The sequence below is a fragment of the Capricornis sumatraensis genome, chromosome 7 (assembly GCF_032405125.1).
Source record: "Capricornis sumatraensis isolate serow.1 chromosome 7, serow.2, whole genome shotgun sequence".
Lineage (NCBI taxonomy): Eukaryota > Metazoa > Chordata > Mammalia > Artiodactyla > Bovidae > Capricornis > Capricornis sumatraensis.
The window spans coordinates 6,448,778-6,520,866 of record NC_091075.1 but is presented as its reverse complement, the minus strand read 5'-3'; the positions used below and the strand labels follow the sequence as shown (position 1 = coordinate 6,520,866).

Here is a 72,089-nt window from a genome sequence, read left to right as displayed (position 1 = left end):
TCAAGAGGCTTTTGAGTTCCTCTTCACTTTCTGCCATAAGGGTGGTGTCATCTGCATATCTGAGGTTATTGATATTTCTCCCGGCAATCTTGATTCCCCATGGTACCCCACAAAAAGCTTTTGACTCACAGGTATCAAGGAGCATGGACATGAGAATGGCAAGTAGGACCTAAAACAGAAGAATTAATTGAAAATCTGTCTTTGAAACAAAGCTCATACACACACAAAACACTGGAGCTCAAGAAACCTCTCACCAACTGCCTACCCCATCCCTACCCCTAGCCACAAAAAAAGAAAGGAAGGAATGAAGGGAATGAGGGAAGGAGGACTGGGAAGTGAGGAACAGGAAGAGAGGGGAAAGGAGCGGAGCACAATGGAGCGGAGAGGAGAGTCCTAAAGATTGCAGGGCACGTCTAAGGAGAACCAAGTCAGTGAGTACGGCCCCCTCGGGGTTAAGCCACACGCGTGTTGGTATTTAGAGGTGCCCGCTGTGTAGCACGTCTAGAGAGAAATCAGCTTCAGGACAGAAATCCCAGGAGGAAAATGGTGGGCATGGTGCCATAGACTTGCAACAATATTACCAACACTTATGAAACAATAAAGGCAGACAGCATGAGGATGGGAGATAAAAGTACACCAGGACGGAAATAAAATCACAGAACACAGCCAGGTTAAAGATTTGTCAATACTTTTCACTTTTCTATTTCAAACTGTAGAATCAATAAACTGACAAAAGACTTAATTGGGATCATTGACCAGGGTGTATATAATGAAAACACCTAATTCTATAAAAGCAGACAATGGCCCTACCTATATTTCTAAACAGTTCAAACAATTTTTACATTCATTCTCTATTAAACAGGTTACAGACATTCCTTATAATCCACAAACATAAGACATAATTAAAAAAACACATTACACACTGAAACTACAAATAAAAAATTAAATAAGGGGGAATACACAGAAACACTTTATCTTCCTTATCCGGAACAGACTTTACTAGATTCCAATGCAATATATTCTTTTTTTTTAATATAAGTTTATTTATTTTAATTGGAGGTTAATTACTTTACAATATTTTATTGGTTTTGACATACATCAACATGAATCCGCCACAGGTATACACATGTTCCCCATCATGAACTCCCCTCCCTCCTCCCTCCCTGTACCATATATTCTTTAAGCCTATAACTATTGTTAATATAGCTTTATTTCTGTTTCCAGTCTGTAAGATCCTTAAAACAAAATAACATCAGCTTCAGTGCCTATTTCACAATACAAAACAAAAACAACATAAAAAAAACACCATTCGATGCATGATACTGGATGCTTGGGGCTGATGCACTGGAGCGACCCAGCGGGATGGTACAGGGAGGGAGGAGGGAGGGGGGTTCAGGATAGGGAACATGTATATACCTGTGGCAGATTCATGTTAATGTATGGCAAAACCAATACAATATTATAAAGTAATTAACCTCCAATTAAAATAAATAAATTTATATTTTTTAAAAAAGACACCATTTGCCAAATAAGTTATTTGTTCCTAGGAGTATCAAAAGTACAAAATATTCACCTTCTTTTCAGGTCTGTCTTGAAGGTATAATTATCTTCCTTGACACACTTAACAGAGAGATTCAACAGCTGCCAGGGGGCATTTCTTTTCCAGAGACAAGGTCAGGTATTTGGATGTGAGCAATGTTTCATTTGTCAAGTTGTTCTACATCAGCTTTTCAGTAATTTCACTTAAAAAAAAAAAAAAAAGAGTTTGAGTGTTTCTCCTAATCCTTTGCCCCAAATAACACAAATCATTTAAAACACAGTCAGATCCCATTTCTTTATATATATATATATGTGTGTGTGTGTGTATGTACTAATGAAGAGAAAATCAACCTATTATTTCAAAACCACAGCCAAATTTTCATGGTTAGTCAATGACAACAGCAAGACTGTGGTGCCTCATGGAAGTCAGGACAGGCTTGCTTACTGACACGTTGCTTGGTTGAAGCTGATGAACTCAGACAGACTGTGCCACCGACACCTGGGCCTAATGAAAAAAATATTTTTCAGATGGGTGCATGTGTCTACAAAGGCTTGTTTTAGGCCAGTGACTGTCCCATCTGTTAAATGTGAGGCATAAACTGTATCAACCAGAAAAACCTGCCTCTAACAACATCAGTACTGTCAGTTCCAAGATACCGAAAGACCAAGAGGTTAATTTAAAACCAAAATTGGGTCTGTTTAATTTACATATGTGAAAAAGAAAAACAATAACATTGGCTGAGCAAGATGGTGGCTCATACATTTGACACAGAAGTAAACAAATTCATGGAAACTACATTCAGGAAAAAAGGTTTAGGTAGTCAAGAGTCAAGGTTAGTTTAAAATAAAAGCTTCTCAGTGTCCTCTTTGGGGACATTATCTACCAGTCCCCATAGAGATCTCTAGATGATTGTTTTTGGACTGAAATATTTCCTAGAAATGTTTTCATCATTATCACTTTCCTTTCTTTCTATAACTATTGTTAATATAGCTTTATTTGTTTTAAATTTTTTAAACTTACCGCAAAGAGATATTTTGACAAAATCAAAAAAACATTTCGAGACATTGAAAGACACCTCCCTTCCTTTGCCCATTTGGTATCTAGATGGGTTAACTATCAATGAACATCTAGAAAACTAATTTTACAGGGAAAGGGGTATGCTTCTATTTCTCCAGACGGATCCAACAAACTCACATGGCTTCCTCTTCAGAAGATTTGACCTAAGGGGGGGCCCCCAACATTCAAACTAGAGACAAAACAACAAAAACCCCAAGAGAAAGAAATTCCAATACAAGCCACGGCAGCTTTAAAAATTTCCGAAATATGCCGCACTTGATGTCATCGACCTCATGATTTTCTTACTCGGAGATAGATAAAAACCCTTACTAATCAAGCTGAAAATCTGATTTCTCAACAGGGAATGCCTCGCAATCCTAAAGAGATTTTTGTCACTATGTTTGCTTTGCTTGCTTTTGCTTCTCCCTGCTCAGGCTGACTTGATTGATTACACTTATTGGGCTTATATACCTAACCTCCCCTTTTATTGTAGGTTATAGAATGGACAGATATAGGACCAATCGTATCCACTAATGACTAAACACATATGCCCCCTCCTTGGAGCTTGGAGGGGCCCTCTCATCCTGAGGAAGAAGGAAGACTAATTAACATTCCCCTAGGCTATGAAATCCTTCCTTTATGCACGGGCCAAACAAAATTATGTATTAATGTTAGTCGACAAACATGGGCTTTCATCTTGGCTCCAAAAAAGGAACTTCCACACATTGCTTAGTTTACTGCCCTGTCCTTTTATAAAAACCATGTCAATACTACCAAAACTCTAGGAAAAGGACAAAAGTTAAAATATAAGGGGTTTACTTATAAAGACTTTAAATATACTCCTGTTTATTAACATAAATGTCAAGCTAAATTAGGGAAATTAATGTTTATGGCCATTTACACCATTGTTGATTGGGGACCCCATGGTATGTGGGTATCCAACTGCTCAGATGATACTAACAGCACTATGTGTAACTATGCTACTCAAGTAGCACAGGTTACTAACACTACAATGGAGTATTACCATGACGAAGGACTTCTCGGGGGGCTTGATGATGGAATGCCCCCCTCCTCGTCCTCAAATCATCCTCAATAAACAGATTGGGCCGGAACAATGGGACATCTGGAAACTTGCTGTGAGCACCGAAGAACTTGGGACTTGGACTGGACATTTCACAGGGACCAATAATAGTCATAGAAACTATTTCTTTCATTATAATCAATCATATTTCATACAAGCTTGTGTTCCCCTTCCTTTTGTTCTAGCTATAGGAAGTTTACAATTCAATAAGACTTTACATTCTTTTTTTTTTTTTTTAATTCGCTCAGTCATGTCCAACTCTTTGCGACCCCATGGACTGTAGCCTACCAGGTTCCTCTGTCCATGGGATTTTCCAGGCAATAGTCCTGGAGTGGATTGCCATTTCCTTCTCCAGGGGATCTTCCCAACCCAGGGATCGAACCCGGGTCTCCCGCATTGTAGACAGACGCTTTACCGTCTGAGCCACCAGGGAAGTCCAATAACTTGTATAAATTGCAAATTATATACTTAACTCTTCTGTTTCCTTAAGAAATGAATCCCTTTTGATTCTTCGATCTCAACATAGTCAGTGGTTACCAATAAATCTCCAGCGGCCCTGGGAAGAAGGTCCCATGGCAGGACTTGCTTCCCGGTCACTTACTAAATTGCTCTGGTGATCTAAACAATTCATTGGATGGCTGATTTGGGGCATTTGGGGATTAATAGCTATTTGCACCACTGCTGCCGTCACTGATGTTGCTTTACAAACCTCAATTCAAACACATAATTTTATCCAAAATTGGACTAAAGATGCTCATACTATGTGGGGCACTCAGGCTCAGATAGGTGAGGATATTCAAGATGAAATACAGGAATTAAAGACAGCCATCAAGTGGGTTGGAGATCAATTAATAGATGTACAAAAAGAGGTGATGCTAAAATGTGATTGGAATTCTTCTCAATTTTGTGTTCAGTTCAGTTCAGTTCAGTTGCTCAGTCATATCTGACTCTTTGCAACCCCATGAATTGCAGCACGCCAGGCCTCACTCCTGTTCAATTCAATAATAGTGCCTACAACTGGGAACAAATCAAATTTCATTTATAAAACATACATGATAATGCCTCTCTGAATGTACAATTATTACAAAAAGAAATCTTTGAAATGTTTTCTAAAAATCTGTCCTCTTCCACTAATTTGAAAACTTTAGCTGAACAACTAGCTGATCAATTATCTGGGCTAGACACACGCAGATGGTTTCAAAGTATGACTCACAGCATCAGGTCTAAAACTGTAATTTTGGTGATTATCTTGACAATTATATTTGTCATTTACCGTTTCCTTCATGCAAACTAAACAAACTCAAATGGTCAAAACCCTTTTCACAAATATTATAAATAAATAAGGGGGAATTGTCAGGGAATGTTTAACAGGAGGAGTCCTATGTGCTGTTTCTCATAAATCCTCTGTTCCTTATTAGTTTCTGTTATCAGAAACCAGTGGAGCAGCACGCTGCTCCCAGGACTGAGGTCATAGTGAGAGGGCAACAGGCAGGAAGGCCAGGGGTCTCCAAATGGAGGAAATAGCCTGCACGTGTCAGACATTTTTATCTCCCTTAAACATGTCAGACATTTTTATCTCCCTTAAGTGGCAGGAGGAAACAAACTAGCGATATTTTTTTCCTTCTCTATACAAATTTAAAAGCAGGTTTCTCTTCCTGACTTTAGGGGAAATGCTTTCAATTTTTCACCATTGAGGATAATGTTTGCTGTGGGTTTGTCATATATAGCTTTTATTATGTTGAGGTATGTTCCTTCTATTCCTGCTTTCTGGAGAGTTTTTATCATAAATGGATGTTGAATTTTGTCAAAGGCCTTCTCTGCATCTATGGAGATAATCATATGGTTTTTATTTTTCAATTTGTTAATGTGGTGAATTACATTGAAGGGTGTCCACTTTCACCGCTACTATTCAACATAGTTCTGGAAGTTTTGGCCACAGCAATCAGAGCAGAAAAAGAAATAAAAGGAATCCAAATTGGAAAAGAAGAAGTAAAACTCTCACTGTTTGCAGATGACATGATCCTCTACATGGAAAACCCTAAAGACTCCACCAGAAAATTACTAGAGCTCATCAATGAATATAGTAAAGTTGCAGGATATAAAATCAACAGACAGAAATCCCTTGCATTCCTATACACTAATAATGAGAAAGTAGAAAATGAAATTAAGGAAACAATTCCATTCACTATTGCAACGAAAAGAATAAAGTACTTAGGAATATATCTACCCAAAGAAACTAAAGACCTATATATAGAAAACTATAAAACACTGATGAAAGAAATCAAAGAGGACACTAATAGATGGAGAAATATACCATGTTCATGGATTGGAAGAATCAATATAGTGAAAATGAGTATACTACCCAAAGCAATTTACAAATTCAATGCAATCCCTATCAAGCTACCAGCCATATTTTTCACAGAACTAGAACAAATAATTTCAAGATTTGTATGGAAATACAAAAAACCTCGAATTGCCAAAGCAATCTTGAGAAAGAAGAATGGAACTGGAGGAATCAACTTGCCTGACTTCAGGCTGTACTACAAAGCCACAGTCATCAAAACAGTATGGTACTGGCACAAAGACAGACATATAGATCAATGGAACAAAATAGAAAGCCCAGAGATAAATCCACACACATATGGACACCTTATCTTTGACAAAGGAGGCAAGAATATACAATGGAGTAAAGACAATCTCTTTAACAAGTGGTGCTGGGGAAACTGGTCAACCACTTGTAAAAGAATGAAACTAGATCACTTTCTAACACCGCACACAAAAATAAACTCAAAATGGATTAAAGATCTAAATGTAAGACCAGAAACTATAAAACTCCTAGAGGAGAACATAGGCAAAACACTCTCAGACATAAATCACAGCAGGATCCTCTATGATCCACCTCCCAGAATTCTGGAAATAAAAGCAAAAATAAACAAATGGGATCTAATTAAAATTAAAAGCTTCTGCACAACAAAGGAAAATATAAGCAAGGTGAAAAGACAGCCTTCTGAATGGGAGAAAATAATAGCAAATGAAGCAACTGACAAACAACTAATCTCAAAAATATACAAGCAACTTATGCAGCTCAATTCCAGAAAAATAAATGACCCAATCAAAAAATGGGCCAAAGAACTAAATAGACATTTCTCCAAAGAAGACATACAGATGGCTAACAAACACATGAAAAGATGCTCAACATCACTCATTATCAGAGAAATGCAAATCAAAACCACAATGAGGTACCACTTCACACCAGTTAGAATGGCTGCGATCCAAAAATCTGCAAGCAATAAATGCTGGAGAGGGTGTGGAGAAAAGGGAACCCTCCTACACTGTTGGTGGGAATGCAAACTAGTACAGCCACTATGGAGAAGAGTGTGGAGATTCCTTAAAAAATTGCAAATAGAACTACCTTATGACCCAGCAATCCCACTGCTGGGCATACACACCGAGGAAACCAGAATTGAAAGAGACACATGTACCCCAATGTTCATCGCAGCACTGTTTATAATAGCCAGGACATGGAAACAACCTAGATGTCCATCAGCAGATGAATGGATAAGAAAGCTGTGGTACATATACACAATGGAGTATTACTCAGCCGTTAAAAAGAATTCATTTGAATCAGTTCTGATGAGATGGATGAAACTGGAGCCGATTATACAGAGTGAAGTAAGCCAGAAAGAAAAACACCAATACAGTATACTAACACATATATATGGAATCTAGAAAGATGGCAATGACGACCCTGTATGCAAGACAGGAAAAAAGACACAGCTGTGTATAACGGACTTTTGGACTCAGGGGGAGAGGGAGAGGGTGGGATGATTTGGGAGAATGGCATTCTATCATGTATACTATCATGTAAGAATTGAATTGCCAGTCTATGTCTGACGCAGGATACAGCACACTTGGGGCTGGTGCATGGGGATGACCCACTGAGATGTTATGGGGAAGGAGGTGGGAGGGGGGTTCATGTTTGGGAACACATGTAAGAATTAAAGATTTTAAAATTAAAAAAAAAAAGAAATTAAAAAAAAAAAGCAGATTTCTCTTAAAATTCTGTGTTGCCATGACACCTGTTTCACCTGAAGTTAACCAATGCCTTTTTTTAATGGAAATATTTATCTTAAGCTATGCTAACGTACTATGCATTTACCCCAAACTCTGTCTTCAAGTCGGTTCCGCCTTTTGGCCTCAGAACCTACTTGATAAACCAGTATGTTATACTCCGATATTGTTCCTCTAATCTATGTAAAGGACACTATTTGTATGGTGCTCTGCCCTTCTTCAAGATTCAAGTTAATCCTTTTATGGCCCAAGATAAACCATTTGGAGCCAAGATTATCCCAAAATACATCTTATGGGTGAGGGGCCTGGTGCCGTTCTAAGTTTTGAGACATTCCTTTCTTTCATTAACAGGCTGCTGGTGACTATACAACATCTAGCTGAAGACTAGCAGGGAGGTACTCTTTCTGCCCCCTTCTGATGCCTATGTCAGAAGCTTTCTCTATCTCCTTTATACTTTAATAAAACTTTGTTACACAAAAGCTCTGAGTGATCAAGCCTCGTCTCTGGCCCCAGATTTAATTCTTCTCCTCTAGGGGCCAAGAATCCCGGTGTCATGATTCAACAACAACCTTTCAATAGGATGAGACAGGCTTGGATCTCCTTCAGTAAACATTCTCCTTACAACAAAACTGCTTAGTCTCGATCCTCTTTCTTGAGATATGGATTGTCTCCTGAACTTGTGACCATTATTAATCTCTTGTCCCCTTGGTAATTGTTGTTGTACGTTTGATTTTCTGATCTTTATCACTGTCAAAAGAAATTTCTTGCACAACAGCCTATATACTCACAGAAAGATCACTAAAGCACCTTTGCTCCCCGTGTCTTTCTTTCTTCCTCTCTCTCCATCCCTGCGGCTCTCTCTTTCACTTTCTTATCTTCGACTCCAGACCACCAGGTTCCGGTCCATTGGTCCATTAAAGGACCCCAACATCATCTCTTTAAGAATTTCTATTTGTTGTGATCCACACAGTCAAAGGCTTTAGCATAGTCAATGAAGCAGAAGTAGAATGCATATACATATCTTTTCCAGATGTTCAAGCTGGTTTTAGAAATGGCAGAGGAACCAGATTAAATTGTCAATATCTACTGGATTATCAAAAAAGCAAGAGAGTTCCAGAAGAACATCTATTTCTACTTTATTGACTATGCCAAAGCCTTTGACTGTGTGGATCACACAACTGTGGAAAATTCTTCAAGAGATGGGAATACTAGACCACCAGACCTGCCTCTTGAGAAACCTGTATGCAGGTCAGGAAGCAACAGTTAGAACTGGACATGGAACAACAAACTGGTTCCAAATCGGGAAAGGAGTACGTCAAGGCTGTATATTGTCACCATGCTTATTTAACTTCTATGCAGAGTACATCATGAGAAATATCAGGCTGGATGAAGCACATGCTAGAATCAAGACTGATGGGAGAAATATCAATAACCTCAGGTATGCAGATGACACCACGCTTATGGCAGAAAGTGAAGAAGAACTAAAGAGCCTCTTGATAAAAGTGAAAGAGGAGAGTGAAAAAGTTGGTTTAAAGCTCAACATTCAGTAAACGAAGATCATGGCATCTGGTCCCATCACTTCGTTGCAAATAGAGGAAATAGGGGAAATAGTGGCTGACTTTAGTTTCGGGGGCTTCAAAATCTCTGCAGATGGTGACTGCAGCCATGAAATTAAAAGATGCTTACTCTTTGGAAGGAAAGTTATGACCCAACAAAGGTCCATCCAGTCAAGGTTATGGTTTTTCCAATAGTCATGTATCGATGTGAGAGTTGGACTATAAAGAAAGCTGAGTGCTGAAGAATTGATGCTTTTGAACTGTGGTGTTGGAGAAGACTCTTGAGAGTCCCTTGGACTGCAAGGAGATCCAACCAGTCCATCCTAAAGGAGATCAGTCCTGGGTGTTCATTGGAGGGACTGATGTTGAAGCTGGAACTCCCAATACTTTGGCCACCTGATGCAAAGAGCTGACTCATTTGAAAAGACCCTGATGCTGAGAAAGATTGAGGGCAGAAGGGGACGACAGAAGATGAGTTGGTTGGATGGCATCACTGACTCAATGGACATGAGTTTGGGTAAACTCCAGGAATTGGTGATGGACAGGAAGGCCTGGCGTGCTTCAGTCCATAGGGTTGCAAAGAGTCAGACATGACTGAGCGACTGAACTAATCCATGTCTCAGATATATATATAGAGATATATATCCACATATGTGTATTTGACAAGTCACTCAGTCATGTCCGACTCTTTGCGACCCTATGGACTAGAGCCTACCAGGCTCCTCTGTCCATGAGATTTTCCAGGCAAGAGTACCAGAGTGGGCTGCCATTTCCTATATGTGTGTATGTATATATAAATGTGTGTGTGTGTGTGTATATATATATGTGTGTGTGTGTGTGTGTATCAGAAATATGAATAAAGTTTCCTAGAAAATTTTAAATGAAAAATGATTAAAATGTTTAAGGCTTTTGATACCCACCCCACTGGGGCATGGAATGGGCTGGGAAGTGAAAGGGTAAGCGCTTCTTCCTTATAGTCAGTTCCACCCTTTTTGACTTTTTTAATTGTTCCATTTATTGTTTTGTTAAAAAACAAAGAAATTTTTCTTTAATAAGTTAATAAGCTAGTTAGTTCCAGAAATAAGGGAGTAGCAGGAATGGAAAGGAGGGGGCAGATGTGATAAACATATTGAAGGAAGTATTATTTGGACTTGATAATTAGTTTAACATGAAACACAAAGAAAGAGAGGATATAAAAATATCTCCAAAATTTTGAGACTGAATAATCAGGAGAATTTGAGAGCCACTGTCACAAATAGGGAATTTGGGAGGGCAAACTTGTCTGTGGGATGTGCGGTGAATATAGATTCAGATATTTGTCTATAAAAGCCAACGTTTTAAAAAGGTGAATTTAAATTTTTAAAATATTTCTCCATTTCAAATATCAAAACCCAGAAGACAAATTCATTCTGTCGGAGGTGCACCTTTTCTCTATGTGCACCTCCGGCTACATCTTCAAATGTTGTCAGGTTGAAAAATGAAGAGAAATATATATCATCCATAGAAAATATTCAAAGACTGTAGGAAAAGGTGACAGTCCTCCATGCTCCATTGCAGGGTTGGGAGCAGGAGAGAAATTAACTACCAAACATCCTGGGAGAAAAATCAGTGCTTCAGAAAACATCACTGACTTGCCTAAACCAGGGAAAACAAGATGATTCTAAGCCACCAAGCTACAGATGAGTAACCTAGAAGGGAATTAAATTTCAAATGCACTTTTTGTCCAAGGGTTGAGGTGAGGAAGATGTGTAGGAGTATCTTCTGTTGCTGAAAAATGAACAAGCTCAGTTTATGTGGAAGTGCAGTTTGTAAATGTATGCCAACGGCACCACCTACTGGACACAAGATAGACTGTCACAGACCTGGTCTGACATTCCTCAAAGTGTGCATGTGTACACACACACACACACACAGACACACACACACACACATATTCGAGGGGGAAAAATATCCACAGAGGTTTTGATCTTAAGTACACATTAAAAATCCAGTAATAAAATATGTTTCTCCCGTCTATGTTAGCTAAATTAGCTAAGGGTATCTACGTGATTTGGAAGTTTCATTTATACTTGGGATATAGAATATCATTCCTACCCTAACAAAGAGAAAATACTGTGTGTACCACCAAGTATTTTTTGGAAACCATCTGTGGTTGGCAGAAAAATGTCCCCACTCCCAGCAAAAAAAAGAGTCAATGTCTTAATTCCTGGAATCTGTGAATACATGATCTCATGTGGCAAAAACATCTTTGCAGATGTGACTTTGAAATGGAAAGAGAGCCTAGACTACCCAGCCGAGCCCAGTATAAAAACAACAGAGGTCCTTAAAAAGGGGCTGGGGAGAGAGTCAGAGACAGAGAAGGAGATGAGAGGTCAGGAAGCAGAAACTGGAGTGAACTGATTGCTGTTTTGAAGACAGAGGAAGGCCCCAACGTGGAGGAATCCAGGTATCCTCTAGAAGCTGGAACAGACAGGATGGATTCTCCCCAGAGCCTCCAGGACACAGTCCTGCCAACACCTTGATTTTAGCCCAGTGAGAATGATTTTGAACTCTAACCTCTCAAACTCGTAAGATAGTAATTTGTGTTATTTTAAGCCACTAACTTCATGATTATAAAGAAAGCTGAGTGCCAAAGAATTGATGCTTTTGAACTGTGGTGTTGACTCTTTAGAGTTCCTTTGACTGCAAGGAGATCCAACCAGTCCATCCTAAAGGAAATCAGTCTTGAATATTCATTGGAAGGACTGATGCTGAAGCTGAAACTCCAATACCTTGGCCACCTGATGTGAAGAACTGATTCACTGGAAAAGACCCTGATCCTGGGAAAGATTGAAGGCGGGAACAGAAGGGATGACAGAGGATGAGCTGGTTGGATGGCATCACCAACTCAATGGACATGGGTTTGGGTAAACTCTGGGAGTTGGCGATGGACAGGGAGGCCTGGCGTGCTGCGGTTCATGGGGTCACAAACAGTCGGACACGACTGAGTGAGTGAACAACTTCATGCTATCTGATGTCTATATCAGGGTGTGAGAACACGGGGCATTGGCCCGAGAGCCGGGGTGCATATCCAAGGGGTGATCTCAGTGAGCCCAGACTCCTGCAACTTCCTGTACAGAGAAAAGAGCTAAATTCTTTGAGGTATTTGGTTTCCTTTAACAATGATCCTTTGACATTCAGACTACCTGCCTGTTGTTGCTAGACTTCTATATAAGCTGGCTCCCCGCCAGCTGCCTCCTGGAACAGTTCTCTCAGGGTTCCCTGAGATGCTATCGACCAGGCTTGAGGTCCTAAAAATTCCTGCCAAAGAAAACATAACTCTCAACTTTCAGGTTGTGCGTATTTTTTCAAGTTGACAATAGACATTTTAATTTGTAGTTTAAAACTACCCTTCTCCCCAAAATAGAAAGCTCATGACAGGCTTCAATGGCAAACCCACCAAACACCAAGCATAAAAGGAAACAGGAAATTTTTCATACCAGCTCTACATAAACCCACACAAGATAGATTAGAAATACTTCTCAATTCATTTTATGAGGGCAGGCTTACTGTGATATCAAAACTAGACAAAAATGTATTTCAAGAAAACTACAGGCCTGTATCCCACATGAACACAGAAAAATCTTCAAATAAGTATTAGAAAAAAAATCCAGCAATACATAAAAATGATAAAGCATTGTTGACAAAGTGCAGTTCCATCCTGGGAATGCAAGATTGTTCAAGAATTGAAAACTGTTGACAAAAAGCTGGCGCTCGCCAGTGGCGTATGCCATCTACCTCTGTGGGGACTGAGTCCTCTGTGTGCAGCTGTCAACCTTTGACACGCCTGAAAAGAGTTCAGGGTGGACAACAGGAATGAGGCACTCTGTGCTCCAGGAGAACTGGTGAAACAGTTATTTTCAGGAACTGATTTTACGAGCCCAATGCTTGCATCTCTTAATATCCAATAAAAGTACTAAATCCCTTCATGGTGACATCAGCTCTTCATCACTAGCAGAAAACCTTTTGTACTATAAACGCTTGACTGCATGAACTCTCCCTTCACCGGAACCACATAAACTGACCTTCCCCCACACCCCACCTCTTTGGAGCAGTCTCTCAGAACCATCGAGGTGCTGTCTCCAGGGTGGCAGTCCTCATTTTGCTCCAAATAAAACTTAACTCGCATCTCTCATGCTGTGTATCTTTTTTAAGTCAACAAAATCAGTTGATGTAATTCACCTTATCAACAGAAAAAGAAGAAAAACCAAGAGTCTTATTCAAAATGGTTGACATAGAAGGATCTTGAATTTAACCTTCTCTAATGGACACTAAATCTACAGCTAAGAAGGCAAAATTTTCCTCTGTGGGGGATGAAAAAGATAAAAACCTCCTAGCTAAGTGACTCCTATGCATCAGACAAATGAGGAAAAACCTACAATGAAGCTGGGAGGTGAGACTGAGACACAGTCTCACCATAAACCTCACCCGAGCACACTCACTCCACCTTGCCCCAGACTGCCAGGATCTCCCAGGACTGCTTGCACACTCACTCCACCTTGCCCCAGACTGCCAGGATCTCCCAGGATTGCTTGCACACTTGGTCTGGCTCAGCAGTCACAGAAGCTGCTGCTCACGAGACACCTCCTGGTTGCCTGGCTCTGGTGGCCACTGGGGCTTGCACGCAAATGTCTCACAGGAATGTTACGATCAGTCATCCTTGGCCTGTTCCCCCTGCTCAGAGACAGCAGCTTGAAAGAAGTAAAACTGTCATTATTTACAGATGACATGATACTAAAAAGAAAACCCTAAAGACACTACCAAAAACTACTAGAATAAACGAATTCAGTAAAGTTACAGGATAAAGAAAATATATACAAAACCCCCCTGCTTTCTGTACAATATAACAAACTATCAGAAATTAAGAAAACAATCCCATTTACTACAGCATCAAAAAAAAAATAAAATATTTAGGGCTAAACTTAACCAAGGAGGTGAAAATTCTAAGAAACTGATGAAAGAAGTTCAAGACATAAATAAATGGAAGGATATATATTCCATACTTATGGATTGAATAATTAATAGTTAAAATGGAAAGATATATACTCCATACTTATAGATTGAATAATACTGTTAAAACGGAAAGATATATATTCCATACTTATAGATTGAATTAATACTGTTAAAATGGAAAAATATATATTCCATACTTATGGCTTGAATAATTAAAAGTCCATGTGACCCAAAGCAATCTACAGATTCAATGCAATCCCTATCAAAATCTCAATAGCATTTTTCACAGAAATAGAACAAACAACCCTAAAATTTTTATGTAATCACAGCCTCCAAATGACCAGAGCAATCTTGAGAAAGAAGCACAAAGTTGGAGACAACATGCTTCCTTATTTTCAACTATATTATAGAGCTATGGTACCAAAACAGTAAGGCACTGGCTTAAAAGGGCTTCCCTAGTGGCTCAGATGGTAAAGAATCTGCCTGCAACGCAGGAGACCTGGGTTCAATCCCTGGGTTAGGAAGATACTCTGGAGAAGGGAATGGCAGCCCATTCCAGTATTCTGGCCTAGAGAATTCCACAGAGGAGCCTCATGTACAGTCCATGGGGTCACAAAGAGTTGGACACGACTGACTGACTAACACCAACTATTGGCATAAAAATAGATATACAGTTTATACAGATCAACACAGCAGACTAGAAAGCCCGGAGATAAACCCAGGGATATATGGTCAATTAATGTTCGACAAAGGAGCCAAGGATATATAATAGGAAAAGAATATTCTCCAGGATACAGTGTTGGGAAAACTGGATGCCACACGTAAAAGAGTAGAACTGGGCCTACACCATATATAGGACTTAACTCAGAACGGATTAAAGTCGTGAATGCAAGACCAGAAACCACAATTCTCAGAAGAAAAACATGGATGGCCACCTCCTTGACATCAGTATTCGTGGTGATTTTCTGGACAACAAAAGCAAATATAAACATGTGGGATTACATCAGTTGAAAAGCTTCTGCACAGCAAAGGAAACCATCAACAAAATTAAGAGGCAACCTACAAATGGGAGAAAATATTTGCAAATCCAATGCCTGATAAGGGGCTAATATCCAAAATATTGGAGGGTAATATCCAAAATATATGAAGAGCTCAAATAATAGTAACAACAAAAAACAATCTGATTTAAAAATGGACAGAGGATCTGACTAAACATTTTTCTACTTAAGATGTACAGATGGACAAGATATACATAGTGTGGGGCGTCTCCGCAGGCTCACATGAGTCATCTTCGCCTCCACAGAGCAGCAGGAGGGCTGTCCCCAGACGTGTCCCCCTGAAACCCAAATGCACTCCATTAACCTTCATGACTCATAGAAGCCAGAGAAAAGAAAACATGAAGACAGATCTGGTAACGTGTTTTATTCATATGACTTTTCTCCGAGTGACTTTCACATCAGGAATGTTTGGGTTTTGTTTTTTAGTTTAAGTTTTTAAATCAACTTTTCCAATAAGCAACTAGTGTTAGCACTGCTTTAACTGATGCCCACGTAAACGTGCTACCAATAAATGAGAATGCTTCACGGCTTATTAGATGCTATGTATGTGCTCAGTGGGCAACTTGTGTCTGACTCTGCAACCCCTTGGGCTGCAGCCCACCAGGCTCCTCTGAGAGTCCAGGGGATTCTCCAGGCAAGAATACTGGAGTGGGTAGCCACTGCATTTCCCAGGGGATCTTCCCCACTCCAGCATCTCTTACGTCTCCCAAATTAGCAGGCGGGCGCTTTACCATCTGAGTTACCAGGGAAGTCCCCCACTTCAACTCCGCCCTCATGCCCTACTGCCCAGGAAATTCATTCTGCAGTGTTGTATTTCATGCTTTTCAACCAAAAGTCAACTTTTAATAACTTTCGACAATTCAGTGGTCAACTGATAACACTGTCAACTGATTAGCCTGAAACAAATATATCCTTGTTCAATACGTAAATCAAATAAGTTTTCTAGACATACACCCACGAGAAATTCAGGAAGATGGAAATGTTTATTATCCACTAATCTTTTGATTGCAACCACTACAATTTTTTTGGTTTAACTTGGTAGCAAACTTGATTAATAACACTTCCAGGAGTTCACAATTTCAAGGCTAAGGCTCTGACTAAGGTAATATGGTTATCAATTTAATATAAATGAAGCTTTTAAAAAAGGGTGAAAGCAGTCTGCCTCTTACAGGAAAATATAAATGATCCAGACTTTAGTCCTAGTAACATAAGTACACTTTAGTGCTACAACAGTTAAAGAGAAAGATCTTAACTAAAGATCAGAAAGAAGGACCGCTACATTCTTTTACATTTATGTTTTGGCCACAGCATGCTAGCGTGAGTAAGGCAGTGTGTTCAGCACTGGCGTGTAGAGTGTGGTGAGCTGTGCTGCAGGAAGGCAGTGGTGCCGGGCGGACACGGCGTGGGGCGGCTCCCCAGGCTCCCGTCAGTCATCTTCGCCTCCACAGAGCAGCAGGAGGGTTTTCTTATAGTCCCCAGACGTGTCCCCCTGAAACCCAAATGCACTCGGTTAACCTTCATGACTCACAGAAGCCACAGAAAAGAAAACATTAAGACAGATCTGGTAACATGTATTATTCATAGGACTTTTCTCCGAGTGATTTCACATCAGGGATGTTTTAGAGAGTATCCTACTGATGAGACTGATGTTTACCTTTTAATTTTACCCTTTAAAAGCTCAGTCCTGTCTAAGACAGTGAAGTGTGTTCTCCCCTCCAGTAACACAGAGAACAGGGAAGCTTTTATAACCATGTTCAACTCAAGCTTTCTGAACAAACTTAAGTCTCTGTCACACAGTATATGTCTGGCCATGGGGGGTTGTGGGCCACACTGGACTGCCTGGCTATATGGCTTTGCCTCAGACAGGAAAGCAAGGTACATTTTGCCTCTGCTTGTCCCATGCACAGATATGTGTGATCAGTTATGTTTCAAGCTCTGAGTCACTGGGAGGACTCTGTAGTGCCTATCAGCCGAGCCACATCTCACACACACACACACAAGGAAAAAGCTTGCTCAACTGAAACGGTGCTTTGCACACAACTCAGACAATGGCACCCCACTCCAGTACCCTCGCCTGGAGAATCGCAGGGACAGAGGAGCCTAATGGGCTGCCATCTATGGGGTCGCATAGAGTTGGACACGACTGAAGCGACTTAGCAGCAGCAGCAGCAGCAGCAGATTCCCCTTTATCAAATAGAAAGATAGAGACAGGAAGGAAGGAGAGAAGGAATAAAGAGGGGGAAGGAGGAAGGGAAAAGAAAGAAAAACTCAGAAGGCTTAAGCCAAATTTAATCACAAACCAGTGTCCCTTGCTTTTAAAAGAACAAAAATGATAGCAATACTTAAGCTCTTTACTGCTACTGCTAAGTCACTTCAGTCGTGTCCGACTCTGTGCAACCCCATAGACGGCAGCCCACCAGGCTCCCCCATCCCTGGGATTCTCCAGGCAAGAACACTGGAGTGGGTTGCCATTTCCTTCTTCAATGCATGAAATTTACTTATACCTCATATGACCTGCTTGGTTCTTTGCTGAACTATGAACTAGTACTAGAAATCAGGTGATGACAGGCAAGAAAGAAAAGACTGATACATTAATAAAAGAAAGGAGAAACTGATAAAGACAGCTAGAACTGATAAAAGGCAGAAAGAACAAACATCACTGTGGACAAGACTGGATTTAGTGAGTCATCTGTCATCACTACTAAATAATGCTCCTAAGCTCACCTGAGCCTCAGCCTCACCAAGAGCCAACCCTGCACCCGGGAGCCAGCACCTGCACTTCAGGAGACACTATGCCAAATTCTGTACCTCAGAGCTCTATTCACACAACTAGAATTTAAAGTTGACAGAAGAATCGGGTTCTCCCATGCATGTCTTCCATGCTATTTATTGTCTTGCTGAGGATTTCCAAACATAATTTAAAGAAAGGTTTTACTACCTTAATCATGGAATAAAGAGAGGTGCCAAAATTCTTCCTAAACTCCTTCCTAATGTTATACAGATCAATCTCACTTCTGGAAACCACAACTCTGATGAGGGTATGATCATCTGTTCCAGCTCCCTTTGAAAAAGAAAGAGAGAAACACACATTGTTTAAAAATGTCAATTATAGCATCAAACTCTCCTGAGTTGGGCGAGTCAATGAAGTAAAACAATTAGTAGAATTTAACCACCTGTTTTAAGGAGGGGGGGGGGGAAACCTCAAGGTCTATTCTCTAAAACATATTAGAGAGATAATTTAGAAGATTCAAGGCATGCACTTACCTTCATAGCATAGTAGAGGGTTTCTGCAAGGTAGGCAGGTATACTGCGAATGGATTTCACTAAGAAAATAAATAAATATAATGATCACATGCTATTTTAATGTGAAAAGGACTAAGTAATTAAAATCAAAGGTGCCTCATGCCTATGGCTCTTCTTAAACACAAGTATGAAAGTAACACAGGTGAAAGAGCTGCTCATTCACAAGCTGCTCTGATTCCTTGCTACAGAGCATCTCCACAGACAGTGGCTTGAGTTCTCCTCAGAGTTCTAAAGTCTACACAGAAAGGCGTGCGGCACAGGGGCTGCTGCACGGTTTTCACCCCCTTTCTGCTATGACCACCTTTCTGCCGAAGTTTTGGCAGCCTGCACTGTTAAGCCATAACCTTCTTCATCCCCGTGAATTATACAAATCTCCTAGAAGTTTTCACTTCAATATATTCAAGCAAACGATGCACACCATTACCCTATGTACTCTGGCAAACCGCAGACCAGCTGCCTGGAATCTTAATCTAGGTATTCCCTCTGTATTCTATAACATCCAGGATTCACACAGAGCAGTATGAGACTTGCCCGTTTTGGTAGAAACACCCAAAGGGAAGAGCACCTTCGCTGAACATGTACCCATCTACTGTATGTTAGGACTCCTCAGAACCAAGTCCACTAGTTTCAGAAACTATCACACAAAAGTTCCTTAATATTCAAAAACAGGGGATTCCCCGGTGGCCCAGTGGTTAAGACCCCGTGCTCTCACTGCCAAAGGCTTGGGCTCAGTCCCTGGTTGGGGAACTAAGATCCCACAAGCTGCATGGTATGAGCAAAAAAAAGAACAGGAACACTTAATACACAAAAATAACAAATCGCTGATGGGAGGCTGTATTTTCTCTTTTCCAATGCTTAAGGAAAACAGCCACTGGTAACTAAAACTGTCATAACTTTTCTGTGCATTCTATTTTGAACAGACCATCTAAAAGATTTCTATTAAAATTCGTTAACTACAGATTGAAATGAAAGGCTACTGTTACTGCTGGTTCGTGCACACATTGAGCTTATTTTCCAGAAGACAGCACAAAAACTTCAGCTGAACACCATATACTTGGAACAAACAGCAGACAGAGGTTCACTCCAAACCCGTATGAAAACTGGGACTACAGCAAACTCACAAACTAGATATTCCCTGGATCTGGAGAGTATGTAATAATGCTACAGTAAAATGCACAAACTCGGCCTCCAATTTTCCACGCTATTGTGAATATTTAGCTAAAATAAAATTCTAAACTATTTACTCAGGTTAATAACCACTACCACATTTTCCATTATAGCAAAGATACTTTTTCTAAATCAGACCCCAACTTCTCAGTGTGCTTCAAAACTGTGACAATGGTATTCTAAAGAAAAAACTCGACAGGTATCAGAAATAACATTTACAAGAAAAATGTTTACCTCTTGAGATAATAATACCCATACTTCAAGTTTACAATGAAATAGTAATATTTTCAATGGCACTTCAAAGTGATTTCTAAAAAAAAATTCTCTTAGTGTTTCCATAAGATAAAATGAAATAACCAGATATTTCACTTTTTTGCAACATCAAAGCAGATTCTGAATTGGAAATCTAGGAGTTTGCTTCACCCATATGTCATGACTAAGCTCTCTTTTATATAAAGAAATTGATGGTTATTTTTTACATATAGCTTCAACTGAATAAAATACTTTAGCTCTTAACACCATGAATATTATACACATTATAAAATTACTTACCAACAGCAAGGAGAAGCTGTTCCAAATTGCCAGAAGTCTCCCGGTCAATGGTTTCTTCTATTTGAAACCCGGATATAGTCATGTATTTGTCAAACACTAGAAAACATGAAGACAATTTCTTAATCACATAGGAACCACTCTTTCCAGAAAGAAGACATTTACTCTAACCAGGTACTGTCCGACCAAACACAAATTTCCCCTTTATCCTTGCTGACAAACCTTGCTTTTGCTCAGAGTCTCAATGTGCCAAGCTCAAAACAACAGATTATAAATGTTCTTTGTTCACTCATTTCCCACTAGTTATACCCAATAAGACCCAAAGGTAAATTTGCTGGAGAGGATTCTGAAAAATCTTTCTCTTTCCTTATTAACTAAAAGTAATGAATGAATAGGATTAGTTCACCCTTGTCTTCTTGCTGTGAAAACGTTTGGAGCAACATCAGCCATCTTGTGACAATGAGGTACGGAGATGAGAAAGAGAACCAGAGCAGAGAACAGCTGAACAGCAAGCAGAAACAGCCTGGGTCCTGCCAAACCAGCCAAGCAATGCCCGACAGAGAGCCCCACCCTAAAGCCACTCTCAGCAGGGTTCCCTGCTACTCGCAACTGAACTCTACCACCCACTAGAGGGACCGATGAAAATCCAGAGCAGAGCTCTGAGGTACCACCTACACCTCGGTGATGTGCGACTACGAGTAACAGTCTAGTGGCCTATCTCCCCCGTTACCCTGACAGCAAAGAGCAGAATAAGGGTCTCAAGTTTTGTAAAACCTACAATGGCAGCAAAGAGAATTATGAGATTTCCCAAGGTCACCAAAGAAAGAAAAAACCAAACCAGATTCATTCAGGAAAAGCCTGTTATGCATCAGGTATTTTGGCATACTGGCTCTTTACTTTCAAAATTAATCAAAGTACCTGTATCATACACATTTTTCTCACTCACCTCTTCTCAAGTGAGATACACTTCGTGTTCCAAAGATGGTAATAAACTTTTCTTCATCTGTTCCCCATTTAAGTTCTCCAGCCTGAAACAAAGCCTATTAAAAAAAATCAACTTCAATGAATAAATTGTTCTCCGATCTCATTTCCAGGTTCTTAATCACACATGTGCTGTATTCCCTGAATATTAATTTGCCTGACTCCTATTTATATTTCAATTCTAATATTTCCTACTCTGAAACTCAGTTCACTAAGTTTGGAGCCACCTCAAAGCTCACCACTGAACTCTGCTGCAGCAAATTAATGGCACAAAACAACAAAGCCAGACAACAGTGCTAGGATAAATGTACCCACAGTGTCTACCATAACCAGCAATCAATAAGAGCAAGGACATAAGTGGCAGAGAGCTCTGACTGCCTCACTGCTCAGACACCACCCACTAATAGACCAGAAAGCGGTCTGTGATGTGTGTTATGCTTGCTCAGTAGTTGCTTGATGCTGCTGCTAAGTCTGCTAAGTCGCTTCAGTCATGTCCAACTCTCTGCGACCCCACAGACTGCAGCCCATCAGGATCCCCCACCCCTGAGATTCTCCAGGAAAGAATACTGGAATGGGTTGCTCAATAATATATGATAAAACCCTACAGTCTCTTTCAGTTCAGTTCAGTTCAGTCACTCAGTCGTGTCCAACTATTTGCGACCCCATGAATCGCAGCATGCCAGGCCTCCCTGTCCATCACCAACTCCCAGAGTTCACTCAGACTCTCATCCATCGAGTCGGTGATGCCATCCAGCCATCTCATCCTCTGTCGTCCCCTTCTCCTCCTGCCCCCAATCCCTCCCGGCATCAGAGTCTTTTCCAATGAGTCAACTCTTCTCATGAGGTGGCCAAAGTATTGGAGTTTCAGCTTTAGCATCATTCCTTCCAAAGAACACCCAGGGCTGATCTCCGTTAGAATGGACTGGTTGGATCTCCTTGCAGTCCAAGGGACTCTCAAGAGTCTTCTCCAACATCACAGTACAAAAGCATCAATTCTTCGGCGCTCAGCTTTCTTCACAATCCAACTCTCTCATCCATACATGACTACTGGAAAAACCATAACCTTGACTAGACAGACCTTAGTTGGCAAAGTAATGTCTCTGCTTTTGAATATGGTGTCTAGGTTGCTCATAACTTTTCTTCCAAGGAGTAAGCGTCTTTTAATTTCATGGCTGCAATCACCATCTGCAGTGATTTTGGAGCCCAAAAAAATAAAGTCTGACACTGTTTCCACTGTTTCCCCATCTATTTCCCATGAAGTGATGGGACAGGATGCCATGATCTTCGTTTTCTGAATGTTGAGCTTTAAGCCAACTTTTTCACTCTCCTCTTTCACTTTCATCAAGAGGCTTTTTAGTTCCTCTTCACTTTCTGCCAAAAGGGTGGTGTCATCTGGTTAAAATGGCCCAATATCCATGGAGCTGTTTTAGCTGAGGGATCCTCATACCTCCTCACTCTCCCGCTTATCTAAGGGGCTTTTCAGTTCCCCCAAGCAGTGTGATAACCTCCGAATCCCATGAGAAACAGAGGTTTAGGAATCAGAAAAAGACCTGGGCCTTGTATTTATCTGTGTTTGTATTTATTTATCTTAGATGAATTCTTAATTGCTTCTTAAGCCTCAGTGTCTTCATCTACACAGGAATACTGTTTCTATAGTTACTGATGGGGATTCTATAGCTCACATGATGAATTCATGGAACAATGTTAGGCAGTCAAGAGAAGGAATTCAATAAATATTGATTCCCTTATCCCTCCTTCCTTTAAGAGCTCAACTTTCTCTCCAGAGAAAGTACAAAATAAAGATTTGGTGTGGGAAGAAGTAAAATCAGATCAACATACTAAAAATGTTTTTTAAACAAGTAAATTATCTACAGAATGTTCAATTGCCAGGTGAATGCCTCACTGAGGCTTACCAAATTCCTGAAATAATAAGAATCTTCTTGATGCTGGCTATCAGCAGAGAAAAAAATTCAAAAGCTTATGAAAGGGCCCTTTAGATGTCTTGGATTACTCTGAATTATGAAATCTGAAATTCTCATTAGGGCTTCCCTGTGGCTCAGACAGTTAAGAATCTGCCTGCAATGCAGGTGACAGGGGTTCAATCCCTGGGTTGGCAAGATCCTCTGGAGAAGCAAACGGCAACCCACTCCAGTGTTCCTGCCTGGAGAATCCCATGGACAGAGGAGCCTGGCAGGCTACTGTCCATGGGGGGGTCGCACAGAATCAGACACTGACTGAGTGACTAACACTTTCACTTTCAAGGGATTTACAGGCACACTGCAAGTCTGAGAAGAACCTCTTTACAGTGCGTGCTCCAAGCAGAGGAATCAGTGAAACGGAGGTGAGCATGTCCAGTTCGCACTCCGTGGCCTCACCCTGCAGCAGGGATCCCATCACACCAGCAGCCCCCTGCCCACTCACGCAGGCCTTGCTGCGGGCCCCAGAGACGGCTGAAGCTGATCCTCTCACGGTGCCCACAGGCCCTAAGCAGCAGCCAGGATTCCACTCCTGAGACTCAGAGTATGACCAGCATGGCTCCTACAGAGGCGCACACAACGCCACAGGGCTCATCTCAACCACTCAAAGCCCTAACGTCGGGGAGTACGAGTGTGCGGGCTGCGTCAGCTTTGTTCCCTCAAGGGCAAGGCGAAGCCTGATCTTTCCCTTCAATCTATTTCAATAAGCACATTCTGGGGAGGGAGAAATGAGAGAGAGGAACTAACAGGTAAGAACAGTAAGACTGTGGTCTAGTGAGAGAGGAGGGGCTTCAGAGGCAGATAAGCCCAGGTGGAAATTCCAGCTCCACTGCGACTCAGTGGGAGCCACGGGCTCGTTTCTCAAACCCCTGAGCTTCAGCTTCCTCATTTATAGAAGAGAAATGATGCCCCTATGTTAGAGTTATGCACTGGCTCCCTCATTAGTCCTTTACTGAGTGCTAACCCTATGCCCTGGGTGGGCACTCAGGTCAACAGGCAGCTTCCAGGTCAGGTGGCACGGCCTTGACAGGAAGCTTGAGATGCTCCTGTCTCCCCTGCAAGGAGCACCCGGAACACCTGGGTGTCGGGCAGGGCGACCTGCAAGGAGCCAATAGGAGGGCTGAGCCCCGAGGAGGAAAGAGGTGATGGAGCGGAGGCAGGGCGGGAGGAGAAAGCTGGAGGCGTAAGAAAGCGAGAGACAGATGACAAAACCACATTTAGGGGCCTGAACTTTATCCTGCAGACACTCAGCTCCACTGAAGGTTTTTAAGGTTTTAAACAAAGATGGGACACAACAGGTTTGCATTTTATAAGGGATAATGAGGAAAACGTCAACTATTTCACAGACATCCCCTGCACACATTCATTTCCTTTCCTTTTCCTTCTCCAGCCACACACAGAGATGATAGCATCCTAACACCATAACGACAGCAACCCAATTTAGATTAGAGTAACGTTCTCCTCTTTTCTATTAACAAAGTCAGATCACACATCCAAAGGCTGCTTCACAGTGAACAGTCAGTGAATATAGCTTTTTCTCTTTCAATGGTGAATATCTAACAACCAAAATTTTATATTTTATTACAGGCATACCTCTTTATTGCATGCTTTACAGATATTTCATTTTTCACACACTGAAGGTTTGTAAGCAACCCTGAGTCAGGCCAGTTTACCAGAACCATTTCTCCAACAATATTTGCCCACTTTTGTCTCTCTGGGTCACATTTTGGTAATTCTCACAACAGTTTAAAACTGTTTCATTATTATTATGTTTGTCATGGTAATGTGTGATCAGTGATCTTTGATGTTACTATGTAGTTGTTTTGGCATTTTTTTTACAATGAAGTATTTTTATTTAGGGCTTTCCAGGTGGCACAAGTGGTAAAGAATCTGCCTACCAATGCAGGAAACACAGGTTCAATCCCTGGGTTGAGAAGATCCCCTGGAGAAGGGAATGGCAACCCACTCCAGTATCCTTGTCTGGAGAATCCCATGGACAGAGGAGCCTGGCAGGCTACAGTCCATTGGTTCGAAACGAATTGAACACAACTTTGCAACTGAGCTCGAGCACTTTTCATTCCAGAGAGATAATGTTTTTAGATATACTACTACTGCACTCTTACTGAGGTATCATGTAAACATCACTTTTATTTGCACTGAGAAACCAGGACAATGTCTGTAACTTGCTTTATTCTGATAGTCACTTTAGGGTGGTGGTCCACTAACTCCGAGGTAAGCCTACACAGGAAATGTGACCGGAGAGACAGGACTCTGGTATGTGCTTCTAGGAACCAAAGTAATTCCTTTCTTAACATTTTCCAGTTTTCAGGTCTCGTGTTTCAAATTTCCCAACACTTATTTCCTACATTTGACTACTTATTTCCCAACACTTATTTCCTACATTTGACTACTTCACAAACCACATTCAGACTATAATGGGATTTAAAAGCAACTTAGGTACAAAAATTTCATTAGGGAGTCACTGAAGAGCAACTGACGAAAGGACAATTCCATTTACAATTCTATCAAGGAAAAGGAGATGGAATCTTCAAATACTACAATAACGTGTCATCTCTTACATAATAAAATACCATGTATCACTAAAATACTTTATTTTTTCTTGTTTGCCCTTTACTGCCAAGAAACTGACTGCCACATTGCCGGTAGCATTCATAACACCTGGTTTTCCTGCAAAATTCTCTATTTTAGGAGTGTTCCATAATCTAAAGAAAAGTAACACATCCAGGAGGAATTCAATATTTATATGCAATTTAATTTTTTCTGTTTCAGCTTTGGGATGAAATATCTTGTTGTCCAGATCAAAATGAGCGACATTGACTTACATGTGTCTTGTGATTTGTAAATAACTCATTAGGTTACTTTTAGATGCTATTATAAGACGTTATGGAGAAGGCAATGGCACCCCACTCCAGTACTCTTGCCTGGGAAATCCCATGGATGGAGGAGCCTGGTGGGCTGCAGTCCATGGGGTTGCAAAGAGTCAGACTCGACTGAGCCACTTCACTTTCACTTTTCACTTTCATGCATTGGAGAAGGAAATGGCAACCCACTCCAGTGTTCATGCCTGGAGAATCCCAGGGAAGGGGGCTGCCGTCTATGGAGTCACACAGAGTTGGACATGGCTGAAGTGACTTAGCAGGTAGCATAAGATGTTATGGTTTTCCATTAGCATGGTTTTATGTCATAATAAAGTCATCACCTAAGTCTCACTTACCTGAGCATCTTGTTCAACCTGTGCTTCATCAATTCTAGCGTCAGGGTCTCTATTAGCCTAGAAGAGATATGTCATATTATTGGATGACATGAGCATTTTCATTCAAAAAAAACAACAGCTTCACCAGATGGTTATGCACATAGAGCTTTTTCTCTTAGGAATAATATGCTTTTATTAAGATCTTACCAATTCTGCAATATTTTAGATTATCACACAAGCACTGTTCAAAACCAACCTAACCCTTTTGGTTTTAAAATCTATGAATAAAAGAGGATAGTGGTATTAAAAAAAAGAAGCAACTATGAGTTAGCTATTAAGAATTCAGGTCAGATATGCTGAAATACAAACAAACACTGGCACCACACAGCCAGAATCAAGCAAGTACCAGAAATAATTACAAGAATTTTAAGTGACCTTACTTAACCAATTTCAGACTAGTCCAGCTTTAGATTTTTAGTCAAACCACAAATAGTCTCTAGTCAATACCTGAAGGAGGACCACCAACATCCTCTGGTAGTACCCTGAAGTATCTCCCACCACATCATCTTCCAGGCTCGAGCCATACTCTGCAACAGAATAATGTCACTTATTTACAGCTTCTATCAACTGGAAAAGGGTATCTTGCTGCATGAATCAAATGGAAGAGACATGAAAGAAGAAATATTTGACTAGCATAATACTTTATCCTTCTCTGAGTGCTCTACAGACTGAAGGGTAAATGCTTTGAGTGAGAGGCTAGATGAAAACAGTCTCCCAAAAGCATTTGGTTCAAACCTAAATCATGACTTAAGTGTTTTAGAAATGCTCTCAACCAATGCAGTTATGTAGATACTGGATGATGCCAGAAAGCTTCTAAAATATAATCAATCTTAACTTCAAATTTTTGCTTTGCTTTCCTTTCAAATATTTTACCTGATTCATTTCCTAAGGTCTCCCATTCTCTAATACTCTGAATTTTTTTCCTTTGGGGAATGGCCTTTCCCTAACAAGATATTTCTCCTCTGCAACAGAGTTATTTCTGAGAGACAGCAGGGATATTTTTAAATATGTCTTTCTCCCCTCTATTTCCAGCTGTTCAACATAAAACCACAGCAAAGGGGAGAACGAGGATTTGCACAAATCCAGAGGCACCTTTCACTGTCTCTCTACCAGCTACTATTCACGGAACAGCTACAGAAGGTACTGCAAGGGAAAGTCTGTCGCTAATGGAGTCTTCCACATCTCATGGATGATACTGCACCAGGCTCCTCTGTCCATGGAATTATCCAGGCAAGAATACCGGAGCAGGTTGCCATTTCCTTCTCCGGGGGATCTTCCCAACCCAGGGATCACACCTGCATCTCCTGCACTGGCAGGCAGATGCTTTACCACTGAGCCCACTGAAGGTGTTACTCCAAGGCATTTAAATACTTCGTTATTTGAAAGGAGACAAACTTTAAAAGCTTGAAACTTCTCCTTCTAGAAGTACAAAAGAGATATGTATCTACTTCAATCAGTTGCTCAAATACAAAAACTTTGATGGAATTTTTTATTTCTTCCTTACTCCAACACCTATACATATATAATCAACCATCAAATACTTTTAAATATTTCACCTCTTTCTGATGTATTTGCCTCATACCTCCCACCAACCTAGGCTGAGCCACAATTGGCCAGCTTACCTCCCCCAATACAGCTACCTAATCAGTCTCAAGTCTCCCCCCTCCCTTAATTGCCCCTTTTGTCCCCCCACCATCCATTCAGGAGCTTACAGTGCCTTCGAAGCATGCCCAAGCTTCTATTCTAGCCGTACGAGACCACCTGTAACAGAGGCTGACTGCAGCTGTTCCGTTTAGCCTATCTCCACTGTGGACGTGCATATCCCACCACCAGTCAGGTCCTCTCTGTCCCTCAACCCTGTCTCCATACCACGGCACTCAGCGGGTGCATGGGGCTGAAAATGCCCACTTCACCCATGCAAAGCCCATCCCGCCTGGAAACCCTGGCTCAGTGTCCGACTGCACTGTGAAGCCTCCCTCAACACCCAAAGCCATAATAACTTCTCTTCTCTGAGTGAATTCTTGCATTAAACACGGTTTGACCTTTACTAGCCTTTAACTCTTGAAGTTTTTCTAAGTCACGTCAGAAACAGACTGCAAACTCCTTGAGGACAGGAGCGTCTTTTGCATCCTTCATGACAGCCAGTCCACTGCTGGACACAGAGCAGGTGCACATGAACACAGGGATGGATGGACCACACACAGTTACTATCCTCTTAGGCACCACATCTGCCATCCAGCAGTACAAAGGCTCACTCATCAGTGTCAACATCCCCGGAAAGAGACAGCTGAATATTATACCAGGTAAGAATCAACAGTGATACATATATCCCCTGAGATACATATATCCCCTTTGCTTTAGTGGCTTGGCCCTATCCAACAATAAAAACAGGAACAGGAAAGGAAAATCCAGCAATTCAAAAGGTCATTATTTAGTTGCCACAGAGTTCAGAGTTCTAAGTAGCTGGGTTCCAGTGTCATTTCTAAGATGAACAAACTAATGGCAAGACAGGAACCTGTTTTCCAAGCTGCAGGTGCTAGGCCTGGAGGCCGGCTGACTGAGTTGACAGCCTGGATGGTCTGATCCTCCTCAGCCAGGCAGAGGGCAGAGTCCTCTAGGGAAAATCTGATGAGAAAAGAACTCTACTTCTACTTTTCATTACATTCTTTTGGTTCCATTAACAGGATATGCTTCAGATCAAATCAAAGATTTTTTTTACACACACACACACACAAATTTATTAAAAAAAAGAAAAATCAAAATGCAGAGTAGTCAAATCCTGTGCTTAGCTAAAACAACATACATGTACTCAAAGATTATCACCTCTGATTTGGGCGAGGTTTCCTTTTCAGCAACTTTTAACTTCTACTAACATAAAGCAATGTTTTTAAGGAAGAAAGACCACTTACATCTTAAATTTAGTGTAAAAGAGACAACCTGTATATTCCTACACTGACTGTAAATCCTGTGTGAAAATAAGCTCCATCCTCATCAGAAGGTTTCTACAAATATTAAAATAGTTACAAGTACAGAAAAAAGGCAGTCTTTGCCTCCTGAAACTACTTTGAATTGTTGCTTATCTGTTTACTTATTCATTCACTCATCCACTTGTGTATGGCCTACCTCCTGGAACTCTAAAGAACTGCATTTACTTTGGAGAAATGGAACAGTGACAGTAGAAACAAAGGGAAATATAATTCAAAACATTTACCTTCTTCATAAACTTGTTTTATGGCTCTCAGTTCTTCAGGTGTCCTTGACGCAATGATTTCTGTCAGGACTTTTTCATCTGTCCCAGCTCCCTGTTTGGAGATTTATTTTTTATAGAATTAAAAAAAAAAAAAAAACATGCTAATAAGATTAAAAAGAAAGTGATTTTCCCAGAATAGCTGTTATTCAAATTGCAAAAATACATAAATATTATCCAACATAACATTCACTTCTTGTATATGAGTTCTATTAGTTATAGAAATACAAAATTTCATATTAATTTTCTTTCTAAAGACAATTTTATCATTTTTTGTCTAATAAAAAATGTTTATTGTATGTTATGTGTATATATAATATATAACAGATCACATAAATTTGTAATTTTATCAGTTTAATTCTAAATAGTTAAAAAATGAAACATTTTAATGAAACAGGAAATGATAAAAATAGTAAAATATTAAAATGAAAAATTTACATAAATTTACACAGATGAACATTGATACTTAAGTCATACACCTCAAAGCATAAGCAGTTCTGCCCTCAAATTAAGTGCTCTATGGATCAGAGGGAAATTCTATAACGAAGGTAACAATAAATATACCATGGCTTAGTTATTAGCAACCAGTTATTGGATCAGTATAAAGGAACTGGCACTTGCTGTCTGTAGTTCTGAAGAGTAATTGTAGTTTGTTCTCCTTCCTGATAAAAGTCTTCTCTACATTGCTAAACTAGAAGATACAAGCAATGACGCAGCTGAACTTAATTTTAAAAGATAACATACTGGAGACTTGATTTCTTTATATTTCTGTTTCTTTACCAAAAATGAAACACTGAAAAAAACTAGGTTTATGCTCTGGCAAAATTTTAGCTACTGGTAGCTCAGAGGTTAAAGCGTCTGCCTGCAATGCAGGAGACCTGGGTTCGATCCCTGGGTTGGAAAGATCCCCTGGAGAAGGAAATGGCAACCCACTCCAGTATTCTTGCCTGGAGAATCCCATGGACTGAGGAGCCTGGTGGGCTACAGTCCACAGGGTCGCAAAGAGTCGGACAGGACTGAGCGACTTCACTTTCACTTTCACTAACATTTCAGAAGGCTGAAAAAAGATTTTGTTTATTCCAGAGAATCACTGTAAGAAAATGAAGCAGCATAGAAAGGCTCTAACTTGACAAGCCCTCTCTTCCCTCCACCTGAGCTACATGAGGATCTAGTTGTTAATTTGTTTGCTCATGCAAAACCTAGATAGGAAGGGCTGAGTTACCTCCACTCCCGTAAACATAAGCAAATGATTCAATGTAGCCACATTTTATACAACATTCCAAACAGGAAGCAAGGAAATTTGCATTTAAGTTACTTGCTACAATGAAATTATATCAAGTTTACAGCTGCTTCATTTTAGTATTCAGAAGTACAGATAAGTACAAAAGTGTACTAGAAAATCTTTATCTCAAAGTCCCAAAGTTCTCTTCACTTCAAAACTTCATCTTTTAAGCTAAAACTATTCACAGTATTGTTTCCTAATCAGGTAACTTTCCAAACTACCCACTCCAGTATTCTTGCCTGGAGAATCCCATGGATGGAGAAGCCTGGTGAGCTACAGTCCATGGGGTCACAAAGAGTCAGACACGACTGAGCGACTTCACTTTCACTTTCCAAACTAAAGGACTGAATAACTAATCTGTAACATTTTGAAAACACATCTCAAAATTAGGAAACAAGCATGAAATAAAACATAGAGGTCTGTAAAATATATTAAAAATTAAAAAAAAAAACTATTATTGAGTTAACTATACAAAAGGGTTAAATAATATACATGTCATTTTTTCCCTCCTTTTCTTATTGCCTCCTACAATTCTGTCGTTCAAGAAACCCTCAGTGAAATCAGTTTGTTTTAATATAAAAAACACCATCAAGTAATTACCAACACAAAATAATATTGTTCATGACAAGAATGTTCCTTGCACTCATCTTTTTACCTTTAGAGCATGCTTCAGTTCATAGGCATCATAAAGCCGAGAGGGTTTCATCAGAGCCACGATTAATTTTTCAAATTTTCCAGTCAGTTCTGATTTCAGGTCATCCAGAAGGTCCTAGGACACAGAAAATATAAAGTTGTGAACCAGGTAGAAACTTTAAGGAGATTCTTCTTAAACATGAACAACAGCCCTTTGCACTAACGAATTCTTGACATTGCTATCTCCAAGTAAGATGCATGAGATAAACTATACCCTACAGCTTTGCGTGATGCACTTTTGATATCTGACCTACCATGTGAACAAAGTAAAGACACTCATACGTCAAGGTATTTGTTTTTAAGATGTTTTTCTTACTTTCAGAGATTTTAAAAACTATTTTTAAAGTAAGCTAAAAATATTTTAAAAATACTGTTCTGAGAACCATGTCTATTGCAAAAAAATACCCCCCCCACCAAAAATCATAAATGCATTTTTACAAGTAATAAAATTTGGCCTATTGAATCTAAACAAAACAATGTTTTCTCTTCTCTCCATATCTAATAATACTATAATACAAAACATGCTATGTTCTAATACAGAATATGTTCTAAAACATAATGGATTATGTATTTCAGAACATAACAGATTATGTTCATTACTATGTCCCTGACTACTGCAGGACAGTTGCTACTATGGGGAACTTGTCTGTGTAATTTCAAAGATAAAAGCAGTACTTCACTTCCATTTCAGTTTCAGGACACAGGTAAACAGAACTTGTGTTTAAAATACTTTCTTTTTTTCCCCTTTTAATTTGTTTCTCGAAATAATGAACAAAAATTTTCAGAATGACAAAAGTACATTCAGCTTTTCATGTCTGTACTAATTCACTTAGTAACAAATTTAGTTTTGAGTTGTTAATCAAGTGAGAACATTTAAACCAATGAATTAAAATTCATTTATTAAAACATCCCTCCAATGGGACCAGACTATGACTGCGTCGTAACAAAACATGCTGCAATACAGGTTAGGTTTACACCTGGGAGATAATACAACAATCCTGACTATGAAACACAGAAGGGAAGAGGGCTGTTAGCACCATGAGATCTTTCAGCGACGTATGGTGTCAAGCAAGCAAAATCAACCACATGAAAGTAAGCTGGGTGAGCACCTTAACCAACAGCTCATAACTAAGAAACTAGAAAAGAGAAAAGGGGGAACAGGATGTCAGGATCATAAAATAAAAGATATTTACAAAAGAATATCAGTAGATTTTCAAACCAGTCTTAAAAGATAAAGCTGCTCTCACAGTTCTACCTTGGGATGAAGTACGGTCTTACCCTGCCAAACAGAGTTTTAAAAGCCACAGCAATTTCCTGGCGCTGAGCATTACTGCGGGATGTCAACAGAGTCAGGATGCTCTCCTCATCCGTGCCTGCAATTACGTTTGAACCATTACACCATGGCTCCCATGCCCCCTCTCTCAAAAACCTTTGTAGCCAGATCCCCAGTCACTTCAATTCCTTGCCTCACAAAAAATATTTTATTAAACCATTTATTAAAATGCGAAATTTATAATATGAAAATGTTACTATTTCCAACAATGCTATTGTTGGAAGTATTCCAACTATTTCCCCTAAACATGATAAAGTAGATGCAAAAATTCTTCTCACTTTTTAAAAACTAATGCACCTATTTTTTTCTTGAAACAAAAGTTATTCAAATAACACTTCTTCACAAGGCATAATGTGTTGGGAGTTACAAGATATTGAGAAAGGAGAAAAGATAAAGACCCTGGTTTCAAGTTACAAACAATGTAGGGAAAAAAAAAAAATACAAAAATACAAATAATCGCAAGCTAAGGTAGAATGTGACAAGGACCTTAGGAGAGGTCCAGGAGTTACATGGGAGTTCAGAGGAGGTTCTCTAAGCTGATAAGTAGTGGAAGACAGTTTTGGGAAAAGCTTCTTGGAAAAGGTAAATCCCACCCAAAAGAGTCTTAAAGGATGAAAAGATTTTGACAGGCTTTTGACAGTGATATAAAGGAGGGAAACTGACTTTTAGAATTCAGGAAAAGCTCAGCAGTAGGAAGATGCAGGTCCTTCCTCATCACCAGAGAGCAGCTGGGTCAGGGGACACACCAGGCGGTGATGTGAGCTGGCGAGAAAGTGGGCTGGAACGCCAGGGAAGGCCGTGCAAGGCCAGGCCTGCACCTGGCCCTGCTACAGCAGGAGACCTCATGAGACGTTCAGAAAGCGGAGCGCTGGGGTCAGAGCAGCAAGACTGAGAAAGATGTCACATGGACATTAGTGTAGGAGGAGCCTGAGGACGAGGGGAGCAGTTATCTACGGGAATTCCCACGGTGAGAGGTTTCCAAAAGGGCAAAAAAAAAAAAAAGGAGAAAAAAAACAGCAAAAGAGAAGACAGTGAGATGTAAGACACTTACAGAACCAGATATCTGATCAAACACTGAGAGCAAAAGGCTACACATCTCATCACCCTCAGATATGTGTGCTTGTCTACTCAATCAGCTACTGTGCAGGTAAAGCTAAAAAGCTAAAAAAATAAAGAGGCTGAGTTTAACTCCTGTCCAGTTCTACAGACTGAATATTGATGGTTACTCATTATTTTTGTTATCTTAATTACCTATTCTTTCTATGTACATTCAGCTCAAAACATTCTAAAATTAGTCTTACTGTAAAACAAGACTTTTTGTTCAGAAAAACAAGTGTCACATTTTTTTTAGAACAAAAAGAAAGCTGAATTTACCCAGGCCTTTCATGGCCTTCCGGAGAGTTTCTGCATCAGCCTGCTCATCGAATCCAGGGAAGTCAGTCACGGTGCCTCTGAGAACCTGGCTCGGGAACATTTTTTATTATTAACGGCATGACTAAGACCACAAACAGCATAAATTTCCTCTGTATCATGTTCAGACTTTACATTAATTTAGTAAGATACATAGCTTCATTTGAAACGGGAAATACACCATTACAACGTGGATCAGCAGTGCATGGATTCAGTCAGTGCACGGATTCAGCACACGCGTTCTCTGGGCCCACCTGCACTCCCAGGAGTGGGAAGGCTGGTGTCCTGCCTGCAGGCACCGCCCCAGTGAGCAAGCCCCATCAGCATGTCCTGGTTCACAGAGGGCGCCTCCTTACAGGCTTGTTTCCCATTCAGTCTCTCATCACTTTGATCTGCATGCATGCTCAGCTTGTATTAGAATTTGATGCCTTACCCTAAGCACTCAACTCTAAGTGATGCTTTTAATACATCTAGTCCTATCTCTTAGGGATTTGAAGGTTTAGCAAAACCTGAAAAGATACTCAGTTGCTCATGTGCCCGAAGAACACAAATTTCTGAATTTAGAGTTGTATAAAGATATATTAGAATTATCAGAATATTCTATTTATAAGATTTCCTATTTTATCATATATAGTACCTTTAATCATCCAAGTATTTTAATATTTTAAAAAATGTTTATAATATCATTAGATCTTTAGAATCCAAAGGCTTTACTAATCCTGAGCCATAAATTTTTATCTTGTGATAAAAGGAGGCTCCCAGGATTTATTTTTACTAATAAATGTTCCTGAAGTACCTCACAACTCCTGGCAAGGTTCCATCTAAAACTGAGAAATAAACAGTTACAAGGAATGGAGGTTGAGAATGCCTGTCTGGTTTATAATCACTTATGTTTTATTATGAAGGGATGGAAGCGCAATCTCCTACAAGGAAAAAAGTTCTCTTCTACCTTAACATCCAATTGCTGCATTTGCCAACAATATCATAACACCAACCAATGAAACAAACAAAAAAAAGATGACAAAAAAAAGAGCACTATCCTTGGGGAAGAACTTCCATGGGACACAGCACCAGAGGTCAGCTCAGTGACCTCTCTTCAGTGGACTGAATTACACCTCCGGAAGTAGCACTTGAGACTCAGGAGACAGATTCTCTCCTTGACCAAACTTTAGACAGAAACCTCAGAGCCTTCTTTTTGACAAGTCCAGCCTGCCAAGCCCAGCTGCACAAGAATCTTGCTGAGTCAGTTTACAGAGAATCCCCCCAATACTTAGTAACTATTCAAGTTCCTCCTCTTCCATCTTTGACGAATGAATCTGTGGACTGCCTTTAGCACGAATCCTATTCAGTTCAGTTCAGTCACTCAGTTATGTCCAACTCTATGCAACCCCATGAATTGCAGCATGCCAGGCCTCCCTGTCCATCACCAACTCCCGGAGTCCACCCAAACTCCTGTCCATTGAGTCAGTGATGCAATCCAGCCATCTCATCCTCTGTCGTCCCCTTCTCCTCCTGCTCCCAATCCCTCCCAGCATCAGAGTCTTTTCCAATGAGTCAACTCTTCTCATGAGGTGGCCAAAGTACTGGAGTTTCAGCTTTAGCATCATTCCTTCCAAAGAACACTCAGGACTGATCTCCTTTAGAATGGACTGGTTGGATCTCCTTGCAGTCCAAGGGACTCTCAAGAGTCTTCTCCAACACCACAGTTCAAAAGCATCAATTATTCGGTGCTCAGCTTTCTTCACAGTCCAACTACCACATCCATACATGACCACTGGAAAAACCATAGCCTAACTAGACGGACCTTAGTCGGCAAAGTAATGTCTCTGCTTTTGAATATGCTATCTAGGTTGATTATAACTTTTCTTCCAAGGAGTAAGAGTCTTTTAATTTAATCCTATTAGGCCAGTTCAAAAAGAACCTCTCTGCCCTTGATGTCTCCTCTCAGTAACTCCCCACCCATGGGCACCCTCAGTCTGCTCAATGGTTATACATCCCCAGCTGCCTTTGCTCCATTTGCACTTGAACCCAATCTCTTCTACTGAAATAGTCATGACCCTTACTGCAATAGTCTTGAAATTCTTCCTTACATTTTAACAACTGTGAGAATAAATTTTTAACAGTAGTTTTCTCTCATTCAAAGAAAGAAGAAAGAGTCTTCTTTCCTCTAAACAGTTAGCCTTGAGAGAACCTACAGGAAGACCTTAGGGCTATAAAGATGTGGCCAAAAGTACATAATCCCAGGGAAGAGATGTTTCCCAGTTTGATCTCCCAACCCAGACTACTGACTGGCAGCAACTTTCATCCCCACCCCTACCTTCTCCTCACACGTGGAAAACAATAATTTGTGGACCTGGCTTGACCACATAGGGATGAGAAAACTCCCCTGCCCACCCTGGAGGAGGAGCTGATGACGGAAACATGATGTCTACTCAAGGAAGACAAAGGAGTCTTCTCCCTCTCCCCACTTTTCCTTTGATTATAAAACTGCAGCCCAGTAAACTCTCGGCATGGCATTTCTCCCCCATCCACTTGTAAGCCTCACAAGCATCCTATTCTAATAAATCACTTACCTATCACTTTACCTCTTACTGAATTCTCTTCTGCATTGAGACATAAAGGACTATGGTACCCGAGCTCTTCAGACCCTGTAAATGACACATGATGCTTTCTTTCCCGGATACCTTGCCCTACGTATCTCTTCATCTGGCTGTTCCTGAGTTGTATCCTTTTATAATCAACTAGTGATCTAGTAAGTAAAGTGTTTTTCTGAGTTCTATAAGCCAATGATGCAGCCACTGGAAACTCCAATCAGTCAATTGGAAGCACAGGTGACAGTCCGGACTTGCAACTAGCATCTGAAATGGCTGGATACCAGAGGCTTCAAATGGTTCAACGTAATTAAAACAAGAACATTAGGTTGGGAGAAAAACTGGTAAGATCTGAGGAAACGGCCCTTCAAAATGAGCATGGGTTAGGAAAGTTATTTCTCTTAAGTCCAACTGCAATTTCTGTTTAGTAAGACCACTTCAAATCGGTGAGAAAGATACCATCAACATCATCACAAAAACGAATAAATGCCATGGGTTTTCTCAGTGTGAGAACTTGAATGACTCAGTTCACCTGTCTGCTTATTTATTCATTCAAAACCATTTTCTGAATGGCTTCCTCATGCCACTCATCACTAGGAAAAAGTCATGATCCCCTAAGAGAAAATGACAGACATGTAAATAACCAAGTGCAATAGAGTATATTCACACAGAAGTTCCATTAGGGTGATGTGAGCACACAAAGGAGGGACTAAGACGGGAAAAGTGGGAAGAAAAGAAATCAGAAAACCTTCCCCGTAGCAAGGGACAGTTAAGGAGTTTGGGATAGACGTGTACACGTTGCTATATTTAAAACGGATCAACCTACTATATAGCACAGCAAACTCTGCTCAATTTTATGTGGCAGTCTGGATGGGAGGGGAATTTGGGGGGAGAACAGATACATGTATATGTATGGCTGAGCCCCTTCACTGTTCACCTGAAATTATCACAACATTCTTAATTGGCTATATACCAATATAAAATAAAAAGTTTGAAATGTGTCAAAAATAAAAGAAAGAAACAGAAACTTCCCCCCAGTGTCTGAAGAGATGCCTGTGATTTTGCCAGGCAAGCTCAGGAAAACAGCGAAGGGCAGGCAGGTATTTCAAGGGGCATACAGATGTGAGAGAAGGAACCAACGTGGCATTTTGGACAAGGGGTTAAGCATTTCAACAGCCTGGAACAAGCAGGAAGACTGGAGAGAAACACAAAGAAGGGAAAGGTCATCACCACAGAGGGAAAAGGAAGGCTGGAAGCCACAAAGCCAGACTTCCCCGGGTGGCAAGGGAAGCCCCTGGAGGGCATTTTAGCAACAGGGAAGATCAAAGCTGACTCCGCAGGGCAGCAGCGGGGAGAACAGGACAGAACTGTCCACGAGTGGAGACAGAAGGACTGGCTTAAAAATGACTAAACAGAAGAAGTTTAAAACAGACCTGATCGAAGTCAAGAGCAGGAGAAATGGAAAGGGCCGGGGCCAAAGCAGAAAGAAGCCATTCAGGATGACTTGCTTTTTGGAAAGGGAAGAGGACGGCTGGTTCTGCCTTTCTCCACAAACTGAACCAACAGCAGGCTTGTCAGTTGCTGGGGCACATCAGCGGTAACTGGAGCTGTGCGTGGCGCCTGTCACCAAAGACAATACTAATGGAATGGAAAGAAGAGCCAGAGGAGAAGGGAAAGTCATCGACAATCAGAAGAGCAGATAATATCAGCGAGAGCGGCAATGAGCTCAGAGCTTCACGGGGTCCTCAGTGAAACCCCATTTCACATATGAAGAAACACGCTGGCTTAGAAGGGTTTGGCAGGTCCCTCAAGTGACCGGCAAGCAAACAAGCAGCAGAGGTGGGACGGAACACAGGCCACGGGACTGTGGGCTCTTGACTAGGATGCTATTCAGCCTCCCAAAGGCAAAAAGATAAAATCCAAAGAAGGTGATGGAACAGAAGCCAAAGCAAGGAAAGGAAGAAAAGGCAGTGCGCAAACAGGGCGTGAGCCACGGGAGAGAAAAGGTGGGAACGGGTCCACTGGGCCTGGCAACCAGGAGGTCTCTGCTGGTGGTGAAAGTCTGGCTGAAGGACACCGACGACTGAATTGAGAGGCAGAGCATCTCTGTGAACTCCCATCCTAGAAACAGGTGGGGTTTATATATATATATATTAAAAAAAAAAAAAAAAAAAACACTTTTTCCAGTTTACAGGCTCTGAAGAAGTTGCCAGTAATAAGAGAAGTTAAAAATAGGGAAGAGATTAAGAACAGGAGACAGGAGGGGTTTGCCTTAGAAAAGAGAGACATTTGACCCCTGATCCTGAAGAAAATCAGGTGAAGAATGGAAAAAAGAGATGAGGTGTCTCCTCACGTCTTAGCACTGTGAAGAAGAAATAACAGCTGAGAGTTTTCTAGAAACTGGGGAATACTCTTACTACATTCCACGTGATCAGTCATCGTGAAAGCTTGCAAAGCCATGCAGCAGCATTAAGGGGCCAGCTGTGAATCACAGGACATGAGTCACACAGACAGAACCCTTGCTTGGACAGCCGTTTCCAGCTCCATCCCCGCCCTCGCCCACACCAAACCGTCTATGTTGAGCCAACGGGACTGTGAGTGACTCATAGAGGGACTACCCTGCTTCCTAGCATCGCTGCTTGCCTCAAGTTCCACATGCACACCTTCCCCAGATAAATTCCAAGGGTAAGCAGCCACTGTTCACTGTACCTGCCCTCAGTTCACCTCATTTACCCTGATTCTCTGCCACCAGTGCCATAACCAAGGGAATTATCATATATGCTTAGACAACAGGTGGCCAAAACATGTAATTCACTCTCTCAACTTCAAAATTACCCATTCTTCTAGGTCTATAATTTTGTGGGCTTTGTTTGTTTGTTTGTTTGCTCTAATTGAAAAAGTTCTTTACCTTCAAAGAGTAGGTATGCAAAATAAAATGAATAAAATTAAACCAAAACACAAGTGGAGGGCTGCTTTTCTAGAATTTAAGACACAAGAAAATAATACAGAAATACCCCTTCAAATTTAAAGATGAGAAAACATTCAGCTGGGTCTGGAACATTTTAAACTGAAGGCACAGAGAACTAAACTCTCTTCAGGTCTGTCATCTAGTTCTATGAAATCAATACCTAAACACCTACCAGTCATAAGCAAAGCCATGCAGCTGAGCAGCTGTACAGTGGGTTTTAAGTACGGTTCTTCTGAGGCTCAGGTTTTGCAGAAAGCCTTCTGGAGGCCACCAAGAAAAGGGCAAGGGGGGAAGGCCAAGGGCAGTCCTGCCTTTCCTCTCGAGTCAGAGCAGCTTAGGTCTCATCTAACAGACAAAGTACAGGCCCATTAATATTTCCTGTGATAATGGGACTCAGAGATCAGCAGAGGAAAAAAAAATGGAAAATTACTGTACTGGGAAGGAAATGAGATAAGCAAGAAAAGGGAAAAGCCACGGCAGCATGATCATGATTTGAGACACAAAGTAAATTAATATCAGAAAAAAGCATAATCTCCAAGAGTAGTGAGAGACACAGGACAAACACCTATCACGAGGGCTCAGGAACTAGGTAACTTACCTTCCCCATTGCGCAATGCCATCAAAACAGGTAAAAACTACAATTCAAAGTCTCAAATTCAAACTATCACTATTGTTAAGTTTCACGTAGCTTCCTTTCCCTTTCATGCTCCTTTTTGGTTCCTTCCATTTTGTCTAGTTATTCAACTACCTTTGACCTTTAAATGTTAGGTGTAAGTAAAAAAAGCATCTCTATAAAGCAGTTTACGCTCAGCGGTAAAAAATCCTCCTGCAATTGAGGAGATGCAGGTTTGATACCTGGGTTGGGAAGATCCCTGAGGTGGGCATAACAACCCACCCCAGTATTCTTGCCTGGATAAGCCCATGGACAGAAGAGCTGGCAGGCTACAGTCCATGGGACTGCCAAGAGTCGGGCACAACTGAAGCAACTGGGCCCACACGCACACACAGTAGAAGAAAAGGTTTAGTAACTTAATAAAGATTTTTGTCAATATAAGTTAGACTTCTGTTGTATTCCTTTAACGCACCTATGGCTATCACCTTGCTAATTATAAGAATGCCTTCCCTTGGCAAATACTAATAAAATGGAAAGTTTAACTGTCTATGAATAATGGTGATAGTTTTGAATCAGTTAAGTGGGCAAATTCATTAGCCTCTGATGAAGGGGCTATTGTATCTAGTTGTTCAATGGGCCATTTTGCACACAGCACATGAATACCTATTTTACTAACAAATTCATTCTCACCAAAGCTTCAGAAAATAATCAAGTTTATAGATTTCTCATATTAGAGAAGAGTGTACATGGATTCACAACTTCCTTTTGCATTGAAACAAGAGACAGAATGAACATGGCTGGTCCTACACAGAGGTAGAAAATAAACTTCAAATCTTTAGTTTCAAGAAGAGATAAATAATACATAACAAAAGGATGACCTACAGAGATGAAACATTATAGTCCATGGAATTCTCCAGGCCAGAATACTGAGTGGGTAGTTTTTCTCTTCTCCAGGGGATCTTCCCAACCCAGGGACGGAACCCAGGTCTCCCACATTGCAGGAGGGATTCTCTACCAGCTGAGCCACAAGGGAAGTCCAAAAATACTGGAGTGGGTAGCCTATCCGTTCTCCAGCAGATCTTCCTGACTCAGGAATCGAACCAGGGTCTCCTGCACTGCAGGCAGATTGTTTACCAGCTAAGCTATCAGGGAAGCCCTTATACGTGAACAAACGGATGACCTATAGAGATGAAAGAGGGTAAACTCATATACACCCGCTACACAACCTGAATGTTTTATAAAGAACTCAAGGTCAACAAATCTATGAACTGTTTTTCTCTCACCTCAAACCTGCATTCCTTTCTCAAAAGGAAAACACAATCTACCGCTTCATCAAGCAAGCCACTCATCTTGAAGGGTGGTGGCCCTTCACTAGCCCCCATTCATTCATGCATCCAATCTGCCCACTCTCTCCTACAGTCCCCTCCTACCCAAAGTCCCAGCTACTGCCTAGGTTAAGATCTTAAAATTTCACAGTGGTTACAGCAACAGATTCCCAAGTAGCCGTCCAGCCTCCCCTTCCCTCCTCAACTCCCACACCACCATCCGGGCATGACCCTGGGGCCATATTCGTTAATGCCAACCTGACCGTGGCACAGCCCAGCCTCTGACTATACGGTAGCCCCCCATTCCCCACAGAATGGCCCGTGTTAACTCTGGCTCCTGGACAGCCTCTCCAGCACCCTTTCCCAAGGCAGGCTCCATCACCCCACCTGCCTGCCCCTTCAATCCAGCAGAACCTGACTGCCTGAAGCGCTGGGCCCTGCCTCCCAAACTCCTCTACAGCCCTGAGCATGAGCTTTTGCTCTCACTGCCTCAAGGTATCATGCCTTTCCTCTTTTGTCCCCTATGACTAACACCAGCTAAGGAACCTCCATTTCCTCTTCTGTGAAACAGAAACAGTAATACTTATTTCCAAAACTGTACAGTAAGCACCAAACACAGAGAACAATGGCAACTTTGCATCAATAAATCTCAGTTCCATTCTCCTCTTTATATCCCGCCTCTAAGAATCCTGGCACAGAGAAGGAATTCAAAAGCTTCAAACGTTCACAAATATATGCATGAATGGCAAAGTAAAGAGAACAGTTAGGAACTGGAGTCCAAAGAAAATGACACCGACTGGAATATGCACTCCTTTCAAATAATCAACTGCTTACAGATTTACATATTCTACAAACCAATAGACATGTCCATGAAACACAAAGCAAAGGTGTTAGGAGCACTAATTTTTGTTTAAAAAAAAAACAACTGATATATTTGTGAAGTTTTAGAATAGTATATAGGTTATATGAATAAATTTTATTTCAGAACTAGACCTCTAACTTGCCACCTGTGTCAAACAGGCACTAGTTCAAGATAAGAGAATTAGGTTTACTGAACAACAAATTGCTTTGCCAACAAAGGTCAATATAGTCAAGCTATGATTTTTCCAGTGGTCATGTATGGATGTGAGAGTTGGACCATAAAGAAGGCTAAGCGCTGAAGAAGTGCTGCTTTTGAACTGAGGTGCTGCAGAAGACTCTTGAGAGTCCCTTGGACTGCAAGGAGATCAAACCAGTCCATCCTAAAGGAGATCAACTCTGAATACTCATTGGAAGGACTGATATGGAAGCTGAAGCTCCAATACTTGGGCCACCTGATGTGAAGAGCTGACTCAATTGGAAAAGACCTTGATGCTGGGAAAGGCTAAGGGCAGGAGGAGAAGGGGACAACAGAGAATGAGATGGTTGGATGGCATCACCAACTCAACGGACATGAGTTTGACCAAACTCCAGTAAATAGTGAAGGACAAGGAAGCCTGGCATGCTGCAGTCCATAGGGTCACAGAGTTGGACATAACTTAGCAACTGAACAACAAAAATGAATTGCTTAGTGGCCTGCCAAGCTGTCAAACAGCTTGCGATCGAGTTCTTTCTCAGCATCCAAAATGAAGGAATTAGGAACTGAGAGAGACTAACCCAAAGCAGCAGAGGCTATGGGTAAAAGGTAAGCTAACCTAAGAACCACGAAGGGAGTAACTACAGAGAGATTTGACCTTAAAGTGAATGGCAAGAAAAAAGGCACTCAAAATCCAGCCAACTCCTCTGGAAGGAAGGTCATTTCAAATTTCTCGATCTCCATTGATACTGCTTGCTCTGCACAGGACCTTGTCAACTGTCATTGAACAAAGATGTCAAGCAAATCAAAACAATTTCTTATTCAAATCTTGGAGAGTTTAAACATGAATCAGGCTGATAACTATGATGTTCATGAAGCTTCTAGCCAAAAATTATGCAGCCTCCTTGTGCTTCATGACATTCCTAATGCCCTGAAGATATTAACTCCTTGTAAACAACACTATAAATAAAACTAAGTTTAGACAGTCAAAAATCTAACTTTTTAAAGTTTCATTATCTTAAAAGATAGCTAAATGACATAAAAACCTTAAGTTGAATTAAAATGTATTATATGGATCATTTGTCTATGAAACAGAGCCAACTCTTGATTTTCCAAACCAAAGAACACAGAAGTACACAATGTACTTTTAAGTACTTAAATAAATTAGACTATCTATGAAGTAATTTGGTTCTAGCTAAATACTGAAATTTAAAAAAACCTGTGTAAGCAAGTAAAGCCAGAGGAGAGAAACAGGTCAGGACTCTATTTAAGAAATCCAACCCAAAATATTGCATATCAGATTAAAGAGATGACCCTAAAACATAATGAAAAATTCACTTTTATAATCAGAAGTTGACTGTTGAGAGGAAAAAAGCTGAGAAAAGATTCAAAAATATTTGCTATATATAGTAATTCAGGCAATTTTAACAGCTCTTTGGTTATTCCTTAGTAAATATCTTCAACCAGCTTATATCCAAAGTTAACATAGTAGATTATGTGACTGATTCAATAATCATAATAATTTATTATTCATTTGGCACTTTATGTGAAAATAACATGAATGCTGTGGTTTCAAACCATATAAAAATAAAACCATCCAAATGAATAGTTTCAAATCTAAAAAAGAAAAAGTAAATATTACCCAGGTATTGTTTACACACAGGCACATTTGTAATTTATATTCTTCTTGTATGTCATGAGTAGTTTACAGTTAACCAGTGTGCTCTCTTTAAGAAAAACTGGGAAGCTTCAGGTTAGAACAGTTCTCTCCCATAACAGTTAAATGGCTGAATCTCACATATTTCAATACTAACGGACAAAGATTAGGACCAGAGAGAGGTCAGAGCTCAAGTAGTAGCTGCCCCACAAATGCCTCTAACTCCACATGCATTTATCTAACATTATGTCACTGTTTAAAAATTTTATTTATTTTTTAATTGAAGGATAATTGCTTTTTGTTGTTTTCTGTCAAACCTCAACATGAATCAGCCATAGGTATACATATGCCCACCCCCTAGGTTGATACAGAGCCATACAGCAATTCCCATTGGCTGCCTATTGTACACACGGTAATGTACACTTCCATGACCCTCTCCACACATCTCACCCTCCCCTCCCCTCTCCCTGTGTCCACAGCTCTGTTCTCTATGTCTGCGTCTCCATGGCTGCTCTGCAAATAAACTCATCAGCCATCTTTCCAGACTCCATATATATGCATTAGCATGCAATATTTATCTTTCTCTTTCTGACTTCACTCTGTATAATAAGCTCTAGGTTCATCCACCTCATTAGAACTGACTCAAATGTGTTCCTTTTCATGGCTGAGTAGTATTCCACTGTTTATACATCATGTCACTTTTAAGTAGTTTCCAACATTTGCTATAGCTCTGTCCCCCTACACTGACATCATTAGGGTAAAATTTAACTAAAAAGGGGGCATTGATATGAATTATATTAATGTTATCAATATAAATATGCACAAGAGTATAAAATATCCCTAGTATTTATTTACATAAAAAAAGAAACTCCAGGGTATCTGTCAAAGATTCAGCAATACTATCTGTCAAAGATCTATCAATACTGTTTTCTTAATAAAACAGTCATGACATTCATCTAGGTATGTGATAACTGATTCCTGGGTATCTGCTGTTATCTGCAGGGTGGTCTCAATATTAAGTGAAAAGAGAAAACCATTGGTATGGAAGATTTAGCTCATATTTTCATTTTTCAGTAAGTAAGAGACACTCACATTTAACAATACGTTTTAAATTGCCAGAATGTGCACCTCTTCAAGCCAGGCATGATTCCATTACTCTACAGATGGCCACAGTGTGGAGGCCTTTGGTTCCCACACCACACATCAACAGATGGAACTACCATGGAAACTGTCTGAAACCTAACACTGAAGTGCTTCAGCTTTCCTACAATTACCTCAGAGCCCAAAGGAAATTTTAGACAGTTAAAGTGCAATTCCATAATGTGCGCATTCTGCACACCATCAAATGTTAAGTACAAAGCCAACAAAACTCCCATCTTAATATTAAATATTTTAACAAACTATTTCACTTCCATGGTTTCCAAGGATAATAACAAAGTTACTGTAAAATTCCACACTGTATTTCTTAATATTACTTGTAACTTTTATGATAACTAAAAACTGACTTGGCTAGAAAACAGTCCTGGTTATACTGTAATAGAGATCACATACAAAATTCTATAATACAAGTCACCAATCTCCCAGGTTTTGCATATACAAAGGCTTTTACATTATTTTTAATTAATGTAATTACATTTATTTTCTTTGAAATTATTAATATCCACATTTGGAAAAAATGTGTTCATTTATGCTATTTTGGGTAAGGAGTCTACATAATGAAAGGAATTGATTGGAAAACTTCAGGAATCACGGGGTAAACTTACAAGAGAGATAAGAGAAACAGCCGAATGAGCTAGAATAAAGAGAATTATTCTCTGATGCTTGCGAAATCATCATTTACATCAACACCAGCATATCAAGATAGGAAAAATAATTGTCAGCGAAGTTAATCCCAAAGAAAGGCAGAATCTAAACCAAAGTTTCCACTTGAAGTAATATGAGAATTGGTCTGCTGTAATTCTTAAGTGCAAAAGAGGAAGTCAGAATGGAAGTACTGTATAAATTTAATAAAATTACCAACTTCTCTTAATCCTCCCATTTTCTCTTGGAGAAGACTATAAAACCTTTTTCAACTTTGGTAAGTCGATCTGATTTTTTTTTTAAGTGAACTATACATGAAAGAGGGCATTGTTTGAGCAGTTTAAACACTTGTTTAAATAAAAGTTTCTGGACTCTAGCAAGCCAGTTAGATCGATGGGCTCTGTGAAATTAGTTTCGGGGTGGAGCTGTCTTAAGTACCGATTTTTTTATTCACTGTTGAAGACTGTATGACACAGTCAACTGTTAACAGAGTTCGACATAATTTAGACGACTTTCTCTTCCCTACACTTTTGATAAATATATGCACAGCAAAGAAAGCAATATTATTAGGTAATCAAATTCTGAAACAGTTCCAAGGCAGATTCAATTCAGAACTCGTTGCACGAGTTACTTAGGAAAAGCAGCTCTTTGGTTTAATCTTTTGGCATGGGGCCGGGTGGAATCAGTTCCTTTGGGTGGGGCTAGGTTGAGCAATAGGAAAAATCTCCACTACAACTCTACTAGAAAAAGCCAACGCCCACCTCTAGTATTAAAGTACAAAACAGTTACAGAAAATAAAGTCAAAAGAAAAAAGAAACGCGTTCGCATCACATGACCAGTGAGCTGCATTTGCTTTGGTTCTAACTTCAGCAACTCTGGGCTTTCTGAAAGGCTCCCTTTCACACATTTACTCACGAAAAAAAAAGCGCACGAAATCCGGCCACGTCACCGGCGGCTGCGCCCGCGGGCTGCAGCGCCGGGTGGGAGCAGGTTCCGGTGGACTTTCCCCAGGCAGGGGAGCAAAGGGGGAACGAAACAGGAATAGGAGATTTCCCGCAGGCAGATTCAGTTTACTCTTAAACTTTTCTGACTTTCCAACAAATTCTGGAACTCCTGAGCAGTTTACAAAGCTGGTAACGAGCGCTGCGCGGGGGCGCACCGCCTTACCTGTGCCATGGCGCCTGCCCAGGTCAGGAGAAGGTGAGCCACACAGGACTGCAACAGAAGAAAAAGACCGCGGCTTCAGCGGACTAGACCCCTCCACGAGGCGCCCAGACAAACCCCCGGCGCCCGTCCTCCCCGCAACCGGAGACCGCTGTCCGCCCAGCGGCCGCGCCCGCCCGGCGCCCTCGCTCCCTCTGCGGGCGCGGCGAGCGCTCACTCACCCAGACCCAAACTGCGGGGAACGCGGCGGGGCGGCAGAGCCGGCAAGGGTGAGCGGAGGACGCCGCGGCAGCTGCTTACTGGCTGCTCCAGGCAACGGAAACACAGCGGCTCGGTCCGGCCCCGCCCGGCCCGGCCCTGCCCGGCGCTCCCCGCACCGCCCCTGCGCGCCCCCGACCGCCTCAGGCCTCAGTGCGCCTGCGTGGGGCGCGGCTGCTCCCAGTCCTCACAGCCTGGGTGGAGCCCGGCCGCCGCTGCTTTGGAACCCAGAGCGGGTCGGCTCCGCAGGGCACCGGGCAAAGTCTGGCCTTCGTGCTGCGAGGAGGCCGTCGGGAACAGTGCAGGACTCCGAGTTTGGCGTGAGGGATGTTCCTCCGCTCTGTGGCCGCAGGAACGTGGGCCTCACCCCGTGCTCGGGCGGCACGGTGCACGCGCGGCACGGTGCACGCGCATCTTTTTGGAAGACCGGACTGTCACTGTCGTCCAGGAGAGCGCGTCTTTGACCACGCTCTAAAATTCCCCAGTTTATTTTTGTTTTAAAAAAAAGAAAGTGTCACTTCTTGCTTGTTAGATAGCCATGTCTTTTCTTTGGTGTCTTACTTGGAAAATTTCAAAACCTCTGTCACGCGAGTGTATGTTCCTCGGTTCTTTGTCTCGACTCAACAAAGATTTGGAGTGACGGACATTAAAGCCCCCTAGGGGTGTCACAGCCCTCAGGTCTTGGATAGACCGTGTTATAGCTCTCAGGTCTCGAATGGACCATGTTATTGCTCTTAGACAAATCAGTGTTACAGCTCTATTTTATTTAGAAGGTAGCAGGAAAATCCATCTTTGAGGCGTGAGAGCACGTCGATCCAAAGGGGCGAGGAGAAGAGCGCCCCAGCGCGTGGGGGAGAGAGCGCTGGCCCTGGCGCCTCTGTTTATATGTTTATCTCTCCCTGGGCCTGTCCTATGTAAATTGGGCCACCCAGGAGTGTTGTTTGTCTTACCTGAGGTCCTCACTCCGGTCCTCAGACCTTCTTTTGTTCTATTTTCACGGGCTTTTCCCTTCCTTGTCTTTTAGCCACTGCCATCTTGGACTCCTTTTCCCTGTTCTACCTACCTAAAACCTCCGCCTGGGGTCAGTTTCTATACTCAGAACCAGCCTGCTGCCGCTGCTGCTGCCAAGTTGCTTCAGTCGCGACTCTCTGCGACCCCATAGACGGCAGCCCACCAGCCTCTGTCATCCCTGGGATTCTCCAGGCAAGAGTACTGGAGTAGGGTGTCATTGCCTTCTCCAAGAACCAGCCTAGAACCTTCAAATAACTTAAATTTGGCTCATTTCCTATTAGTAATTAAACGTAAAATATATGCTTATCTGTGGCGGGGGAGGGGGGTTTGGACAGAGACAAAGATACAGACACAAAAGGCTACTGTAGTAGGCTGATACAGAGAAGGCAGACAGAAAGACAGTGCCCTTCTCAGACTCGCAGGCCTGGGGAGGGGAGATACTGGAGTGCGCTCCAGGAGGCAAGAGCACAGAGCTTGCAACTCTAGACACAGTAATATATTCTAGGATCCGAAGAGCAAAGTCCTGTGGCGATACAAGATAGATAAGCTAGTCTGCTTTGGGGAATAAAGAGCTTTTTGCATAAATTATTAATAAATGTAGAACTAGTGTGGTTCTTTGTATGGATAAAACTTCTTTCATTCACGTATGAGCCACATGCTTCATCCGGCCCTGACACAGTCACAACAGAGTGATTATTTGCTGGAAATGGAGGCAAAATTTCAAAGTATGTGGAGCTTGCCACACAGGAAGGCCCACAGACACACACACACACACACACACACTCTCTCTCTCTCCTCTTTCAGCTTGCCTTTCCTCTTCCCTGGAAGCCTCTTCTCAGGTGGCCCAGCGCCTCTACAGTGGCCTCACGCTGCCTAATTTGAACCTCTCCCGGAGCGCTGTAGACAGGCGCAGGAGTGTGAAGGCAGCCCTGCGCTCTGCATCTAGTTCTCAGTAATGCTTTTCATTGTACTGAACTTCACCAAGAGGAGCTCCTTCAGCAAGGTCTGCAGCATTCTCTTCTCCTTACACATCCACTTATTTAAAGTCCTTTTCTTTATGGTCTTTCTCACTTTCTACTCTGAGAATGATGGAATGCCACCAGACCTCAGCGATTCTGTTCTTAACAATGTTGTTGATTTTATAGGAGAATGATGCCTATTATAGGTGAACAATTTGCTCTGTGTCCTGCGGCTAAATAATGATCGAGTCAATGAATTATTAAACAGCATTTTGATATACATACTCAGTTGGTATTTCTTTCACTTTCAGTCACTTGGATCTATTCAACTCCTACTCTGGATCAGGCATAGTCCTAGGCACTGGGGGTAGGATGATGCAATAAATGAAGCAAAGTGCCTGCGCTCACAGGTCATACATTCTGTGCAGGAGACAGACAATAAAATAATACTTATGTCCACTATGAAGTTTTCTATAAGGAAAATAAAGTGGGGCTGGGGAATCAGGCTGAAGGGAGCGTTGTTTTGCAAAGGTGGTCTGAGGAGTTTCTGAGAGACTTGACAAGAAACTTGAATTGATATCATTTAATTACATTTGGCAGCAATTTACTAGGTACCGGTGGAAAAGGTCTACACAAGAGTCTAGCCCATAGTATTATAGACAGAGCATGAATACAGATACTACAATGGGACACCAACCTCAATTTTAAGAGATATATAAAACACAATCAAAATCCGGTTGGTGTCAGAAGTTCAGCTCAATCGCTCAGTCGTGTCCAACTGTTTGTGCGGTAATGCCCAAACTACTGCACATTTGCACTCATCTCACACGCTAGCAAAGTAATGCTAAAAATTCTCCAAACCAGGCTTCAACAGTACATGAACCGTGAACTTCCAGCTGTTCAAGCTGGTTTTAGAAAAGGCAGAGGAACCAGAGATCAAACTGCCAATATCCGCTCTATTATCAAAAAAGCAAGAGACTTCCAGAAGAACATCTATTTCTGCTTTATTGACTATGCCAAAGCCTTTGACTGTGTGGATCACCACAAACTATGGAAAATTCTGAAAGAGATGGGAATACCAGACCACCTGACCTGCCTCTTGAAAAACCTATATGCAGGTCAGAAGGCAACAGTTAGAACTGGACATGAAACAACAGACTAGTTCCAAACAGGCAAAGGAGTACATCAAGGCTGTATATTGTCACCCTGCTTATTTAACTTCTATGCAGAGTACATCATGAGAAACTCTGGGCTGGAAGAAGTACAAGCTGGAATCCAGATTTCTGGGAGAAATATCAATAACCTCAGATATGCAGATGACACCACCGTTATGGCAGAAAGTGAGGAGGAACTAAAAAGCCTCTTGATGAAAGTGAAAGAGGAGAGTGAAAAAGTTGGCTTAAAGCTCAACATTCAAACTAAGATAGTGGCATCTGGTCCCATCATTTAATGGCAAATAGATGGGGAAACACTGGAAACAGTGGTTGACTTTCTTTTGGGGGGCTCCAAAATCACTGTAGATGGTGACTGCAGCCATGAAATTAAAAGACGCTTACTCCTTGGAAGAAAAGTTATGATCAACCAAGACAGCACGTTAAAAAGCAAAGACATTACTTTGCCAACAAATGTCCGTCTAGTCAAGCCTACGTTTTTCCAGTAGTCATGTATGGATGTGAGAGTTGGACTATAAAGTTGAGCGCTGAAGAATTGATGCTTTTGAACTGTGGTGTTAGGGAAGACTCTTGAGAGTCCCTTGGACTGCAAGCAGATACAACCAGTCCATTCTAAAGGAAATCAGTCCTGGGTGTTCTTTGGAAGGACTGATGCTGAAGCTGAAACCCCAATACTTTGGCCACCTGATGGGAAGAGCCGACTCATTTGAAAAGACCCTGATGCTGGGTAAAATTGAGGGCAGGAGGAGAAGGGGACGACAGAGGATGAGATGGTTGGATGGCATCACTGACACAATGGACATGGGTTTGAGTAGACCCTGGGAGTTGGTAATGGACAGGGAGGCCTGGCATGCTGCGGGTCATGGGGTCGCAAAGAGTTGGACACAACTGAGTGGCTGAACTGAACTGAACTGAACTGAATCTGTAAAAATGCCTAGCAATGATAAAAGAATTGGTGTTCCTCTTATGAAAAACCGGGTAATTCTCAGATGATTCAGCCGCCCCCCCTTCACATTTATAACAAATGAATCTCTGATGTTCCCACTGCTCCCCTGCAGCATGACCCATTCTATCGGCAGACGATCCCTCAGACCTGACAGGCAAGCCCCAACTCTCCAGGGCTAAGCTGATGCTTCCCGGTTCCCTCCTACACTTCCACACTGGAGTCACCCATCAGTGGCCTCCATCATGTGCAGCTAAAGGAGGCTCCCACCCTCTACTCTCCTTTCAATATGCATGCCCCCACGGTTCCCATGTGCTGGGGCCAAAGGCATCAGAAGAAACATCTCATCCTGAACTCAAGCCCCCTGCCTGGCCTCATCTTGTCCATCCCTGAACCTTCTGGGTGAGACGGAGGGGAGGCCGCATTGTTCTGCAGATTCTGCCCCATCCATTTTCACCATCATCTCTCTCCCAGAAGTGATACTGAACATAACCAGCATTCTAGTGGCTCCCCAACCTTGCCCTTTATATTTGAAGTGGTTGTAACGTCCCCTGGGGAAACAGGTCCAGACAAACTTGTCCTGAGCCAACAGTGTGAAATTATTAGGAGACTTCTTCATTTCCCCCGTATTGAGATTCACATGCTCACCAGAAACTAAAAGCAGAGACCCCTTGGGAGATATTTAGCTTTAGAAGTCCTTCCACTGCTTTTATTCAAAACAATATTTGTGTTTATCCAGTAAAAGCTAAGTCAGTTTCCCTAGCAGGAGACTGGCATGTAGGTCTTAGGTAAATAATTTTGTAAAAAAGATTCTTAAAGGAATCTTTCAGTCAGAATGTTTAATTAAGCCTGGTTAAATCTTCATAGAAATTAGTAGAAAGACTCACAGAAGTACTCAGCATATTTATAAATGGACAAGCATCCTGTCCCTCTTGCTCGTTGCTAAATCCCCAGCACCTAGCACAGAGCCCTTAGTAGCCCTTAGTACCTACTGAGTAACAGTTTGGTGAATGTTTCAAATAAATGAGTGAATGGCTGAATGAATCCACTGTGGTGTTGGTTATTAACTGCAAGCTGCTGATATTCAGAAAGATGAGGAAGACATGGGAAAAAGTTAGAAGGAAACCTTGTAAGTGAGAATTTTGCCAGTGGAATAAATGTATTGTCAGACTGGGATTCTGAGTTCTGGAGAGGACTCATCTCCGGGTGGGTGAAGTTTTGTTTCATGATTTTATTCATGTGTGGCTTCAGACAATGATTTGATTTTTCCTAATTTGGAGTGGTGGTTAGGATTGCATGCACTAACTTGTTTAAAGTTTAAAAATAAACAAGAGGGCTGGTTTCAACTTCTCATTACTCTTCTTCCTTCCAAAACCTCTTACCACTAAACCCCACCCTCATCTATTCCATGCTGATGATTCAGTCCCTCCCAGTCTCCCTCAGAATCCCAAATTAATTCCCTATGAATCCAGTGCTCCACTGAGGCAGGCTTCACCCATCAACAGACAGCTTCTCAGCACTGGCCCCTATGCCCAGCCCACCCCCACTTCCAGGGCCAGTGTTAAGTCCTCTCAGCACTGGTTTCTTTATCTGAACTTTATCTTCATTCCTTCAGTGACTTCATTGTGTGTTACATCTTGTCATTGGCACTAAGGAAACAGTAATTTTTTAAAAAAAGAATCTAATTATAGTGCTCAGTGTAACATTAAATGACATATGTCAGCAGAATCTTGTTTACTTTAGAGTAGGAGGCAAGAGCAGGAAGTAGGCTTGAAACAAGGAAAGCTTTGCAAGGTGGGTATGTTTGTGTGATTGGGGGGCTGGGTGGGGGGCGTTGTCCTTCCCAGAAGTCAGCCTAACAGAGATATCCAGGCACGTGACGGATGGAAGCAGAGTTCCTTCTTTCCCCTTCATGCAGTCTGACTATTTGGATGCGATGGGCATGAGGGCTCACTGTGTCACACCCCGAACACTGCCATCCTCTCCACAGTTCCTCCTCTAATACCTTACTTACTATTTCTCACCCCCAGCGGCTCCCTCCTGTCCTCCACGTTTTCTTACCTTTCCAATCGTAAATCTGCTAGTGTTCTCAGACTTCACCTACCTCTAGCCTCTCTTTCCACCCAGGCTGCCGTCCGTCCTGTCTCCTGCTTTGTTCCTTCTCCATCCTACCTATGGCCTGTAGACTACCCCCCCCACCCCACCCTCATCTTGTCACTTTCCTTCAGTCTGCCTATTCTCTTCACACGTCCCGCTGACCACTATCATATGCCCCTATTGACTCTGAAAGCTCAGCTTCTCTGTACACCAGTGCCAAATCAAATCTCAGAGACAGAGTTTTGGGTGAAGTTCAGTTCAGTTCAGCTGCTCAGTCGTGTCCAAGTCTTTGTGACCCCAAACACTGTAGCATGCCAGGCCTCCCTGTCCATCACCAACTCCCAGAATCCACCCAAACCCACGTCCATCAAGTTGGTAATGCCATCCAACCATCTCATCCTTTGTTGTCCCCTTCTCCTCCCATCTTTAATCTTTCCCAGCATCAGGGTCTTTTCCAATGAGTCAGTTCTTTGCATCAGGTGGCCAAAGAATTGGAGTTTCAGCTTCAGGATCAGTCTTTCCAATGACTATTCAGGACTGATTTCCTTTAGGATGGACTGGTTGGATCTTCTTCCAAGGGACTGTCAAGAGTCTTCTCCAACACCACAGTTCAAAAGCATCAATTCTTTGGTGCTCAGCCTTCTTTATGGTCCAACTCTCACATGACTACTGGTAAAACCATAGCTTTTTTAAAATATAAATTTATTTATTTTAATTGGAGGTTAATTACTTTACAATATTGTATTGGTTTTGTCATACATCAACATGAATCCACCATAGGTATACACGTGTTCCCCATCCTGAAACCCCCTCCCACCTCCCTCCCCATACCATCCCTCTAGGTCATCCCAGTGCACCATCCCCAAGCATCCAGTATCATGCATCAAGCCTGGACTGGCAATCCATTTCATATATGATATTATACACGTTTCAATGCCATTCTCCCAAATCATCCCACCCTCTCCCTCTCCCACAGAGTCCAAAAGACTGTTCTATACATCTATGTCTCTTTTGCTATCTTGCATACAGGGTTATCATTACCATCTTTCTAAATTCCATATATATGCATTAGTATACTGTATTGGTGTTTTTCTTTCTGGCTTACTTCACTCTGTATAACAGGCTCCAGGTTCATCCACCTCATTAGAACTGATTCAAATGTATTCTTTTTAATGGCTGAGTAATACTCCATTGTGTATATGTACCACAGCTTTCTTATCCATTCATCTGCTGATGGACATCTAGGTTGCTTCCATGTCCTGGCTATTATGAACAGTGCTGCGATGGACCTTTGGGTGAAGTAGAAAAGGATAGATCTATTGCCTCCCGAGGCAAAGGGGGACACAGCAGGCTCATGCCCTCAAAACCATATGTTTGGGGAAAATAGTGCCAGGTTTTATGGTAATTGTTCAAAGAGGGCGTGATCAGCTCATGGGCATTTCCTTAGTGTATTGATATCCGGCTATGCTCGGTCCTCAGTGCTCCCTGTGGGCCTTCTCTAGTTGCAGTGAGCAGGGACTACCATCTAGTTGCAGAGGGCAGTCTTCCCGTTATGGCTGCCCCTCCCATTGCAGGGCATAGGCTCTAGGCACGTGGGCTCACTAGCTGTGGAGCAGGGGCTTAGCCGCTCTGTGGCATGTGGGATCTTCCAGGATCAGGGATGGAACCCATGTCCCTTGAGTTGGCAGGTGGATTCTTAACCACTAGAGCACCAGGGAACCCCATGTGAACATTCTTCAGAAGAATGAGGTGGCAAGTAGGAGTCCACGTCGTCAACCTTCAGGTCCAACTAGTCTGGGGTTTCACATGCTTGTGGCAGCATAGCATCATGAATCATTGACTTCTCCTACCTGGAGGGGGTTTCAATATCTGCAAAATAGCTCAGAGATACTGTGTGTCTCCACTGATGGGGAAACAGGACTTTGCCCCCATTGCTCTTGACTGTTTCTCCATGCCCTCCCATTCTCTCCCTTCCCTAATGAACAACTGCTTGAATCTGCCCATTAGAACTCAAGGAAGGTCATGAAGACTGCACAAAGGCTGTTTCCTATAATCAAAGAAGTGGGAGACATGAAGGCCCCGCCCAGGATCCCCACAGGGTATCACTATATGCATGCAGCTGAGCAGTTAGACACAACAAAATCACACGATAGATTAGTGAAAAACACAGTTTGGAGTCATCAGCCTCAACTGGGCCCTCAGCATCCCATAGTGATGCTTTAACTTGTCCCTATTCAGGCCTCTTACCACCCCGCCTCATATTTGATCTTCACTGCTCTCCTTTACACCCTCGCCCTCACCCTTTCTCCCAGCAGATGATCTTAATTCCTACTCAGCAAGTCTAGTTGCCCTGAATTCTCACCCTACACCTACAAACGCATCTTGGCCCATACCCATTCTTACCTCCTCATTCAGAGGGTGAAACGACCCTCTTCCTATTTGTTCTAAGATTTAAAGTTCATTCTCCAGGATTGTGATCTTATTCCCACCTTACACTAGCTTCTTCTCAGGCTAAATTAACAAAGCTGTTTAAATCAGGACTCTCTTCATTGCAATTGACAGAAATCCAACTCAAGCTAATTTAGGTAAAAAGGCAGAGAGCTAAGAATTTGTCATCAGTCATACTTCAAGGTTTTGGGAAGTGAGTGCTAGTTTCAACTTTATGGAAGCAATATCCTTCCTTCCTTCCCACATCAATTTCATAGAAGTCAAAACAGAAAAAAAAAGATGAAGAAGAAACGTCAATAAAAGGAAAGTATGACTGATGACACATTCTTAGGTCTCTCTCGGTTTCCTTTTCTTGTCTCAGAGACCAGTTTTGTTCTTGTGGCAAAATATGGCTACAAGAAATAATAGTTCAGCATGAAACAGGGCCCTAGCTCCTCCTCAAGGAACACACAACAATATACTACATATCTTTGAGATCTGCAGGAAATAAAGCCCCCACAAGAGGAGGATAGAAGAAGGCTCCTGACCTTTGCTGACTTCAATCTACTAAAGCTTGGCCTCTGTTGACCTATGCCCCAATTCTATGCTGAATTCTCCTCTGCTCAAGCTCCTTCATGACTATGTATGTAACCTTAGCTTAAAATTTCCCCAATCTTGCTGTTCAAGGAAACACTGCTTCGCTGCATTGGGAGAGATCCCCGGTGTTCTCTTTACTTGCTCCGTGTGTGTGTGTGTGTGTGTGTGTGTGTGTGTGTGTGTGAGAGAGCCTGCTCAGTCACACAGTTATATGCCACTCTGTGATCCCATGGATTGTAGCCCGCCAGGCTCCTCTGTCAGGAATACTAGCCATAGCAAAGTACACTTCCACGTCTTCATCTGCAGCTTAGACCTCTCTTGTGCTCTAGGCTCACATAGCTACCTGCTTGCTTCTCTTGTTTCAGCCTGGATGGGCCATAGATAAAACCAACACATCCAAACCAAATTCATCATTTTTCCTTCAAGACCAGATTTTTTCATATTCCCCGTTCTGGTTAAAGAATCCCTGTTAACCAGTCACTGGAGATGAATCCAGGCAATGCTTCTGAGTTCTTCACTTTCCCTTACCAGCCCTGCCACCACCACATTTAAGGTAGTAGATTCTAATAATGCCCTTCCTGTCTCGTCCTGGCTCACTTCTACTCATTTGCTACAGCAATCATTTTCTACTGACCTCTTAGTTTCTCTTCTCTCTAATTTGTCTTCTAAATGCAAATCTGATTGTGTTACTCCATGCCTAAAATCAATAGATTCTTTGAAAATCCAAATTCCTTGTAGGAAATGTTCCTAATTCTCTAGCAAGAAGTACAAAGGCCTTCCAGAAATTTTTCTTCAACTTTACTGACACTATTATTATTATTATTTTTTTGCTAATGAACTACTTAAAACTCCATCTATTGCATTTACTTCCTCTGCCTGCTTCAAACACACTCCCGTACATTCTCTTAGCTCTCCTGGTGAGTTCCTATTCCTCCTCGGGGCCCACTGTTAAGCATCTTCTCAAATTTTTCTCCTAAGACTCTTCTTAGGGGCTTCCCTGGTGATTCCGTGGTAAAGAATTCACCTGTCAATGCAGGAGACAAGGGTTCGATCTCTGATTGAGAAAGACGCCACACGTCATGGAGCAACTAAGCCTGTGAAAGTGAAAGTCGAGTCTGACTCTTTGCGACCCCATGGACTATACAGTCCATGGAATTCTCCAGGCCAGAATACTGGAATGGGTAGCCTTTCTCTTCTCCAGGGGATCTTCCCAATCCCGGGATCGAACCCAGATCTCCCGCATTGTGGATGGATTCTTTACCAGCTGAGCCACAAGAGAAGCCCAAGAATACTGGAATGGGTAGCCTATCCCTTCTCAAGCAGATCTTCCCGACCCAGGAATCGAACCAGGATCTCTTGCATTACAGGTGGATTCTTTACCAACTGAGCTATCGGGGAAGCCCAACTAAGCCTGTGGACCACAACTACGGAGCCTGTGCTCCAGAGCTGGGAACTGGAGCTGATGAGCCCACGCGCTGCAGCTGCTGAAACCTGTGCACCTGGAGTCTGTGCTCGGCAGCAAGAGCAGCCACCGCGGTGAGAAGCCGGCGCACCATGACTAGAGCGCAACTCAACGGGCCGCAGCTGGAGAAAGCCCGAGCACAGCGACGAAGACCCAGTATAGCCGCAAACAAATAAAAGGCTTCTTTGGTCCTGTGTCCCAACACCTTGACGGCAACCTCACAGCAGACTCCAAGCCTCACCTGGCTAAGCTGCTCCTGAATTCGCGACCGACAGAAACGAGGAAATAAAAAGTATTTCCTGCTGTAAGCCAGCAAGGTTGTTTCTGGATACTTTGCGACAGAGCAATAGAAAACCAACTGAAACAGTTCACTTGCAGAGGTCAACATGAATGAAATTCTAGACCCAAGTTTCAAGTGCAGGGGCTCGGTCTTCCTAACTCAATCCTCAGGGGTCTTTAAATAGTACCAACCAACTGCCTTTTATTTCTCCAATTTCTTTTTAAAACATAGTAAAACTAATTATGGGTTAGTAGTGAATTAACTACTTAATGCTCATACAGTAATATGCAAAGTAAGAGTTCAAAATCTATTATTATTATTTAATATGGCCTTAAAGACTTAAATCGAAGAAAGCAGGGAAAACCGCTAGACCATTCAGGTATGACCTAAATCAAATCCCCTATGATTATACAGCGGAAGTGAGAAATAGATTTAAGGGTCTAGATCTGATAGATAGAGTGCCTGATGAACAATGGAATGAGGTTCGTGACATTGTACAGGACACAGGGATCAAGACCATACGCATGGAAAAGAAATGCTAAAAAGCAAAATGGCTGTCTGGGGAGGCCTTACAAATAGCTGTGAAAAGAAGAGAGGCAAAAAGCAAAGGAGAAAAGGAAAGAGATAAACATCTGAATGCAAAGTTCCAAAGAATAGTAAGAAGAGATAAGAAAGCCTTCTTCAGTGATCAATGCAAAGAAATAGAGGAAAAGAACAGAATGGGAAAGACTAGAGATCTCTTCAAGAAAATTAGAGATACCAAAGGAACATTTCATGCAAAGATGGGCTCGATAAAGGACAGGAATGGTCTGGACCTAACAGAAGCAGAAGATATTAAGAAGCAGTGGCAAGAATACACGGAAGAACTGTACAAAAAAGATCTGCACAACCCAGATAATCATGATGATGTGATCACTAATCTAGAGCCAGACATTTTGGAATGGGAAGTCAAGTGGGCCTTAGAAAGTATCACTACAAACAAAGCTAGTGGAGGTGATGGAATTCCAGTTGAGCTATTTCAGATCCTGAAAGATGATGCTGTAAAAGTGTTGCACTCAATATGCCAGCAAATTTGGAAAACTCAGCAGTGGCCACAGGACTGGAAAAGGTCAGTTTTCATTCCAATTCCAAAGAAAGGCAATGCCAAAGAAAGGCAATGCCAAAGAATGCTCAAACTACCGCACAATTGCACTCATCTCACATGCTAGTAAAGTAATGCTCAAAATTCTCCAAGCCAGACATCAGCAATACGTGAACCGTGAACTCCCTGATGTTCAAGCTGGTTTTAGAAAAGGCAGAGGAACCAGAGATCAAATTGCCAACATCCGCTGGATCATGGAAAAAGCAAGAGAGTTCCAGAAAAACATCTATTTCTGCTTTATTGACTATGCCAAAGCTTTTGACTGTGTGGATCACAATAAACTGTGGAAAATTCTGAAAGAGATGGGAATACCAGACCACCTAACCTGCCTCTTGAGAAATCTGTATGCAGGTCAGGAAGCAACAGTTAGAACTGGGCATGGAACAACAGACTGGTTCCAAATAGGAAAAGGAGTACATCAAGGCTGTATATTGTCACCCTGCTTATTTAACTTCTATGCAGAGTACATCATGAGAAACGCTGGACTGGAAGAAACACAAGCTGGAATCAAGATTGCCTAGAGAAATATCAATAACCTCAGATATGCAGATGACAGCACCTTTATGACAGAAAGTGAAGAGGAACTAAAAAGCCTCTTGATGAAAGTGAAAGAGGAGAGTGAAAAAGTTGGCTTAAAGCTCAACATTCAGAAAACGAAGATCATGGCATCTGGTCCTATGACTTCATGGGAAATAGATGGGGAAACAGGGGAAACAGGGTCAGACTTTATTTTTGGGGGGGCTCCAAAATCACTGCAGATGGTGACTGCAGCCATGAAATTAAAAGACGCTTACTCCTTGGAAGAAAAGTTATGACCAACCTAGACAGCATATTGAAAAGCAGAGACATTACTTTGCCAACAAAGGTCCGTCTAGTCAAGGCTATGGTTTTTCCTGTGGTTGTGTATGGATGTGAGAGTTGGACTGTGAAGCAGGCTGAGCACTGAAGAATTGATGCCTTTGAACTGTGGTGTTGGAGAAGACTCTTGAGAGTCCTTTGGACTGCAAGGAGATCCAACCAGTCCCTTCTGAAGGAGATCAACCCTGGGATTTCTTTGGAAGGAATGATGCTAAAGCTGAAGCTCCAGTACTTCGGACACCTCATGCGAAGAGTTGACTCATTGGAAAAGACTCTGATGCTGGGAGGGATTAGGGGCAGGAGGAGAAGGGGACGACCGAGGATGAGATGGCTGGATGGCATCACAGACTTGATGGACATGAGTCTGAGTGAACTCCGGGAGATGGTGATGGACAGGGAGGCCTGGTGTGCTGCGATTCATGGGGTCGCAAAGAGTTGGACACGACTGAGCGACTGAACTGAACTGAACTAAAGACTCAGGATGGAAATTGAGAGAACATTAATATATTTTATTTTTCTTTTCTTTTTTGGCCACACCACTTGGCTTGCAGGATCTTAGTTCTTCCACCAGGGATTGAACCCGGGCTATTGGCTGTGGGAGTGCAGTGTCCTAGCCTGTAGACCAGCAGGGAATTCCCAGGACATTCTTGTTTGATATTCAAGCATCTGTTGTTTTCAGTAATCAGATTCTATAGGATACATAGAATCTAATTCCCGTATTTTAGATAATCAGCTAGGGATGTAATTTTTAAAAATTGATGTGTAAGTGCTGTACAGTATAATACTGGCATACAATATTGGTGTACAATATAGTGATTCACAATTTTTAAAGGCTATATTCCATGTATAATTACTCTATTAGTTATATTCCGCATGGTATATAATATACCCTTATAGCTTATTTTACACAGAATAGCTTGCACCTCTAATTCCCTCCCTGCTCGCTCCTCCCCACTTCCTCTCATCACTGGTTACCACCAGTCCGTTCCTAGGGATGTAACTTTGATTTCATGAAGAACACACTCTGCTGTAACACTCTTTCTATACAATTAGTTTGCATTTTAAAAATTAGTGTGTAGGAACAACTGAAATGATCATCAAAATGAGAATAGATAAATAAACTGTGGCATAGTCATCTAATGGGATGGTATTCAGCAGTGAAAAAAAGAACACAACAGGGAATAGTCTCAAATATGTGTTGAACAAAAGAAAAAGAGGCAGAGCAAAATAAAGATTCTATCTGATCCCACTTATATGAAGTTTGGGAACATGAAAACTAAGCTGCTGCTGCTGTTGCTAAGTTGCTTCAGTCGTGTCCGACTCTGTGCGTCCCCATAGACAGCAGCCCACCAGGCTCCCCTGTCCCCGGGATTCTCCAGGCAAGAACACTGGAGTGGGTTGCCATTTCCTTCTCCAATGCATGAAAGTGAAAAGTGAAAAGTGAATGTGAAGTCGCTCAGTCATGTCCGACTCTGTGCGACCCCATGGACTGCAGCCCACCAGGCTCCTCCATCCACGGGATGTTCCAGGCAAGAGTACTGGAGTGGGGTGCCATTGCCTTCCCCGAAAACTAAGCTAAGGTGATAGAAATCAAGAGTAGTTTTTTGTAGGATTGAAGTTATTAACAACTAAAGGAGGAAAAAAAATTCTGGAAAGGACTGAAAATTTCTCTATCTTGATTTGATTATAATTACATGGGTGTAAATATTTCTCAAAAATCACAATTTACTTATGTTCATTTTACTCTATGTCATTTTAAGCTCAATCTTAAAAAGACAACATTAAAAAAAATAGTGCATAACACCAAAACAAAATCATGTTTCCCTTTTGAAAGGATAACCTCTCTTTCAGAAGAAGAAAACTGGGAATTCAGAAACCAAATAGGAAGAGCTTTCACATCACGCAAGTGGAACAAAGTAAATATTTCCAAATATTTTCCAAATACTACCTTTGAGAAAAGGAACCCCCAGCCCCTGAGCCATGATAAAAACCCACTGGTTCTGAGCTGAGTTGGGGAGGGAAATCAGCATTCAACTCCCTTCACTTTGGACAGGCTGTGTCCAAATATTAATAGCACTCTGCAAGATGGGGACGCTCCATGCAGCAGAAAACCCCAGAATAAGAAAAAAACTGGAGGCAGAGCAAAGTAGTTAGGGTAGAGGGCAGGGTGCCATGTGTGACTCAGCATGCAGGAATCCCACAAGGATGGAGGAGGGCTTTGAGCACAGAAAAGAGATGAAGAAGGAAAATATATTGACAAGGGCTTCACAGTTGCAGACTGGGGCTCCCTGAGAGACAGGTGGGATGGCTATGGAAGAGGAACTGAGCACTGGATGCTGAGCCCAGACTGGGGAGAGCTGGGCCTCCAAGGGAGCAATTAGGAACAAGGGCACCTTGCTCCCCTCTGTGCTGGAAGGCAGGAAAAGGCAAAAACAGGAAGCTTTCCAAGGCAGAAAAGGACCATGTTACGGGAAAACCCCTTTGTAAAGAATCTGGTGGTGGTCGTGGTGGTGGTTTCCTCCCTAAGTCTGTCTGGACTCTTGCAACCCCAAGAACTGTAATCTACAAGGCTCCTCTGTCTATGAGATTTTCCAGGCAAGAATACTGGAGTGGATTCCCATGCCTTCCTCCAGGAAATCTTCCCCACCCATGGATTAAACTTGTGTCTCTTATGTCTCTTGCATTTGTAGGCAGATTCTGTGCCATTAGCGCCACCTGGGAAGCCTTCACATGTACTACAAATGTCCCTAACTTGCTTCAGTTCAGTTCAGTCACTCAGTTGTGTCCAACTCTTTGCGACCCCATGGACTGCAGCACGCCAGGCCTCCCTGTCCATCACCATCTCCCGGAGTTTACTCAAACACATGCCCATCGAGTTGGTGATGCCATCCAACTATCTTATGCTTTGTTGTCCCCTTCTCCTCCCACCTTTAATCTTTCCCAGCATCAGGATCTTTTCCAATGAGTCAGCTCTTTGCATCAGGTGGCCAAAGTATTGGAGTTTAAGCTTCAGCATCAGTCCTTCCAATGAGCGCCCAGGACTGATCTTTAGGATGGATTGGTTGGATCTCCTTGCAGTCCAAGGGACTCTCAAGAGTCTTCTCCAACACCACAATTCAAAAGCATCAATCCTTCGGCGCTCAGCTTTCTTCACAGTCCAATTCTCACATCCATACATGACCACCGGAAAAACCATAGGCTTGACTAGATGGACATTTGTTGCCAAAGTAATGTCTCTGTTTTTGAATATGCTGTCTAGGTTGGTCATAACTTTTCTTCCAAGGAGCAATCGTCTTTTAATTTCATGGCTGCAGTCACCATCTGCATTGATTTTGGAGCCCCCCAAAATAAAATCAGCCACTGTTTCCAATGTTTCCCCATCTATTTGCCATTAAATGATGGGGCCAGATGCCATGATCTTAGTTTTCTGAATGTTGAGCTTTAAGCCAACTTTTTCACTCTCCTCTTTCACTTTCATCAAAAGGCTCTTGCGTTCTTCACTTTCTGCCATAAGGGTGGTATCATATGCATATCTAAGGTTATTGATATTTCTCCCAGCAATCTTGATTCCAGCTTGTGCTTCATCAGCGTTTCATGATGTACTCTAGCCCAGCATTTCTCATGATGTACTCTGCATATAAGTTAAATAAGCAGGGTGACAATATACAGCCTTGATGTACTTCTTTCCCTATTTGGAACCAGTCTCTTGTTCCATGTCCAGTTCTAACTATTGCTTCCTGACCTGCATACAGATTTCTCAAGAGGTAGATCAGGTGGTCTGGTATTCCTATCTCTTTAGGAATTTTCCAGTTTGTTGTGATCCCCACAGTCAAAGACTTTGGCATAGTCAATAAAGTAGAAGTTGAAGTTTTTCTGGAACTCTCTTGCTTGTTCAATAATCTAGCAGATGTTGGCAATTTGATCTCTGGTTCCTCTGCCTTTTCTAAAACCAGCTTGAACAGCTGGAAGTTCACAGTTCATGTACTATTGAAGCCTGGCTTGGAGAATTTTGAGCAACACTGCTGTCTGCTCATATTTAAAAATAAAGCAATTTTTAAAAACTGCCTGGAATAGACTAGTATCCATACATGTACGGCAATCTGATTTGGTTTTTCGTTGTTTCTTTTAATTTATTTCTTTTTTAATTTTTAAAAAATTTATGTATTTTTAATTGCAGGATAATTTCTTTACAATGTTGTGTCGGTTTCTGACATACACAAGATGAATCAATCATAGGTGTGTATATGCGTCCCTTCCCTCTTGAACCTCTTTCCCACATCCCACCCTTTCGTTGTTTCTTTGCTTTTATTTTCATCTGGCTTCGCACAGAGGACTCAGCCACACTCTCACCAAGAAAGTAAAAGTTTGGCTGCTAATTAATTTCTTTTACAGACCTGCCTGCAACTAATCATCCAATTGTCATCACCTCCTGCACCCTTATTCTAATAGTTGTAAGTATTTCTGAGATTCTGTAGTTCAAATCAGCCTTCTTCCTAGCTTTCCTTACTGCCAGCTTTGGTTCAGTTGTTAAGTCAGTTTTGCCACTAGTCTAACCTACTTTAGTTTTCAACATCCCGTTGCTGTCATATCCTCTGTTTACAACTAGTTCAGTTTTTGCCTTTATAAGTTCATGGCTTTTATTAATTAAGAAAAAGTTCTTTACTGTTACTTTTATGTAATTTGGGGAGGGAGAAAACATGTGTTTACTCTGCCATATTTTAACCAGAAATCTTGAAATTGCGTCCTTCTTGTGTGCTGAGGACTGCAGCTCATTTATCATGACAGTCTGGAGTCTAGCCTATTGCCTGATGTAAATTAGGAATTCAATAAGAAAGTAAGGGTCTATTGAGTGAATACACATGTAGCACAGTAACTTTCTTGAAATAGTAACCAATGTTTTGCTTTGTTTTTCTCTCTAGTGTTTCATTTTCCCCTTTTCAGCTAGGTCAATATGTTATCTAAGCTTCAGGGAATGCATAGGACAATAGAAAATTCTGCCTGGATTTTGAATTTCAAATATTTATGTCTTTAGGAAAATTCAAAGTGCTTATGGCATAAACAAAATGTCGGGGCAGAAAGTTGTGAAGTATACCTCTATCTCTCCTTTAAAACTGAAAGAGTGATCCAAAAGATAGTCAGAGCCCAGTTCTAGGGAGGCACCAAAGCCCTACAGAAAAAATAAATAGTATACTCAGGCAGTGGGGATCACTTCTTCCCCACTGGGGAAGAATGGGAAGACAGGATGGTGTCATGTCAGAGATCACGGACTCTGGCATCAGGGCATCACGGACAGGGGATGCCCATGTGGGCAGATACTTCATGGACAGATGAGACTGAGATCCCTCCCATCCCTGAGGCTTTGACACTATGTAAGCCTCTCATTATTTAAACACAACCCTAGGGAGAGCCTCAAATTGGCTGAGATTAAGTTTATGCCACCCAAGTAAAATGGAAGCTCAAGACTGAAATTAACTTGAGTTATTAAAAAAAGAGAAAAGTATCTGTACACCAGAAACTAACACAGAATTGTACTCTACTCAGTTTAAAAAATTATATTTCCTCAATATATTGTGTTGCTCAGTTGAAATTCATGTACAGTACATAAAAGATGGTGATTATGACTGTTAAATATTCATTTTTATATAAATTCATGAAAACATCCATAAGTATTTATATAACAGATAATCAAAGATGTTAATATAGTGACATTCTAAATTAAAGTACAGATTTATACTTGTGAAAGACAAATGATCCATAAAATCAAGCGTGTAGGTAGATTGTAGATTTCTTGGCTAAACTCTTTCTATTATTTGTTAATAATAACAAATAGTAGAATAAACAAATTATATATGTTTATATAATTTACATAATACTTTATATGATTAAAAACAAGATATAATTCTTAAATAATATATTTGCTAATAGTAGAATAAATGAGAAAATATGGATACACACATCAGGAATGTATGTCAGGACTGCTGCTTTCTGCTGAGATGAAGGCCAGTGCTCCCACTGAGAATGACTAGAGAAGCTGGATAAAATACACAAAACAGTACCTGTTTGAAGGCAAAGAAGAACTGCAGGGGAAACTCAGACTTGAGCAATCAGATTCTGGAGAAGGACGAGACTTGGAGAGGCGTGCTGACATTCTTCAATTGATTTTTCCTTTCGGGCACTTGCCAATTCTGAGTACCTGGCAAGAGGCCAGGTATCCAGGCAAGAGATTTGGGCAGGAGGTCACCAAGGGCAGAGAAAGCAGCAGAATTCTTAGCAGTCTGGGGAGCTAGAGAGAAAAATTGGGATTTTCTGAGGCAGGGATGACAGTGAGAAGGGTAGGTAGAAAAACGAGTATAACACTTACCCTGTTTTCCCAGGTTCCAATGCTGCATGGATCAAGCTAAACTAAGCAGAAGGTCTCTGTAAAGTAGAGCGGAGAATTGGAAAACTCAAAAGACTCACCAGGAGGACAGGGACACAGTGAGAACCAAGTACCCAGGTGGAACCCCAGGAGGTGTTTTAGTTGGGTGGGATGGGTGTACCAAAAACACCATGGCTGTGTGATTTAAACATTTATTTCTCACAGTTCTGGAGGGTGGAAAGTCCAAGATCAAGAATCTGGCAGATTCAGTGTCTGTTCAGGGCCAACTGCTTGGTTCACAGACGACCATCTTCTTGCTGTTTCCTCACATGTCAGAGGGGTGAGCTCCACAGGGCCTATTTTGTATGGGCACTAATCACATTCATGAGGGCTCCTCTGTCACGACCCAATCACCTCTCAAGGCTGCACCTCTTGATACCACTATATTTGGGGGCTAGGATTTCAACATAATGAGCTTCCCTGGTGGCTCAGACAGTAAAGAATTCACCTGCAGGCAGGAGGCCTGGGCTCAATCCTTGGGTAGGGAAGATCCCCTGGAGAAGGGACTTTGGAAACCTGCTCAAGTATTCTTGCCTGAGACTCCCATGGACAGAGGAGCCTGGCAGGCTACAGCCATGGGTCTCAAAGAGCTGGACACGAATGAGCAACTAACACACTCACAAAATATATCTGAACGTATGGATTTTGAGGGGAACATAAGCATCCAGTCTGCCGCAGAGGGCTACTGCCTGGGAACAGAGATGGATCAGAGATGGAATCGTGGTGCTCCAAAGTGATCACTGTGCTTAGCAGCTCAGTTGTATCTGACTCTCTGTGCCCCCATGGACTATAGAGATGGAACAAAGCCTCACAAAACTATGATGCATTATATGTCATTCTGGAAAAAGCAAAGCTAAAAAGACAAAAAAAAAAAAAAATCAGTAGTTTCCATGGGTTAGGGATAGGGAGGAAAGAAAGGATGGAACAAAAGGGATTATTTTTAGGGTGGTGAAACTACTCTGTATGATCCTATAATGATGAATATATGTTGTTATACATTTGTTAAAGTCTGTAGAATGTACAACACCAAGAGTGAACCGTAATGTAAATTGTGGAGTTTGTGATTAAAGCTGTGTCAATGGAGAGTCATCCCTCGTTTAAAAAAGTCCCATTCTGGGATAAAAAAGAAGTGGTACATACACACAATGGAATGTACTCAATCATAAGAAAAGAGATGAAATAACGGCATTTGCAGCAACATGAGTGGACCTAGAGATGATCATATTAAGTGAAGTATGAAAAAGAAAGTCAAATATCATATGATATAACTTCTATATGAAATCGAAAACATGGCAAAAATGAACTTATCTATGAAACAGGCTTACAGACAAGGGGGCAAGCTAGGGGAGGGATGGATTGGTAGTCTGGGATTAGCAGATACAAACTATTATATACCAAATGGATAAACAACAAGGTCATATTATATAGCACAGGAAACTATATTCAATATCCTAGGATAAATCATAACGGAAAAAAATTTGAAAAAGAATGTATATATACATAAACATTCAGCAATCAATGCAAAGAAATAGAGGAAAACAACAGAATGGGAAAGACTAGAGATCTCTTCAAGAAAATTAGAGATACCAAGGGAACATTTCATGCAAAGATGGGCTCGATAAAGGACAGGAATGGTCTGGACCTAACAGAAGCAGAAGCTATTAAGAAGAGGTGGCAAGAATACACAGAAGGAGTATACAAAAAAGATCTTCACCACCAAGATAATCAAGATGGCGTGATCACTCACCTAGAGCCAGACATCCTGGAATGTGAAGTCAAGTGGGCCTTAGAAAGCATCACTACAAACAAAGCTAGTGGAGGTGATGGAATTCCAGTTGAGCTGTTTCAAATCCTGAAAGATGATGCTATGAAAGTGCTGCACTCAATATGCCAGCAAATTTGGAAAACTCAGCAGTGGCCACAGGACTGGAAAAGGTCAGTTTTCATTCCAATCCCAAAGAAAGGCAATGCCAAAGAATGCTCAAACTACCGCACAACTGCACTCATCTCACATGCTAGTAAAGTAATGCTCAAAATTCTCCAAGCCAGGCTTCAGCAATACGTGAACCATGAACTTCCTGATGTTCAAGCTGGTTTTAGAAGAGGCAGAGGAACCAGAGATCAAATTGCCAACATCTACTGGATCATGGAAAAAGCAAGAGAGTTCCAGAAAAACATCTATTTCTGCTTTATTGACTATGCCAAAGCCTTTGACTGTGTGGATCACAATAAACTGTGGAAAATTCTGAGAGAGATGGGAATACCAGACCACCTGACTCCCTCTTGAGAAATCTGTATGCAGGTCAGGAAGCAACAGTTAGAACTGGACATGGAACAACAGACTGGTTCCAAATAGGAAAAGGAGTACATCAAGGCTGTATATTGTCACCCTGCTTATTTAACTTATATGCAGAGTACATCATGAGAAACGCTGGGCTGGATGAAGCACAAGCTGGAATCAAGATTGCCGGGAGAAATATCAATAACCTCAGATATGCAGATGACACCACCCTAATGGCAGAAAGTGAAGAGGGACTAAAAAGCCTCTTGATGAAACTGAAAGTGGAGAGTGAAAAAGTTGGCTTAAAGCTCAACATTCAGAAGAAGATCATGGCATCTGGTCCCATGACTTCATGGGAAATAGATGGGTAAACAGTGGAAACAGTGTCAGACTTTATTTTTGGGGGCGCCACATCACTGCAGATGGTGATTACAGCCATGAAATTAAAAGACACTTACTCCTTGGAAGAAAAGTTATGACCAACCTAACAACATATTCAAAAGCAGAGACATTACTTTGCCAACAAAGGTCTGTCTAGTCAAGGCTATGGTTTTTCCTGTGGTCATGTATGGATGTGAGAGTTGGACTGGGAAGAAAGCTGAGCGCCAAAGAATTGATTATTTTGAACTGTGGTGTTGGAGAAGACTCTTGAGAGTCCCTTGGACTGCAAGGAGATCCAACCAGTCCATTCTGAAGGAGATCAACCCTGGGATTTCTTTGGAGGGAATGATGCTGAAGCTGAAACTCCAGTACTTTGGCCACCTCATGTGAAGAGTTGACTCATTGGATAAGACTCTGATGCTGGGAGGGACTGGGGGCAGGAGGAGAAGGGGACGACAGAGGATGAGATGGCTGGATGGCATCACTGACTTGATGGACATGGGTCTGAGTGAACTCCGGGAGTTGGTGATGGACAGGGAGGCCTGGTGTGTTGCCATTCATGGGGTCGCAAATAGTTGGACACGACTGAGCGACTGAACTGAGCTGAACTAAACTGATACATGCATATATATATATATAACTAAATCACTTTGCTCTACAGCAGAAATTAATACAATATATACGTCAACTGCACTTCAGTAAAAAAATTACTTTTAAAAGGTACCATTCTGGTGAGGGATGTTGATAATGGAGGGGGCTAAGCAATGGTGAGGGCAAGAAGCAAATGGGAACTTAGTACTTTCCTCTCAGTTTTTCTGTGAACTAAAAACAGCTCTAGAAATAAAAACCTGTAATGCAGGCTGCAGTTGGTTCTACCTTTGATTGGATTAAAGTGATCAGTTCTCTAGTAGAAAAGGTAAGGCCTCTCTTTGTGGAAGATTTTACCCCAAAGCTCTCTAATTTTTGAAATACAACGTCTGGATCAAATTGGATCAATACTTACCAGGCATTCCAAGACACCGTAACAGTTACTAAAGACCATAAAGAAAATGTTGGAAATAGACACATTGATCCAGATATTTTAGTTATCAAAAATATTTAAAATAAGTGTGATTAATATGCTCAGGCAAAATAAATGAAAAGAATGGATGTCATTAGTTAAAACTATAGCTATGAAGTGTAGAGTGAAACACATGTCCAAAAAGAAATAATAACAGTATTTTGCATTTACCAAATGACTACTTTATATCAGGCATCATTTTAAGTGATTCTTTGATTTCTCACAATTCCATAAATTAGTATTATTGCCCCCACTTTACAAATGAGGAAACTGATGTACAAAATAGTTAAATAAATGTTTATGGTCACAGAACTAGTAAATGGCAGAGCTAGAATTTGAACTCAGTGCAGTCTCAGAGCCCTCACTTTTAATCACAATGCTGTGTAGAGTACACACCTTGTTCCACTACAACAGCCATAGAATAGTCTATGTTTGGGTTAAGGAGATATAGAATTCTGACGGTTCAAATTATTTAGGTCAGCAAAATGTTATTTTGTTTTCTCAAGACCCCCAAACATGAGAATGTGAGAGTTCCAATTTAGCCTAAATTGCATAGTGATGTATTCTTGAATCCAAGCAGCCCAATAATGTTTATCTGAAAGTACAGAAGGCCAAGGAGAAATATCTAATTTTAAGTAGACGGGAAATAGGAACTCGAAACAAGTATGTGAAATCTGACCCAAAATAATACTCAATACTAACCACCACTTAAGTTATTTTTGTAAACTCTTGCCTGGACACCCTCTAATTATTGTAAGTGCCCCCTGTGAATTCTTCGCTGCAGAACTACAGTTCATTCACTTAAACCCTTATGGGTAGATAACCATGAGAGAAGATTCCCCCACATACGTTAAGCCTCCACTCTTTCAGCAGTACTCCCTGAAGCACTCCTGAAGTACATTCCCTAACACATGCTGTTCTTATTGACAAACACACATATCTGGCAAACATTTAAGAGATGGTTTTGAAAGTAAGGTGCACTACACAGCAGGAAAGCCCGCCC

At 41.5% G+C, this 72,089-nt stretch overlaps 1 protein-coding gene across 1 annotated transcript; it reads right to left on the bottom strand.

Annotated features, from left to right (window-relative positions):
* Positions 1–15,719: 15,719 nt before the first annotated feature.
* Positions 15,720–48,101, bottom strand: ANXA5 (annexin A5). The gene is made up of 13 exons (XM_068975024.1): positions 47,963–48,101; positions 47,745–47,792; positions 34,534–34,618; positions 33,105–33,199; positions 31,789–31,902; positions 29,816–29,906; positions 27,052–27,131; positions 26,566–26,622; positions 21,320–21,413; positions 20,377–20,472; positions 18,619–18,677; positions 18,293–18,415; positions 15,720–16,843 (listed from the first exon to the last, which is right to left on the bottom strand). The coding sequence occupies exons 2-13, from the start codon at positions 47,751–47,753 to the stop codon at positions 16,781–16,783; spliced, it is 966 nt and encodes a 321-aa protein (XP_068831125.1). The 5' UTR covers positions 47,754–47,792; positions 47,963–48,101; the 3' UTR covers positions 15,720–16,780.
* Between the last annotated feature and the right edge of the window lie 23,988 nt (positions 48,102–72,089).

Excerpts from the sequence above, each read along its gene's own strand:
- ANXA5 (XM_068975024.1), bottom strand. Across the intron at positions 33,200-34,533 it reads GAAGGCCATGAAAGGCCTGG|GCACGGATGAGGAGAGCATC; the intron begins GTAAATTCAGCT and ends ACGTAATTGCAG. Across the intron at positions 29,907-31,788 it reads AACTGAAGCATGCTCTAAAG|GGAGCTGGGACAGATGAAAA; the intron begins GTAAAAAGATGA and ends ATCTCCAAACAG.